Source organism: Tiliqua scincoides, chromosome 4, assembly GCF_035046505.1.
Source record: "Tiliqua scincoides isolate rTilSci1 chromosome 4, rTilSci1.hap2, whole genome shotgun sequence".
Taxonomy (NCBI): domain Eukaryota; kingdom Metazoa; phylum Chordata; class Lepidosauria; order Squamata; family Scincidae; genus Tiliqua; species Tiliqua scincoides.
The window spans coordinates 150,380,550-150,434,734 of NC_089824.1; the positions used below are offsets into that span (position 1 = coordinate 150,380,550).

The 54,185-nt window shown below is 42.3% G+C and overlaps 1 protein-coding gene across 2 annotated transcripts; it reads right to left on the minus strand.

Annotated features, from left to right (window-relative positions):
- Positions 1 to 2,308: 2,308 nt before the first annotated feature.
- PGM1 (phosphoglucomutase 1) lies at positions 2,309 to 45,217 on the minus strand. 2 transcript variants are annotated; one of them, XM_066623439.1, is made up of 11 exons: positions 44,925 to 45,217; positions 16,300 to 16,462; positions 15,270 to 15,416; positions 14,389 to 14,514; positions 12,733 to 12,923; positions 11,450 to 11,604; positions 9,403 to 9,518; positions 6,598 to 6,733; positions 6,222 to 6,405; positions 3,556 to 3,690; positions 2,309 to 2,714 (listed from the first exon to the last, which is right to left on the minus strand). In XM_066623439.1, the coding sequence occupies exons 1-11, from the start codon at positions 45,171 to 45,173 to the stop codon at positions 2,625 to 2,627; spliced, it is 1,692 nt and encodes a 563-aa protein (XP_066479536.1). In that variant the 5' UTR covers positions 45,174 to 45,217; the 3' UTR covers positions 2,309 to 2,624. The 2 variants fall into 2 exon arrangements, with proteins under 2 accessions (XP_066479536.1, XP_066479537.1); XM_066623440.1 differs by lacking the exon at positions 44,925 to 45,217 and adding an exon at positions 29,506 to 29,763.
- Positions 45,218 to 54,185: the final 8,968 nt, after the last annotated feature.

Below are 54,185 nucleotides of genomic sequence, written 5' to 3' on the forward strand. Positions count from 1 at the left end.
TGCAGAATAGGTTTAAGCAAATGTTAAGAGAGGACAGTCTTCAGCTGCACCCAGTGAGCAGCAATCTAGACAAAGCCTTTTGATTATCTAATTGCAACCCTTTCTGTTTCTCAGGATAAACTGGGATATAGTTTCTCATTAACGATTAAGGTTCAAACTTATGTCATGGAATAAAAGTGAGAGCAAATATTTCTCTCCTTCAAGGGATTCTGCATTTAGAACCTGTCATGTACAATTATGATTTTAGCTTTCACATTAAATGGAGAGGAGGGGCAGTCCATACCCAAGGGTAATTTGGAGGCCTTATTACGTGCTCCATCTGGACTCTTCTGGCGGTGGGGACGGTGCTTGCAGCATGATTAGTTTTGCAAAAGTCACAGCAATTGCTTACATTAATGGTTCTTGACACTTGGAGAAAAATAGGGCAGTATGGAAATGAGACTCCTCCATTAGTGGCAAAACTCAAGCAATTTGACTACATACTTATTAGAAATGTTTGAGGAAACACCCGCTCCGTGATTGTCACTTAATAAGTTCATTTGTGGTCCGGCCAGTCTGTTAATGAAGCTGGGGGAAAGTAAAGTGGGTGCACTGAAAAAAGCAGTGGATAAAATGTACTGTAGGTATGGAAAAGTTATCAGATCCTCACAAAACCAGTACTTTTCAACAGGTGGACCTTGTCCTACCTGGCATAGCCTTACACAAATTGAAAAGTACTGCACTAAAACAAGTCAAAGGGAGCTCTGGAATTCTTGGGGAGGGCTTCCATATGGCTTGTACACATTTTAATTATTAATAACACTGATTAAATTAAAGTGAGGAATTGATCAAAAATTGATATCAGAGTGGAAAGTGGGCAAATATGTTTTCAGAGTACAGAAATATTAGCCTTTTATGAGGCACAAATCTATGCATACAAAAACATTCTAACGATCAGTTTGTTTCTTGTAAATTACATCTTGTCAGTAGCAGAAATAAACCAGGAAAGGAAAGCAAGGTGATCAGATCAGTCCAACCTCTTCACAACTAACCTTGTTGACAAAGAAGGGCATTGCTTCTGCCTAGGAAGTGATAGCCTAAGCTGTAAAGAAGGAAAACATCTGGCACCAATGGAAAAACTTTGGCACTGATGGCATTTGGCCAGACTAAAACAGGACACTTTGATAAACTCTGCCATGTTTGACATAACACATGCTGGATAGTGTGCATTCATTATTATATTAGTTCTCCACATCATTGAAAAATTCTTATACAGCATGACCCTGTCATGCCTTTTTGTAGATCTGTTCAACTGATTGCCATGGGACACATTCCCAAGTGGAGATACATCTTCTGCATACTAACAGAAGCCAAGATTGCTTCCTGTTACTACAGTACATCCCTGAGGTTACTAGTGCCTTCATTCCCAACCATTAAGCAGTTGCACTCAGTTTCACATGCCTACAATCACTTTATGTATCTTCAGTTAATTCTGACTGGAGAATCTCTCAGCAGTGCTCCTCCTTGAGAGGCTGGAAGAGGAACCAAAGCAAAGAATATGCAGGCACAGATGAGGATCACAAATTTCAACTGTTAACCTAATAAATACCCATCTGAAGTGAACTGAAATAGTGCTCTCCGTATAGAATGTCCTCTCTGGTGGCAAACACTATGGCCATCAACCAGGTTTCTGTCTGATCTTCCTCAATATCCTTATAACTCAAGGGTGTGGATTTTATAGAATCAGGACTAAAGATCTGTGTGGTGGCCAACACAGTTAAGAATTGGACCACACCCAGCAAGACATATGGCCCAGATAAATAAGGGAGGTGACATGTGATGAACATACTGATGTAAGTATAAGTATCCTGCAACCTATCTTTCTTCTCCACTTGCAGCATGACTGTACAGTTTATAAGAATGTCAGCTGATATATGTTGCAGTGAAACCAGGACTGAAACAATAAAAACAGTCCACAGTGATACTGCTTCACTTCATTTTAATATCTTGTACTGCTTGTATTAGAAGTGAGTTCTATGTAGTAGGTGGCAGTGGAGTCTTCATACAGCAGATTGTGGCACATAGAGTTCAACTGATAGCTTTTTAAAACATAATATTCTGTGGGGGTGGAGAGTCATTCACAGTGATTGCACATTTTGTAGCACAAAGTTTAAAAGGAAGTCTACACATTGCCAAAATCAGTCCTTTTGTGCAGAGGCAATTTGGAGGCACTCCCGATTTGGGGGGGGGAGAGGGAGAGAGAGAGAGAGAGAGAGAGAGAGAGAGAGAGAGAGAGAGAGAGAGAGAGAGAGAGAGAGTTGCACCAAAATTCACTCCCATTGTTTTTTATGTAGCCATTTGTTTTAACTCCTGCTAAACCAAAAGGCAGCATATACTTAAAAAGTAGTAGGCACCAATTAGAAGGGTAACAGGTGATATTAAAAGACAATGCATATCGGCATACACATAGTGTAAGCTTTAAAAGAAAAAAATCTATCCTTTCATTACTTTATAGTGCTTTTTAAATACAGTATCAGCAGTTTGATGGACACATTTGATAAAAGAAAGGAAGACCAGCTAATTCCAATCGACAACTGCCAGTTGATTCAGGACATCTAATTTAAGTGACTTCTGGGTTCATGTGTTTATGTGATGACGGTGGGACCAGTACGACCAGTTCTCTCATGAAGCTGTGAAAGCTTTAGTGCAATGGAGATGAGAGGAGCCAACATGACCTGCAAAAGAGGGAAAGAGAAACAAAAACAACTCCATCTTCCTGGAAAAAGGTATCGTGTTTACTGTTCCATCATGTCATAACATTAGAAATTCATAAATCTATGTAATCATGATCACGCCATGAAGTGCAGAATCTATGTCTTAACATGAAAAAAGTCTATAACACCCTAAGCAGAGCTTTAAGTGAACAGAGAAAAAGTTTCAACCAGTCATGGCTTCCGGTAAACGACACAAGATTTGAAAACATGTGGGTAAGTATTGGCTCATTGCTCTGGAACCACAAAGAAAGCAGAGGATTTTGATACTTTGCTTCATAGTGACCCCTCATAAGCCATCTACCTATAATTAGTTTCCTTTTCCTCCAGAGAAAGCAGGGATGGTGTCAGGAGTTGGTCAGGTCAAGCTTTGGCTGACAAAGCAAGCAGCAAATGGGAACATACTCTAGAGGCACTACTGCCATTGTGAGGTCTCTAAGAGATGATCCCATTGACTGGTGGAGAAGGTATGAGAAATAGCCGCTGCTGCTACCCATCACCTGCTGGTGGTAAGATTGGGGGCAGGAGCCCAATGGAGGACCCATATAGCGCTTTGAGCCATAGCCTCTGGCAATCTGGTGCTAGCACTAGAAAGAACATTATAGGCTTCCTTTCTCCTCACAGAGCCCTTCTTGCAATTATATCAGAATACCAAGTACGTTTTTGAAAACTGGCAGCAATTATTCTGATCAATAGAATCTGAGCTGATGCCTATGAACATCTCTGTCTTCTTTCAGACAAGAAGATAATTCTCTCAGAGAGATGGAACAGAATGAGATGCAGAGTCTTTAACAATAAAACCTACCTGTGGATCTTCATATATTTTTGGTGCATCTTTTTCATAGCTATCAATATACAGTCGCACAGTTGCTCCAGCACTCCCTGTGCCACTTAGCCTAAAGATGATACGGGAACCATCTGCAAAGATGAGCCTTAAACCCTACCAAGAACAAATCACATCACAGATTTAATGCACATTTTCTTGGAGAAAAAACTCAACAACAAAAAAGTGTTCTGAATGTAAAACATGACATCAAAGAGTTAACCACCGCTATGTCTGGCAGCTGACAAACCTCCCTTTGGAGTCCTGATAGTGAAACATGAGTTGCAAATGCTCTTTTAGCTGTATAGAGCTATAGGTGTTTTAATCTCTCTCTCACACTCACTCAGGCACGCACGCGCAATCTGCAGACCTCTACCAATGTATGCGCCTAGCCATCCCAGCACAACTCTTCAATCACTGCCCTTAGATGATTGACTGTTGCAGGTTTTCTACAATGAAGTATGTAGGAATTGGAGCTTATTAAAATGTTCGTTTTTTGAGACACCCTGTATATTTTATGAAGTTATATTCTTGTAGTTCATTTGTCCATTTTTTCTTTTCCAGGCAAATGTACTAGTTTGGTATGTTTACATATTTTGTCCAAAAATTCTGAAGCAACCAGCACTCTAATAGTGACAGGTGCAATTAATTAATTTTGGCATCCTCTTTGCGGAAAATAGGAGCCAAGAGTGCATGCAGCTCTGTCCTGGTTTTAATTAAAACTATGCAATGCAGCCAAGTTCACAGCTGGGACAGCCCTGGGCTTTTGTTAGTGGGAACTTATGGCTTGCCCTGAACTTGGTGCTTGGAGAAATTTGTGAATGGGTAAACAAGAATTAGCTCATTCCATGACAGGATACATTTTAGGAAGTTACCTTGTTATAAACAACTTCTTGATTTTTAAAGGCTGCGGTTCCATTATCAGGTGCCATGACTTTTCAGCAAAAGATGTACAGCCTGCCTGAACTTCTCAGATAGGGTGGCAAAGCAATGAGATAGCTACATGGAAGGTTTGGGGCAATATGCAGTTGGGTGCCAGCTGCTGGTGAGCAACAACAGAAGAGGGTCATTGCCTTAAGCTCCTGCTAAAAGGCTTCCCAGAGGCATCTGAGTGGGCACCATGGAAAGCTGGGTACATCTAGATTAGATGGCCCTTTGCTCTGATTCAGCAGGATTCCTCTCAATAAGAAAAAGTTGTCGCAACCAGGATGGCAGGTAAATTGTTTTTGCCACCATGATTCCAGAACAGGTAAAATGGTGAAGTTTTACTCTCATGGAAGACCTACCCTTGTTAACTTTCAGTAGTCACATATCCATTGCACACTGTAAGCAAGACTAGCCCCTAATCCCCTATGAAGGTTTTAGCTATAACCTTAGTGGATCTATAAGAGTACACTGAGGGGCTTGCCAGGGTGAGGCAGGAATAGCTGGATCACAATAAGAAAGATTAATGTGTGAAGTCAGAGCAAGACCAGAGAAAAAACTGGACATGATTAAGGGGAAAATGCTTGGCAAGAGCTAAAAGAAAGGATAGATCAGGGAAGGAAAAGGAGGAATAAATGTAAGAGCTCAGGGATGAAGTCACAGGACATGACACTGCCAAAGAGCTTATGCAATCTAGCAAACCTGGCAGCAGCCTCTTCTAGTTTCTTATTATAGACCCTACTTGGTAATTCAATAAAACCAGACTAGGCAAATTTTTCACATGAGCCTAACGATGAGAGTAGGGCAGAACTGAGGAGTGTTCCTTGAGTTCTTCCACAGTATGTTTTCATAATTCCCATGAAAGCAACTTATTTTCACTATCTTTCACTGAAATAGACAAGAATGATGTCAATTTAGTTCCAATGTGACTTTGACAGGAATGAGACACATATTATAATGAAGAATATCACTCTTTCTTCCTTGTCTCCACCAACTCCACAGGTGTCTGAGCCTCTCAAAAGATCCAAATATCAACCCACATCATATAGAGCAGCGTTCTCCAAACTGGAGACCACTGCATCCTGAAAACGGTGCGAACAGAATGCTCCAGTCTGCTGGACAGCCTCCTTATCATGCCGCCGATCTCCTTCAAACGATATGCAGGTCTGCTGCTTCTGCTTCTGGAAGTTCAGGTGCAAAGCCTGCTGGGACAACTGATCCTGGAAGTGGCTGGCCAGCATGCAGTTTAGGGGGAAATCAGCATGTGGAACAGAGCCGTCCACTCACCCAGGGGACGAATTTGGCTGTGCACTGGATCTGGCCTGTGGGACAGGGTTTGGAGCACCCTGATGTAGAAAGACAGACTATAACAGCAGAAGCTTTTCTTGCACTTTCTTTCAAGGTCCTAAAAGAGATGCTGTGGCAGCAATGTCCTGCGGACTGTGATGACTGTCTTGCACAATAGCCCTCTGCGGCCATGGGAAGCAGAAAGAAGGTGATGATTGCAGGGCTTCTATACATTCCGCAGGTATTGAACTATACAGTGGCATGGCATTGCACTGGTTTTCTTGTTATAAAATTGGGGGAAGACACAAACAATCAACATTTTCCATCAGACTGGAAAACTATGCATATGTCTAAGGACCTAGCCATTAAATTCAATTATAGGAACAGAACACATTTCTCCAGACACGTAAATCTCTCCTTCCCCCACCACTCCCTACCTGGTTTCTTGAGATGCTTCCATCTACAGGATCGCTGTACTCAAAATTATCAGCTTTCTCCACAGTATATGATTTGTCACCAGCTGATAGCTGCTTCCCCACAAAGGACCGATCAAAGAATATTGCCTCTAGATCTTTCATCATCTTGTTTGCACCATCAGCATCTACCTCTTCATAGTCATATCTAGAAGAAGTCAGGGAGACTTTAATATAGTAAAGAATGAAAAGAACAACAAACCCCCTGATATGCCCAATTTTCAAATTTACATGCTCCTTATTGGTGGTCTTTACTGGTTTGCTTATTATCGGTAATCACGTAATTTACGGCAGTTCTAATTTTTTTGTATCGCTGTGAAGTTGACAAGCTAAGCGTTACCTTGTGAAGAAGTTCCGCCCATACTTTTGCCAGTGATCTTTCAGGATCTCCTCAACGCTCTGTTTACGGACAGCTATGATTGACAGCCAGGCCAAGACAGCCCAGAGTCCATCTTTTTCACGGATATGATCAGATCCTGCAGCACACGCAAAGAGATTATATGAATGAAATTGTACCTTTTCCATGTGAAAAGCTTATGTGTCAAGACCAATATGCACCTGATAAAAATAGGGCTTTGATATACAACCTACAGATGGTGAATGGGCTGTACTAAAAAAAGTTCACAGAATAGGAGGGACATATCAGAAATCTCCTCATTAACAATGCAGATGCCAAACTGTAACTGGCAAAAGTGGTGTCTTGTTACACCCAATATAATTTGCAATAGAGAAAGATTTCTCCAATCTTCACACTCAAATATTAGAACCCCAACACAACCCCAATTGCATCATGGATGACATTTTCTTTTTACTGATTGAATAGAAACCTTTCATGAATTTCACAGAAATGAAAAATTGAGTTTATTTTAGTTCTATGCCCAGGCAGTATTACTGATTTATTAATACTGCCTTGTAAATTACTGATTTATTAATACTAATAATTAGTATTAATTATTAGTTCTATGCCCAGGCAGTATTCCAGGCAGGGAACTGAACATTTATATGGCTAGCGCAGCGATTTTCTACCTTTTTTGTCTCTCAGCATACTGACAGGTTGTCAAGGCGCACCATCAGTTTTTTGACAATTGACAAGGCACACCATGCCCCACACCATGGTGGGGGGCTCACATGCCCCAGTGGCTCTACTAATAAATTACCCTCCCCCACAGTCCCGCGGCATACCTGCAGACCATTTGCGGCCACGGCACAATGGTTAAAAATGTCTGGGCTAGAGAATGGGGCAAACACTGGCTTCTCTACTGCTGTGCTTCTCAAAGTCTCTCACACACACATACACACACACACACCCCTGTGCTTTCACCTCATTTCTCCCGCTGTGTTATAGCCTCTCTTGGAACTTGACATCCTTGTCCTATGGCAAGCCTCAGGAAACGTAATGGCCCTGATTTCTCTAGAAGCCGCACAGGAGCTGTGCCACAGACTGGTGGCAGATAGTTCATGGACTGACAATAGTCCATGAACCCTGTTTGACCTGCTGTACAGTTTTATATTTTATGTTTGTTGTAGTAATCAAGGAACCTGAATGAAGGATAAAGAGCTATCACCCCTCTCTTTCCGAGGGCTCAATCCTCTTCAAGTTTCCAGCACTGGTGTGGCTGTAATGCAACCCCAAGGTAAGGGAACAAATGTTCCCATACCTTGAGGAGGGCTCTGTGAATTCTTCCCCACCACAGGATGCAGTGCACACCCTATTGGCACAGCTGTATCAGCACTGGAAAAGTGGCTATGATTGGGCCCTGAATCAGCAATATTATTTTAAAAGAAGTTGCTTGCCTCAATGCTAAGCACTGCTCAATGCTTAACATCAGGCCTGTAATGAACCCAAGACTCGTTTTATGTCCTCCACTCTTTTGACTTGTCAGATGTGCAGCCCGATCATATACACATTTACTCAGAACCAAGTCCAAATGATTGAAACAGAACTTCCAAAAATGAATGTTTTGGAAACAGGGAGCCATGAATTATATAAACTCATAAAGTGCTTTACAGTATTGTTTATTAAATCTCACCATCATGGAGTCTCATATAACATATTATACTTTTTATAGACTAAACATTTAAGAAAGAATAAGCATTGGGCTAGATCCAGTCCTCTGCAGGTGTGCAGAGGGATCCCCTAGATATAATAGAGCTCTGTTTACCCCTTGTCCTCAATGTACCAACTTCATGCATGAGCAGGCACCATAACAACTGCTTCAGAGAATAGAAACAGTCCCTTATGCACTTCCTGCCCTTGGTCTGTTGAAGGAATGCCTCCCATTCAACATGATGTCCCGGTGCATTGAGTGCCTAGGCACATGCAATGCAGGCAAAACACGGCTCTGTTACACCCCATGGGAATCCTTCTGTGAACTAGACTGACCCTTAGTATATATTATTACTAACAGTATTTATATAATGCTTTTCAACTAAAAGTTCACAAAGTGGTTACAGAGAAAATCAAATGGTTATATAGTCCTCATAAAACCTATTAGGTCACAAACCAACAGCTGTATCCCAGGTGTATCCCAAATCAAGAAATCATCATCAACTGCACTGCTTTGTAGATTTCCAGTTCAATAGGTATATAGTTCAATAATAGTAGATATACAGTCCAATAATATATTTTCAGTAATATTTCACAGGAAATCTTAAAGCAACTAGAGCAGGGCTGTCCAAACTTTTTGGCAGGAGGGCCACATCATCTCTCAGACACTGTGTCAGGGGCTGGGAAAAACTGAATTAATTTACATTTCAAATCTGAATAAATTTACATAAATGAATATATTAGAGATGGAACTTATATGAATGAATGAAGGTCTTGCAATAGCTCAAGGCCTATAAAAGCCCTTGCACAAAGCAAGGCCAGCCTTCCTTTGCTACTGCTGCTGCATCACAGATGTGAAACAGCAAGCAGTGGAGGGAGCCTTCATCCCACAGCTCATGTGAGAGGTTGAACAGTTGGCTGTCACGCTGAGAGCAGTTGCATCAGGCCAGCGTGGGCTCCAGCAAGTCTCTGGAGGGCCAGAGGCAAATTGGAGACTGGGGCCTCCCTGAGGGCCGGACTGGGAGTTCTCGAGGGCCGCAAATGGCCCCAGGGCCGGGGTTTGGGCACCCCTGAACTAGAGAGTAAGATGTCACTTACCAGTACCAAAACTTTCCTCTCCACACAAAGACAGTTTGCTTGCATCCATCAAGTTTCCAAAAAACTTCCACCCTGTTGGCGTTTCATACAAAGCAATCTTGGTAGCTTTGGCCACCCTGTGAAAGGTTAAAAAAAGCCAGTGTCATCAACCATCAAGATCTGACACCATGTATGCTAACTGTACAGAAGAGCAGCCAAAGGCTCATCAAGTCCAGCATCCAGTTTTCCACAGTGGCCTATCTGTTACACTGGGGAGCTCTCAAACAGGAAATTAAGGTATATTCCTTTCAGACTGGAGGGATTCTAGAGTTGCTCCCCTGCAAATCTAGAAAAAGTAACGTTATCAGAGATCCCACTTAACAAAGAAGAGACATGAGTCACATTTACTAGGAGCATCTGGGTGACAGCAATCCAATTTCAATATGTAAAAGAATGTTCAGAGCAGGGCCAGGACACAGAGAATTCTGCAGCTGGGTCCAGGTGCCTAAGAGACTGTTTGAACTCTGTTTGTGGAACAAACAAACTGCATGGCAGACTACTTTTAAAACAATGTAATTTCAAAAGCAGTTGGTGATCTGGTATTCAAAGAACAGAAATGGCTATTCAAAGCAGTGAATGTGCCTATCCTCTTGGGGGTACTTAATGTAGTGCTTAGAATTCCAGTCTCTTTTTTTTTTTGAATACGCAAAACATTTTAACTAACTTTGAACACTTTTTTCCATTGTTTTCACTTGTCTCAATTAGTCATATATTTATTTCACTATTTAGTCAATATACAGAAACAAACAATCCTTCCCTTGTATTGTTTCCCTATAGATTCTCCCTGTGGAAGGTCTTCAAATGGCCCAGATCCATTGGGCTGTTATGCCACTAGAACACACACTCCAGTGGCATTATGTGGTTTCCAGCAGTCGCAAATGCAACGACGCCAGAGAGTGCAGCCTGGCTGCTGCCTTAAGTAGAGAATGCTGGGTCCATGTGGTGAAAGACCGGGGACACCCGCCACCTGAGGTAAGGCTGTGCAGAGGGCAGGAGGGACACGGGGAGGGCAGAACAGAAAGGCAATAGCAGCAGATAGCACCTGGGAAGGAAGTGGGTTATTCTGACCCCCTTCCCAGGCTGATCCACCTTCATCAGTCCACACAGACTTACACCAGTGGTATTACTGGTACAGGTCCAAGCAGGGCCAATCTTAAGCCAATTGGACCAATTGCTCCCAATTGGACCCTACGCCTACAGGGCCCCCCCCCCCCACACTAGGGTAATCTACTATAGCCTTGTCAAATGCATACAACAACAAATTGTAATGAACACGCAATACCACATTGCAGGTTTTATAGATAACAGCAATGACTTTAATTTCCTTCTACCATAGAAGTCTATAATAAATTTTATTTATATCTCTAAGATTCTACATACCTTGGCAGTGAACCTGGGGCACCACAAAAAATTGTTTCCAGTTGAGCCCTGTGGCTCCTACAGGTCCAAACAGACCTGGCAGCCAGGCATGGGTTTACCCATGTTCCTTTACAAATATTCCCTTACCCCGAAGAGACCTCCCAAGGCTAAAATTCCCCCCTGGGATGAAGTGGCTGTCACATTGGCACCTCTGCATTGCTGCAAGGGGAGCTGAGAAGGATTTGGTTGTTAATTATGGCGTTTGGTGAACATCTCTAAGGAGAGTTTTAGGCACCTACTCTTTGGCACTATGTAAAGATATGTTAAATTTTACCAGGTCTTTTGAAATGCCATTTGGTTTTATGGTCCTACTCTTATCTAATCCTATTGTTATGCTTTTTACAGCTATTAATTTATTGTTGACTTCTAGTTTTGGTCCCAATGTTATCACCATCACTGCTGAAGATCAGAGTACAAATTTTTAAAGTAAATAAAATATGAAAACTTAAGAAACATGCAGGAACTCACTCACACTCACACCTGTTGCCCACCCACAGAGAATATCAGAAGGCTCTACTAACAGAGGATTCATCATAAGAAAGATGCTCAAAAAAAATACAGAGAAGGCATTCCACACATCAAATCTTACCTGTCAATTGCTCCACTGGTGGGCATGCTTCGGGCAAACCCTCGAACTCCTGTCTGTTGAAAGTAAGGAATACTGAAAATATTTGCAGCAATAACAGCCACAGAGTCTGAAGGATTAACGAAGAATCCATGCTTCCCAAGTATCATGTTGCGATCCTAATGAAGATGGTTAAAAAAAAAAGGAGAAGCAATTTGAACATTGTTGACACAGATGGCCAGAAGAAAAGATAACCGTCTACTCCTCATCTCCATAAGAAAATACAAAGTTCAAGCAAACTGCGATTTTAAATCAAGGAATATATTTTCGTGAGTGTCATTGTGAGTTGTCCATACATCTATGAGCAAAGAGTATAGTTTGAATGAATTTATAAACATGCGGTTGTATCTTAAGTTTAATTAGTTACAGCTAAATAACCTAGGCTACAACTCACAGACACCAATTTTACAGTAATTAAAAATCAACACATTTTATTTTATGCATATTGATAGAAGAGGAAAGTATACAGCTATACTACATGTTAAGTAACTAGTCATGCATATCCTGAATTTGGTACCAGTTCTGATGCTGAAGGCAAAAGCAAAAGGACTACCAACTTTACTAGGGGCAAATTCAAATACAAACACATTAGGGATCCCTGCATTATGGGCTACATTACCATATAAAACAGGATGGAGAATGTGGAATTTTACACAGATACGAATGCACTATATTTCACAATGGGTTTTAGAAATCTTTAAAAAAAATTTTTTTTAAACTTTTTTTGACTTAAAAAATCTTTTTTTGAAGTTAGTTATTTTTCTAGACTTCATATTTGCAAAATAATTGTTTTAAAATAATTGTGTTTTAAAGTAATTGTTATTTGGGAGTAGTTGTATAAATAATTGTATTTAAATTTACAAATTTTAAATTGTATTTAAAATATTTGTACTTATAACAGCTATAATTCTTTATCTTCAATGAATGCAAGCTTAGCCAATGAGGAAGAACCTGCCACCATTTCAAACTTGTTGAGCACTGCTCCGCCTAGTTATGATCATAACACTTACAAATTCTGATTCTTCCATTTAACAACAGGTTTGTAAAGCTACATTCAATGCTAAACCAACTTCCCTAGATGAGAGTTGTAATAAACTTGCTACCAGATCTTGTTTGTTCTGCCTGCTTGTAGCAAGCTGAGGTCCAACTACTTGGGAAGACATAAAACTGTCCCTTCAAACTCCGTTTACACTCAGGAAGAGTGTTGCATTCTTAATTGTTTTAGGAATGAGAATATCTCCACATACCCCATCTCCATCAAAGGCTGCTCCAAAATCATACTCTCCCATCTTCATAGTCTGGACCAGGTCAGCAGCATAGGTTAGGTTTGGATCAGGATGGTGGCCACCAAAGTCCTCAAGAGGTATGCAATTTACAGCAGAATTTGCTGGTGCTCCAAGTTCTTCACAGAGGATCTTTTTTACATAAGGGCCAACAACTGATTCAGTAACAGATGGATAGATAAACACACAGATACATAAACTGATACTCTAATCATATTCTCTTTAAGTATTCTGCTACAAACAGTTTATTATTAGGAACATGTGCTGGTATTAATGCTAGGGCTCTTTATATACAGGGTGAACCAAAAGTAGGTGGACAGTAGGTGGAATAGGGTTTGTGTTAGGGTTATACTATAACAATGGTGTTCATTATAATTACGGCGTTTGTGTTATATTATTTATTTATTTATATTTATTTTATTTATACAAGTATTCCTATACTGCCTTTCTTGGTCCTCAGATTTCTCCTTAGATTTTATTCAAGGCGGTTTACATAGGCAGGCAATTTTTAAATCCCCGTAGGGATTTTTACAATTTGAAAGAAGGTTTCTATCTTTCAAGAAACCACAACATTCAGATGTTTCTTTCTTGATCTGGTCGCACATTCTGGCCTCCATCCTCCCACGTTCAGAGCAGATGGAATAGCTCGGCTCAGCTTGTCAGCTGCTTCAAGGTCGCACGGTGCCGGTGGCCTCGAACCGGCGACCTTCGGATGTTATCTTCAGGCAAATGGAGGCTCAACCCTCTAGACCAGACCTCCTGCCTCCTACAATATTATATTGTATTTATTTACTGTCCACCTACTTTTGGTTCACCCTGTATATTCAGTAGCATTCCTAGAGGGAGCACAGCACAGGCAGCCCAATCCTATCTTTCCCTAGCGTCCAGGGCTAAAGCAGCACCAAAATGGTGACAGCTGTATCCTATAAGGCCAGGGAAGCAGTGCCAGGTCTCCTCAGGGAAAGGGAACACATGCTTCCTTACCCCGTATAACACCCAGGCGGCCCAATGGGTCTTCTTGAATCTGCGCCCGCTATTGAGCAGTCGCAGAACCGAGGAGATCCATTTCACGTTTTGCGGCCTGGGAGGATATGGCAGCAGAGCCTACTGCCATCTCTGCCCCCCTCCTGAGCCCACTCCTCCCCTCCCCCTCCCCTGTTCTTCCCCCTTCCCACCCTCCCCCCATCCCAAAAAGCCCAGCTGCTGACTGCCAATTGTACTCACCACCAGAAACTCTCAGTGTTCGTATCTGGGCACCGAGGTCAAGTGCCGACTGGTCAGCAGTGCTGGTGTAGCACTGGCGCTGTGGCTATGGGATTGGACCCTAAGTTTTGCAGACGCCTCAATATGCATGTAACTGGGCCCTCCCCCTTGCCTTTGGAGCCATTCTGGGCAGCAAGAGCAGGTAGAACCAAAGGAGAAAGACTTGGAGCTTATTTGCATATTATTAATTTCTAAACGTAGATACCATAGTAGCCCTGCTACTGCTATCTGACAATATTAGAGAATAATCAGGGAACAAACCACACACTCTCTCTTGCTTCCTAGTTAAATTCAAACAGTTGCAGGGTATGTAAAAAAACAAACTGTACTTCAATGCAATTACTACATCCTTCATACCTCCATGCATAGCATCAATACGGATCTTTAGATGGTTTTGACCTGAGAGTAGTTCTTTCAGTGCACTAAAATCAAAAATATTCCTCAACATGTTGGCATAAGCTTCTACTGAGTCCACAATTTCAACTAAAAAACAAAAACAAAACACACAATGATGAACTAGTAATGATCAGAACTAGATAATAGGAAGAAATGATGCTGTAACTCAATCTAAGCAGGTCATACAAACAACTGACTTTCTTTTGGTAGGAGTAGTATAACCAAGACATGAGCTCACTTCACATTTGTATATATGGTGTATGTTTTAAATATTGTCAAGAACATCAATTTGGGGCTTTTTTTGGCAAACGAACAAACAAAACTACACACATGGGCAGGTTCAAGGACAAATTGGTAGCCCTACCTTCATTTCACTAAACTTGAAAATGCTAATATGACATTAGGGGGACTATAATGCTCTCCAGCTTAGTCAGATATTCTGTGAACTAATTGATTCTTTTATGTACCCTCCATTCTACTGTCTTGCAGAACAGGAAATCAACATACTTAGATTTCCATACTTAAACATACTGAAACTGACATGTTCTTGATACAATAAGAGCAAATATAGGAGGCAATGTGTACCTAGCAAATTGTAATAGATCAATGAATATTTAAAAATTAAACCAAGACACTGTGCTTTACAATAAGAAGCATGTCTCTGGTATTCTTTAACATGTCACCTGTTAATTTCATTAGATTTAATTAGACTCTCCCCTAATTCAAATTAACAAAAGAGGTCCCCTTTTCAGCTTCCAAAGATGAAATACTACTATGAGACTTACATTGCTAACTACTACAAACAATTAAATGAGCAAGAGGGGAAACAAACATTTACTTGCCTGTAAATGGCTTAAACTTGTTCTCCAAGTCAAATTGCTGCTTCCCAATGGTACCAAGGTCTACAGTGAGATCTGGGCATATAGCGTACTCTTCAATAGTCTTGCTAATTTGGAAAATTTTATCAGTAATACCTTCAGGAGCAGGCCCTAGTGAGAAAAAAAACCATGTTGTACTGACAGATCACCAGAGAAATCCTCAACTTCTATAAGCACAGTTTTATAAGGTTTTGCATGAGGGCACAATATAATTCAAGGGTTTTAGGAACAATTTTATAGTAGTGTGTCTTCAGAAAAAGCTATTGTTAACTATATTGCTCTTCTCTGACATTCTGCCCTTACTCTTCAACTCTTCTCTCCTTCCTCAATTTCTGCTCTACTCTCAGTAGCCAGTCAGGTATCCTTAGGTAGGCCCGTGCCATGCTCTGACCACTGTAGGTCAAGTTCAGCATACAATAGACAGCAATGAACATATATAGCAGGGGTGTCCAAACTTTTTGGGAGGAGGGCCACATCATCTCTCTGACACTGTGTCAGGGGCCAGGGGAAAAAAAGAATTAATTTACATTTCAAATTTGAATAAATTTACATGAGTGAATACATTAGAGATGGAACTTATATGAATGAATGAAGGTCTTGCAGTAGCTCAAGGCCTATAAAAGGCCTTGCACAAGGCAAGGCCAGCCTTTCCTTCGCTGCCACTGCTGCATCACAGATGTGAAACAGCAAGTAGTGGAGGGAGCCCTCATCCCACAGCTCAGGTAAGAGGTCGAACAGCCATCCTCATGCTGAGAGCAGTTGTGTTGGGCCGGTATGGATTCCAGCAAGTCTCCAGAGGGCCAGAAGCTCATTGGAGACTGGGGGCTCCCTGAGGGCCAGATTGGGAGCCCCCAAGGGCCGCATGTGGCCCCCGGGCCGGGGTTTGGGCACCCCTGATCTATAGTATGAATAGAATTGATAATATATTCACCAACAGCTATGAGGCAAATGCGCAAGAGGAAAGGTGGGGTGAGGTGGAAAGAAAATGACTCACCTCCATTTGATATGTTGTATTTAATGCCAAAGTCTCCATTAGGTCCACCAGGGTTGTGACTTGCTGTCAAAATGATGCCACCAATAGCCTTGATTTTTCTAATAATACAGGACACAGCTGGAGTAGAAAGAATTCCATTCTGTCCAATTACTAAACGGCCAATCTAGAATAATGATTAAAGAAATAATCCACAACAGCATTTCAGAGAAGATTAACAAGTGTTCTTGCTTTTCTTCGGCATCTGTCCCAGGTATCACATTCATTTATCTCCACCTCTAACACTTCCCCATAATTCATTACTGCTTGTTACCAAAATTACTTTACACTGCAATTCATTGGAGATGAAACCATTTCTAAGACTTGTGCAACAACAGGGCTGTGGGCTGAAATTGTCAAAAGCTCCTAGATAATCTAGAAAATTAATCTCATGGGAAGGCAATGCAATGCAAAAGCCCTCTACAGCGAATATGTTCTCTGGTAGAAGTGATATGTAGTAACTCAGTTATCTGAAACTCCAAATGACTTCAGATTTTTCTGTCTATCCTCTTTAAATTGCAGTTTCTTGCCAGATGAATGAAATCCTAGATAAACAAGACACACATTTATTACAGCTTGTATGTTTCTAGGCTTTCCCCCCCAATATAGTAGATTGCACCATAGTTCCCTTCTATTTCACCATTCTTTTAGAGTCCATATTTTTAACAGGGTGCTGGCAATATTAGTCATTTTTTTGCCACTCGTCATTAGTTCAAAGTGCCCTGCCTTCCAAACTTGGCATTTACAACTGGATCTCATAATTAAGCCCCAGATAATCTTCCTCATTAGAACAGAAACTGAACAATTAAATAAGCCCAGTAAAATGCAAAATTTCTAACTTTGACCCTTTTACACATTCAGACCAAGCTCCTTCAGCCAATCAGCACTTATTGTAGCAATCTCCTAATGGCACAAAGTGTTTCATCTAGTCATTCTCAGTTCCAAAGATTTCTTCATTAAGTTTCCACAACATTTAATAAATAAACACTTTGCATGTACTGTATATACCATTTTGTCTTAAGCACTCAAAACACTTCACAGGCATGTCCCTAGCTGAAGTTTTACATGACTTTTTCTGCAAATGTCTGCTTCCTTGTAAAACCTTATCCAATCTGAAACCCCTTACTAAGTTCACCATCAACATAAAAGGTGCTTAAAAGCAGAAAGAAAGGTATCTGAGCTATGTATGGTGGAGCTGCAACACTGGTGGTAGAGAAAGCTTGCAGTAAGTCTGGCAGGAGGTCTGGTCTAGAGGGTAGAGCTTCCGTTAGCCCGAAGATAACATCAGAAGGTCGCCAGTTTGAGGACACCGGCAGCTTCCTGAACGGCTGAGAGTGGCGAGACCTTGAAGCAGCTGACAAGTCCAGTTGAGTGATTCCATCTGCTCTTGGTGTGAGCAAGAAGCGTCTTGGCTGCCCTCCATGTGAGAGATGGAGCTGCTTGTCAGCCTGCGTGGGAGCACTGGAGGCCAGATGTGAGACCAAACCAAGAAGATCCATTCTGAAATGTTGTTGGTTCTTGAAAGAGAGAACCTCTATGTTTGCCAAAATCCCCTTGAGGGATTTAGAAATGCCTGCCTATGTAAACCTTGAATAAAGTCAGAGGAGTAATCCAATGACCAGAAAGACAGTATATAAATACCTAGTTAGTTAGTATAGATGGATGCAACTAAGCCTTCTGCACAAGCATCGGAAATCCTGAAATATAACATGGGTTCTCTAAAGAATCTTTGTAGTATCACTGATTCCCAGTCATGTAGTTAGAATTGTCCAAACACAAGGGGTAAGGGATTTGGCACTTTTAATTATGGTCATGTGAGTTTTGAACTATGCCTAGCTTACAACTCTGCTGATGACTAAAATAGCTGCCAATCACTACATATAGATACTGGTTAGCTACATCTACTCATGTCACCACTCTAGTTCAAGGATCAATGTCTCTATATTCAAGCAGGCACTCATCTTAGGGCGCAATCCTAAACCCTTATGTCAGTGCTTTCCAGCACTGCCAATGGGACATGTGCTGCATCCTTCAATTGGGTGTCTCTCACAGGGGCCTCCTCAAAGTAAGGGAATGTTTGTTCCCTTACCTCAGAGCTGCACTGCCCTTATGTCAGTACTGGAAAGCACTGACATAAGGGCTTAGGATTGCGCCCTTAGACTGCCTTCAAATGAACGTTCATGAGCATTTTAGAACAGACCAATGAAATTCATCTGAAGTACGAGCAAAAGGTGGCTTGCTCAGAATGCATAATTTTTAATCTCGTCAGACTCAACACTGACTTCTATTTGCTTTTAGTATTATGTTGGTATGGAGCCAATTTTTAACCATGAAACTATTCTAGCTCTTTTCTGTTACAGTTAAATAGAGCTACGTGCCTCTCTTCTGGCCCCTTGCTGTGAGAACTATGTGAACTTAGACTGAGCCAGCCATATTCAGGAGTAATATGTAAGGGATAGTGTATACTGATAGCTTGTTGTGACTCCATGTAAGTTCAGAGAGACTTTCTCAATTGGCATAAGGTTGGGAGGAAAGAGTGAAAAAGAGAGGGAGGAAGCTGGTAGAAGCTACAACTCATACTTCACATTTGCACATTTCAATTCCATTTCCTCCACATTTCCACACAGCTTATATGTATATCCCACAGATAATGAATATTTCTTGGTGGAACATAAGCATGTCCCTTTTAGCTTTACAAGGTTAAAACAAGTTATAGCATGCTACAAGTACAAAACAGGAGGGCTCAGCATAAACTACATCGCAAGTGTCTGTAGATTAGTAAATATGCCTGCATTTTGCAACTTATTTGTTGCATTTCCTGTGCAGGAAAAGACTGACCACTCGACATCCCAGGTCAAAATAAATCCATGGATATAACTTAAATTACATAGTTTGCGACAAAATTCACAACATCTTTCATTTTCCTTTTTAAAGCATTCTAGCATCTGTGGGGCCTTCAAATAGCAAAGACCTGATTCTTCAATCAACCTAGCTGCAGCCTACAGTACTATTCTCTTCATCTATCGGACAGGAAAGAAACCGGAACTACACATCAGCATTCTAAATGCGGAATCAACAGCCTTATAACTGTTCTACAATTACAACTCTAATTATAGATATCACTACTGAGACATGCCAAGTCAGGGAGCTACTATCATATTCATTTCCTTTAATTAAATCAAATCATCCTGTAAAAATGGAATATAGATTACTTAACGGACAAACCATTTACAGTAGAAGATTCCCACTGGAACAAGTGAGAAACAAACCAGTGTAAGAGATACATGAATCACCTCCTAAGCATGCGTAGTCTTATTTGGAAATCCTTCCAAGACAGCATTCTTAAAGAGGCAACTGTCTCTCAGCCACATATTGATAGAACCGCTGTTCATACCTATGATATGGTAAGTAAGGAGCTATGCATCGCCGAAGAAATTTACATATACAGGTGTCCTTAGAAAGATACCTTGCATTCCACAGATACTGAGATAGGCCTGAAGACCATAAGCACCGCAGACACTCGCCTATAAGTAAGTCGAGGGCAGGTTTTGAGCCAACAATCATGGAATTTTCTATGACCCTCGGATAAGTCGGGAGTTAAACTTAGGGGGGTGTCTGACTATTGTTTTGTCTGATTTTACTCGAGGCCAGATCCTGAAAAATAACCCACCACTAATTGTTACCTAAGAACTGTAGTCTCTAATTTATTAAAAACATAGTAAAAGAGCATAAGATACATTTTTATTCTTTTTAAATTCTGGTCTTCATCACCTTTTTGTAAGCACCATCAGAGTAAGTGCACTGTAAATAACATACCAGTAAAACAGTGGTTCCCAACCTGGTATTCATGTACTCCCATGGATACTCAACAGGACCTTTAGGGGTGCTTGAAAAAGAATTGAATAATGGCAGAAAAAGGCAGGTCATGCTCCAGAATGCCTTGTAAGACAGGAATGCCTTGTAAGGAACAGCAAGGCAGGAAGGGAGGTAGCTAGCTGGCTGTGAAAGCCCCACCAATAGCTAGTTTTGGTCATCAATTCATGTATGAACCAGTGATTGAAAACCAGCACACTAAAAAAGCTGAAACATAATATGGAAAGTGATCAATCACCCAGAATTTCTCAGCACACTTCTGGTGCAAAACAGTGCAAAGGCAGTCTTCTGTTCTTCAAACAGATAAAAAGAGAAAACACTGTGATAAATACATGAAGTCTGGGCTTTCATATAGAGGCGATGAGGGCTTGTATTATTAATTACAAACATTTTGCTAATATGAAGGATACAATTTATGGAAATGGGCTGCCAACGGATATGCAAGCGAAAAAGGTTGTGTCTGGTGTGTTAAGCCAGAAGCTCTACGTACAACATACAACCCATAACACATAACTGGGAGTGCGCAATTCAATTCACAGCAGAGAGATGCAGCTGCATATATATGCAACCCTTTTTACTCAGAAGTAGACCCACTGTTTTCCGTGGGTGTTAGTCTTAAGTAAGGGTGCACTGAATTGTAGCCTGCTTCAATTGGAAAGGAGGATTCCCATCCTGGTGTTTCAAAAAACAGACCTGCTTTGCAAGCATTTGCCAAGCAGAACCAGGCTGCAGCAGAAGGAAGGAGAATAAAAGGAGCTGTGCCTGCCTGCTGCTTGAGAAACTTGGTGCCTGTCTGCCGCTTAAGAAAACTTTTCAGAGTTGCAAGGCTTTGCCCTCTGATTGACCCTGAGATCAGGCGAAGTGATAATTTGAGCTTGTTTACTTGGTAAAAATTTCACGTACTATAGGCGAGCATTTACCTACAACCACTTCACAGGAAGTACAAATAGTTAATACAACTATATAATAAAATTAAGTGTATAAAAATGAATTGAGATGGCTAACCATCATGATATTCACAACAAAATCATGGGAGATTATTATTTTCTTAAATTTCAATTATGTAACTTGTTGCCAATTAAAGATGTGAAATATCCCTTCTTTTGACAAGCTTTCTAGAATTAAATCTACTAGGGTTGGTTGGTTGGTTGGTCGGTCGGTCTGTGGAACTCCTTGCCACAGGATGTGGTGATGGCGTCTGGCCTGGACGCCTTTAAAAAGGGATTGGATAAGTTTCTGGAGGAAAAATCCATTACGGGTTACAAGCCATGATGTTTATGTGCAACCTCCTGATTTTAGAAATGGGCTATGTCAGAATGCCAGATGCAAGGGAGGGCGCCAGGATGAGGTCTCTTGTTATCTGGTGTGCTCCCTGGGGCATTTGGTAGGCCGCTGTGAGATACAGGAAGCTGGACTAGATGGGCCTATGGCCTGATCCAGTGGGGCTGTTCTTATGTTCTTAGGGGTCCAACTGTGTGCCAATGTACTTGCACAAAATCCTCACCGATTTCAAAAGGGCCAAACACCAAGTGCACTTAATGAACTGGATTGTAGTCTAGAATAAGAATGTCCTACTTTTTGTTTGCTCTGTTGTAATTTTCGACAAGGTGGAAAAATACTGTACACAAAAAATACAGTACTTCACAAAACACACAACACAAACAAAAACACATGGTTACTTGAGCTTTCCCAGTTGGAAGATAATATAACATCAGTGGATGTGCTTGCAGGAAGTGTATATGATTGCTGTTTGTTGCCAAACTGGGAACGCAAGTTTAAAATGGTTAATCCTCCTTGTGCTCATGAGAACTTGAGCTTGATATACTAGAGCAGGGGTGTCAAACATGTTTCATATAGTGAGCCGAATAGTTCCTGCTGAGGGCCGGAAGGGACATCATTGAGCAGGTGATAAGCACTTTGTTCTCAAGTAGGAACTCATCAGCTGCAAATGACAGAAGAGAAAATATGCAGATCTTGATCATATTTTGAAGATATGAGAGAGTATTGCTACCTCTTCAGCTGCGCTGCTTCTGCTGAGTCGTCACTCCATAGCTCAACAGCTGAGAGGTGCTCTGTGAAATAATACTTTTGACAGAAAAGGTGCTGCTGAAGGGGTGGCTCTGGGAGAGCCCAATTATAATGGGGGCAGGATAAAGAGCTTCGGGGGGGGCAAATCTGGCCAGTGGGACTTATGTTTGACACCCCTGAATGAGAGCATGCTGCACATTTCATTTGCCTCTTCACAACTGGTCACGTTATCAAGAACTCTACAGTTCCATGAATGTAAAAATCCCATTTCAAAACATTATGATCACAATCAAACGGAGATTCCAGAAAACAATTGTCAGCAAGTTTGCTCATCAAATTCTCACCATGTTCAATGGGGTTTACTCCCAGGAAAGCATGTAACTCTACACTTATACTGGACTGAGTTGCAGTGTCAAATCTACATTTACTTTGGAGCAAGTTACACTGAACACAGCAGAATTATTTCTGAATACACATGCATAGGGTCACACTGTTAGTCTTTAAACTGCCTCTGGACAATCAGTTTGTTGTATCATAAGCTTTTGGCAAACACATGAAGTGGCTACCAGTGTTAGCATGAAAGAAAGAAAAAAAGAAAAAGAAAGAAAGACCAAAGGGTTAAGCATGGCAAAGAACTAGTGTGCCAATCAAAAATGCGTAGAGAATCCTATCCAGGTCCAATCAGTTGATGAATGATTCACTTTTCAGGAATGGCTACTGGAGATGCAAGACTGATAATTTAAATTAACACTTCTCTATAGTGAGGAAAAGCCCCCCAGGATCGCATCGCTAAGAGGGGGCTGCAGGGACTGGGATGTACTCACTGATCCCTGCAGCAGCCTCCCAGGAATGTGGGGAGCCCTACGCAATCGTCTGTAGGGCTCCCCAGGCTTCTAAAAGTGAAAGTGGAGCGATCGTGCTCCACTTCAGGTTTTCCGTTTTCACATCACTGCCTTCCCCCTGCCCCTACCACTTAAGGGGGTAGAGACCGGGGCTGTCAGGCTGGGACGTTGCGATGCCCCAGTTTGAACAGCTCTGCAATAAGACACTTTTTCCCTCCAGGAATACCATATCTGGGATCCAGAGCCGCACTTAAAGTCCCATATACTCACCCTCATGGTCCTAATTGGTGCAAGTCTGTCTCCCATGGATAACAGTGATGTGATTAAAGACACATCTACCAGTAGTTTAATCCACTTATATTTGTGGCATTTACAGATGTTTTTTCCCTTAAAATTTTGCTTTAATTTGGCAGCTTTATTTTCAAAATTAATAGATATCACTCTACTGATAAGGATATCATCTTTACAGCGCAACATATATGCTCACAACCTGCACATTCGTTGAGAGAGAGGAACTGTATCCCTGCACTACTTATTTACCTCCCTGAATATTTTGTGTATTGAGAGGGTACAGAGAAGACTTATTGTTAGTTACTGATTCTGATTGTTGCATGGTGGTAAAAAGGCAGAGAGCCCTTTTCCTGTCCTCCAATCTTTTCCCAAGTATTTAACGTGCTGAGATGTCGCCTTGAAGAACTATACCACCATCAGCAATTTCAAGATGCGTTGACTATAGAAATTTTCTAGACAGCCAGAAAGCATATAAAGCGGTCTCATATCAAGTCAGATCTTTGGTTCATTAGGCCAGCACCAATGTAGCTAGCAGGGGGTGGGCTGCCCCAGGTGCCACTTTTGGGGGGGGGGGTGACACCACTAGTGACCAAAATTGCAGTTGTTTCGTATATAACATGATAGTATTATTCCTTTTGATGTGTACAGCAGAATACAATGAAACAAACTGAGTGAAATATCTCTATTCTATCAAAAATTATGGCCAAAAAAATACTACTGTCTTATTATCAAAAACTAGATTTTCTTAACTCAGAACTGACCATTGAGACTGATTGTTCAAAGAGCCTATGAGATGTTATTATGACGCAGCATGGAACCAAGAAGATGTTGTTATGAGTCAGCTCCCTTTTCCATGTATCAAAACTAATACTCTAACTCCTATTCAGTTGTGCAAGTGTCATCAAGTTCGCCACTTTTTTGTTGGTTACTGATTGGTTGGGTGACCTGTACTGCTCTATAGTAAAATAAATAAAGTGAATGGGGGTGACACCATAAGTTACCAGATCGGGTGATGCCAACCTTAGTGATGCCACTGGTGGAAAGGTTGTTGGTCATGGGCTTAGATGACTTTTAAAATAGATTCTAAACATTCATGGTGGACTATGGTCTATCAGTGGTTATTAAACATGATGAACCTCCAGATGCGGGGGCAGAATGTCACTGAATACTATATGCAGCAGAGCAACAGCAGGGGAGGGCACTGAGGTTCATTCATTGCTTGTGGGGAAATATTCACTGCATTTATTTGCTGGCCATCATTATTCATTTCATACCATGACTATTACTCTCTCAGCCTCACCTAACTCACAGGCTTGTTGCGAGTACAAAAGAAAGGGAAGAACTATGCACACCACCCTGAACAACTTAGAGGAAGAATATTATAAAAATGTGAACAATATAAGTTAAATAAATTTGCCGTAAGGGAAGTGTCAATTTTATGGACCCTGGGTGTCAAATAACCTAGCTACACCACAACCCGGTGCTGTCTCTTCTGCAGTAGTGGGGGAAGGGGGAAACAGAAGGGGGAAATTGCCTTTGGGGCAGAGATGAGCTTTGACCCACCTTTTAGATTTCTTAAAGAAATTATATTATTTCTTTTAAGTCTTTTGATTTTGATGAGCTAAAATAATTCTATTTCCTACCCAACTTCTGTCACTAGACAGGCAAAGGCAAGTCCATGGGGAATCAGTCTCTATATTGATTATAACCAAAGAAAAGCACTCTTAAACTGTGATAAATGCCTTTCCTTCAATTAACCATGGGAGTCTGGAATTAGGAGCAGGTGAAGGAGCCAGTGACTTGTCTGGTGGAGTGTTTGCCCCCCTTCACCTCCTGGCATTGCCTATGTTCCTCTAACTGGCAGTGGCTCTCAAAGGTGGTGATCCAAGTAAACTGTATTAAAAGCATATTAATTAGGCACCTATGATTATAGTCATTCAGAGTAACAAGATGATTAAGGGTGGGAACCAAACAAAAAGTTGTTTTTTTTCTTCAGAATGAGTGCCATGGTCTATACTAAAACTAAAAACTAAGTGCTAAAAACTAAGCTAAAAATGCTGAAAACTAAAAATGGCTAAAAACTAAAATCACCCTCAAAGCTACAATAAAGGCTAAAAACTCAGAAGACTAGAAGTAAGAACTAAAAAAGCTAAGAATTAAAACCAACAACTGAAACCTTCCATTTCACCCACAACTCTGGTGGGCTACAAAAACTTCCTCAGCACCTAAAATTCAGAGCTCACCTATTTTTATATAGATTGTAACTAATTGCCGGCATAGTTAGGAAAACTATTGTCAGGTGTTGGCTCCAGCTGGTTCCTTACTTTCTGTGTAGCATTCTTTAGGGCTTGTATCCACACATTACTTATTCTCAAGGTTTCTTCTTTCTTATTCATATTGCTTAGGTGTTTATATATTTCCATTATATTCACAATGGAATTATAATCCATTGCTTCTCTGTATATGTGTGTATGATAGTGGACAGTGTTAGACAACACCTCATGCTACATGCTACACTTCATGAGTTTTAGGTCCTGGGGAAGTTGCTGTAAGAACTTCCCAGCAGGTCCTGGTGCTAAAAGCCAGAAGAAAGCAACCAAAATGATTTAGGGTTATTTCATTATGGATCACAAGTCATAGTAGGTATGTGCAAGTTCTTGGTTTTAGAGGCAGGCTGCAGGGGAGGGCACCAGGTCACAGGTTGTGTCTGTTGTCTTGTGTGCTCCCTCCGGCATTTGGTGGGCCACTATGAGATACAAGAAGCTGGTCTAAATGGGCCCTTGACCTGATCCAGCAGGGCTCTTCTTATGTTCTTATGATTACTGGGCTGAGGCACCTTCTTTCAAAGAAAGGCTACAGAGTTTGGTGCTCTACAGTCTAGAAAAGAGGCGCCTGAGGGGGAACATGACTGAGACATACAAAATTTTGCAGGGGTGAGAGTGGATAGAGAGAGGCTCTTTTCCCTCTCACACAACACCAGAACCAGGGGACATCCACTAAAATTGAGTGTTGGGAGACTTAGGACAGACAAAAGAAAATATTTCTTTACCCAGTGTGTAGTGAGTCTGTGGAACTCCTTGCCACAGGAAGTGGTGATGGTATCTTGCCTAGTTGCCTTTAAGAGGGAATTAGACAAATTTCTGGAGGAAAGGTCCACAACGGGTTACAAGTCATGATAGGTATGTACAAACTCCTGATTTTAGAAGCAGACTACCTCAGAAAGCCAGATGCAGGGGAGAGCAGCAGGACGCAGGTTGTGTCTTGTTGTCTTTTGTGCTCCCTGAAGCATTTGGTGGGCCACTGTGAGATTCAGGAAGCTGAACTAGACAGGCCTTTGGCCTGATCCAGCAAGGCTCTTCTTATGTTCTTAGTTCTAGTCTTTTTAGTTTTAGCCTTTCAGTTTTAATTCTTAGTTTTTAGCTTTGAGCGTGGTTTTAGTTTTCAGAGTTTTTAGCTTAGTTTTTAGTCTTTAGTTTTAGTATAGACCACGGCATTCATCCTGAAAAAAACGTTTATAGTCCAGTATGGAGTTCAGCCATGAAAGCCTTAGCATGATTATGGTGTGAGCCATCTTCAGCAATACAAGTTACCAGACAGCAGTAGAAGCTAGCTTGTAAATGACACGAAAACAAGTGTACAACCTAGCAATTGTCTTACATAGCCATTCTTCTCTTTCTTTGGAATGTCTCTTTTTTTGAGCTTGTCACTGTTTACTAATAGGCAGCACATTCATACAAGCCAGGTCAAGAAGGCAGAACCAAAAGAAGAAGCAGCTAGCATCAGACTGAAAATTGTAGCACAGGCTCTTAAGTACAGTATCTAAATTGGTCAGTTTTCTGATTCTGAGTAGATGTCTTTCACATATTTGTACTGGGTACATATTAATACTTTCATACATATTTACTTAAAAGAAAAATCCCACTGAATTCATGCAGACTTCTGAATATGTTTACATAGAGTCAGGCCATCAACCAAATTGTATCCTTGGGTCCACTTACTAGCCAGCCACAATTTGTGGCAGCCATGTACACATCCCCTCTCCCGAATTCTCTACAGGTGGTATGGAACTTTGAACTAGCAAGGACCTGCCTGCAACAAAGCCCAGAAAGAAGCAAGATACGCTATTTCCCTTTCCCTCTCCCATGTTGGGTGTGGAAACCTTTTTTCATTTCTTCCTGTTTTGCCTGCTCCACCCCTTCAGCATAAGTTGGCTTCTTCAAAGCCCAACGTAAGAGATACATCTCCTCTATAAACCTGGGCAGGGGGTTTGTGCTAAACAGGGCCCTCACCAGACAGTCCTAGCAAGAGGACTTGGGGTAGCCTTGTATTACTGTGATCTTCTCCAGTCCAACAAGCAGTCCAATCCTAGCCTGTGCTGGCACAGCAGGACCAAGTGGCCTATGCTCTATCTGGTGCTGTTGGGGAGGGGGGGGGCTGGAGGTCAACTCAGGGCAAAGAGATGTTTTCCTCCTTACCCCATGTAACACTTCAGCCTGCCCAGTGGGGTTACTTAGATCTGCACCAGCTGAATCACTGGCCAAATCCAAGCAGCTCCATGTAAAGTTGCCAGGCCCAGGAAGGAGTGTGAATATGGCGGAGGCCTCTTCTGTTGATCCCACCCCCTCCTGGACCTGTCTCACCTTGTTCCACCCTCCTCTGCCCTGTTTTGAACTCCTCTCTGCCTCTGTTCTGCCTTCCTACTGACCCTGTGCTGCTCGGTGGAGTACTCACCTCCACCAGCTACTGAAGATTAGGATATAGCACCAGTGGGCCAGCACAGGCCATTCTGCTGGCACTGCTTGTGCTAGTCGCAAACATACTTTATGGCACATATGTGACATTGTAGGATGGTGTAACACCCACTGCACCAGTGGAAGGTAAGTATAGAATTGAACTCTGAACCATCCAGGTCACTCTGATCTACTTTGTTCTGAAATCAACAGTTTCTGCCAAGTTTTTGCTAATGAACTAATTTTTAATATCAATTTAAGTGTTGGGCAGTTTCACATGGGAAATAGAAAAACTATATTAGTTAGCATGCATATCTGATTTATCTGCTGCATCTTGTCCTATAATAGCAACATTCACACATGGCACAAACAGAACGAGAGAGGCTCAAATGCACTTTTTAACGTGCTATGGAACGAGACTTCATCTTTTAAAAACAGTTTACAATGAAAATTGTAAATCCTATGGAAAGTCGCACAATGAAAATTAATCAAAGCTAAGCACAGCTGAAATGAATGAGACAAGTTAGTGATGACTAACTTTCTTTGGCTACAATTCATAGAAGCTTAACCTTTTTGTGTTTAATGATAGGAATAATTCCTACGTATAGAATTTAACCATAAATGAAGTTTACCACAGAAGAAGAGTCCACTTTACTGTTCATTCTTTACAATGTCATGGCTTTCAAGTACCATGAATTTAATTCTCATGAAGCATCTATATGTTTCCATTGAGAATCTAAAAACATGCTTTGTCCCTGCATCTATAGACAACTCAGATGGATAAAGAGTGAGCTTTGGTTGCACAGAGCAGAGAAGAAACTTAAAATCCATCTCCCTAGCAAACACAACTTCCTAACTGCTGCACAATATTAGGACAGATTTCTTCTAGTACCAAAATGTACATAACCACCAACCATTTGCTGCTCAATCACATCTGCAGTAGTAACCAGAAATAATTTTTTATACCTGCAAGCATTTCATTAATATGCAACTTGTATTCAAAACTAGAATATCACAGATGTCATAAGTAGATCAGTTGTATTCACCACCACTAAAGATGCAAGACTAGGCACGTTTTCCTGTAAGGCCCATTTCACACAGTGGGACTTGTTTCTCAATAAAAATTATAGGCTCACAGCCCAATCCTATCTACACTTTCCTAGGAGTAAGCCCCATCAACACTAATGGGACTTACATCTGAGTAGACATGCATAGAATTGGGCTATCATGCTGTAAGGCAACTTTTTAAAATAAAATCCCTTTCTTCCAATCCTCTACAAACTAATAGCATCCTGATTTTAAAAAAAATGTAATAGTAAATTACAGAACTTAGAAATTTTTGACATACTAAGAATGAGCAGAGATTTTAGCTATTAGTGGCAAAATCATATGCATTATATACCAACCCCATTGGCAGCGGCCATCTGAACTATCAGTTTTATTGTACGCTTATTAAAATATCTCCCATCTCCTCCAACCACCATGGTAGATCCTTGTCGATCTCTTAGGTCTATGGAAAAAAATATACTCTGGATAAAATTATGCAGGTAGTTTAGCCTGGTCTCAAAAATGAAAGTCTTCTTCCGTAATCCACTAGTTCCTGGTTTCTGGTCATAATAAGGTGCTGTTGGCAGAGTCAGTATAGGCAGTGGACTGTCTTCCATGTTCCTTTTTTATATAAATACAGTACATTAAAAACAAACACAGTTACAACAATGGTGAATTTTTTTGTTTGTTTAAATCAGTCTTGCTACAAGCAATAGCAGATCTATCAGTCAGAGGTCTAGTGAAATAGTTCGGTACCCTAAAATAGCTCCTTGAACCTTCAGCTGAATGTGGTTTCTGTAACTGAAGAAGTTTTCTTGCACTTGCTCTGAAAGATCACTGTCAGAGAGAATACATACAATTCCACACTACGATCCCTCAGGAAAATGGATGTTCTGGAAATCTTGAAAGCTTTTGGATCACCCCAGCAGCAGGCCTATGCAACTCCCATGTCATCACAAACAGGATTAAACAGCAATGAACTATGCCCAGAATTCTTTCCTGGGTCGAGATGGACAGCGAATGCCGCTTAGTAGGTCAGTTCCTCAGTCAGAAGCATTGATTTGTTACCAGGCTCTGCTCTCTCAACCAATGCAATGCTGAAATTGTTTTTAGCCAGATAAGCAGGTTTATAAATGACTGCCTAGTCTCCAGCTGTGACTCCCACTTTGACACAGTCCTCATCAAGGAAGTGAATGCTGAGATGGTGAGCCTGTGAGAAGCATGGTAATGTTGCACTAAAGTTATTTTGTGGAGTCTAGCAAGTTAAAGGTCACTCTCAAAATGGAAGTCAGGACGTCTCAGTTACGTACAGTTTCCTTATCCCTCTGTTATTTTAATAACCAGTGAGCCCATCAGTGCCAAAGTGATATAGTGCCCACTATAACTGAGCCAACAGAAGAATTGCCCAACAATGCCAGATTTTGCTAAATTGTTTTTCTTGGATAAAGACTAGTACAGTTCCTCTGATTTCACAGAGGTTATTCCAGTTTCACCTCAATTTCAGCAAGATAACTTACAATGACATCTTTATTTTAAAAACGCCATTTGTGTGTTTATAAAATGTGTTTTAATGTATACCATGACTTCTCAGAATTCTAAACATTCAAGGCCCTGAAATAGTTCATTTGAAACAGTAATCCTAGGAGAGTTGTGTTTTTAACCATCTTCTTCAATGCCACAATATTAACCTGAAATTTATTTTTCACACTTTCACACTACCCTTCCTGCAAGGAGCTCAGATTAGAATACATAGTTCCTCCCCACTTTTTGTCCTCACAACAGCTCTGTGAGTTAAGTGAGGCTGAGAGATAGTGACTGGCCAACATCATCCAGGAAGTTTTGTGGCTGACTTGGGATTTGAACCTTGATCCTCCAGGGCTAAGTCCAACTCCCAAACCATTGCACCATCAATGTTAACCTTAAAAGATAGAAATGCAACACAGTTTGGCATAGGCGTGCCCCTGTATCCTTGGAGGTTCCATTTCAGACACACACAACCCCCACGGTTAACTGAGACTGCAGAAACAGGTGAACGCCTGCCCCCCTACCCTCGGGAGCCAAGGGTCCTCACTTCCAGAGGGTCCTCTGCCAAATAGAGGCTGTGAACATCCAACCACAGCCTCTGCCAGGCTCACGCTGAGCCCTAGAGCTTTAAAAAATGTCACTTCTGGTTTATCCATGAGACCAGAAGTGACATTTTTAACGTCGTATAAGGCATTTAAAACGTCACTTCTGGTTTCTCAGAGAAACTGGAAACAATGTTTTCTAAGCTCTATGGCTCAGGCTGGGTCTGGCAGACACTGCAGACATCTGTCCACAGCCTCTGCTGGGCTCACAGGACTGCTCAGAGGACCCTCCGGAGGTGAGAGGAGCAGAGCTCCCCTTGCCTCCAGAAGGGGTGTGCATCCAACCTGCAGATATGGGATGGATTGATATGGGGACTGCCTGTATATTCCATATTCTTTGTGCAAGGGACTCAAAGCATTTTGCCCAAGCACTGGAGAAAACCCAGTGGCCCCCTCCCCATTTAAATTCCTACAGTTGGAAACTGTGGGTCACAGGTTGTATGTAACATGGGGGCAGCTCTTTATTCCTCCACAGTAGCAGGAGTCAGGTCCAAAGTGGAAAGAAACACGGAAAAGAAAGAAAATGCCACTCCCAAGTTGAACCACCTGAGAAAACTCCTCTTGAATATTCTCTGCTAAACCCAAGTGTGATGAATATGGACACCGCAGAAGGCTACCTTCACCCACAATATACATCAATTTAAGCAGAACTTAAGTTTTCATTTGTGCTGTGCTGTTCAGTCTCCACTAATTCAGTCACACTCTTTTGCATATAGATCTTGTCATCTTTCCTCTTCTGGGCATATGAATATATAGTAAAATAGCTGTGGTATTTATAGAATAGTATTTGCTGATGATCCAATTGGTGCTGGTGATTTGCCGATCCATTTGTGGTTTTATTGTTTTATTTATTGTTCAGTGTTGTTAATAGTTGTAAGTCATCCTGGGTGATCTTACAGGAAGAAAGGCAGGACAGAAATCCATTTTTTAAAAAAATCAATAAGTATTTTGTTTTCTTACCTCGCAATACATATAAGAGTACAAAAAAAGACAAGTTGCAAAAAATGTAACAGAATTTTTAAAGTACGTATCCTTTTAAAAAAGGCATAGAAAATCTTGGCATACATCCATGCTGCTATGTGGTGAAATTCATAGGTAGAGGTTTCCCTCTTGTGGTGAATAAGTGCAAATACACATTCCCACAGGGAAATTGTGTACATTTCTGACAGTGTATTTTCAGTTACAGCAGACTACTGCATGCTTGAAGCTCAAATTGGAAAAGGAGGATCTCCGACTTACTATAAAATATCCTCTTTTACAGAAAGCCAGAATATAAAGCACAGTACCACTGAATGGAACAAACAAGTGTACAGTACAGAGAAATTCGACCAATGCAATGTTTGTAACATAGAAATATTGTAGCTCAAACCTTTATTCTGTAGCATCTCCATTTATTCAGTTCTGTCAAAAGATAGTGTAACTTTTTCTGTCTCCTAGACTGGTTGATACATATTCAGGGCCATTTCTGGCCATCAAAAGCAACAGACTGCAGAATTTGAGTTCATAAAGACTGAATTCCTCATAGTCTTAAATGCAAAAGTGGTTTTCTTACTGCAAACTGTACTTATTTTCCATTTTATTATTATTGTTGTTACTGTTTCAGCAACCTGGGTGTCTCATAATCCTATTTTCATATTTCATTAACTTGATTACCCAAAAAATGTAGGAGTTTCTTTTGAGGCATGTCCAGCACTCCTTGTATTTAAGTTAAATACAATAGACCCACAGCACAACACCCTTCCTTTGGGGAGGGGGCAGGAAGCATAAGCTCTTGCCTTCACAGGCTGAAAGCGAATTTACACCTTTTGCCATAGTTGCTACTGATCTGCACAAAGGAAAATAATCCCAAAACTTTAAGTCCTCCATGCATATATCAAAGGCACATCTCAGCTCTTGATCAGTCATGCAGGTGAGGCATGCTGATTTTCACTTCATTGATCAGCAATAAATGGAAGGTATTTTCAGTGGCAAGGAACACCTTCAGAAGGCCAGGGTGGTGTGGTATGGTGTACAGAACTGGATTTGGATTATTTGAGTTCAAATCTTTGGTCAGTCATGAAGATCATGAGATGGATTTTGACCTAGTCTCAGCCTAACTTCCTTCACAGGGCTGTCATGCAGATTAAAAGGGAAAGTCTCATGTCCAACAAAACAATTTTTCCTATTTTCTCAACTTCCTTATACTGGGTGGGGAAAGAATTTAAATAAAAAAACATTAATCATTACCAGCTCTACTGACTCTCCTGCTAAGGACTACATAAGTTCAGCCTAGCCGTTACACACTAGAAAAGGTACATAAGAGAGTGACCAAAATGATTACTGGGCTGGAGCATGTCCTTATGAGGAAATTACAGCATTTGAGGCTCTCCTAGAAAAGAGGCACCTGGGGGGACACGATTGAGACATACAAAATTATGCAGGGGATAGATAGGGTGGATAGAGGGATGTTCTTTTCCCTTTCATACAAGAACATGCAGTGCCTTTCAGGCTTCGAGGGTTTTCCACATCTCTCCTGCTCTCTTATAGCCTCTGTAATTATAATGTTCCAAAAGGGAAAAGATCTTGTTAACTTTCAAGTGACTAATATAGAACCCAGAAAAAACGTTGCTTGCTCTGTGAATTACTACTTAGTCTACTAATGGACACTGGATTGGAATCATGGAAGATTCTCAAGGACATAGTGTGGTGTCAACAGTGGCCCCTTGTTCTGACAGGTTTGGGAAAAATGGGGTTAAAATCAGGGCCTTAACATAAAGTGGTGTGCTGCACAGATGCAGCCACTTGAAGGCAACAGAGCCCTCAAGGATAAAAGAAGAACCTGGAGACTAAGAGTTTGTGGTTAGTAGAAGAAAGAAGTTTGGAGAGTGGGTGAGAAAGAGGATTGACTGAATAAATGGACTGACTAATAGTCTCAATTGGCAAACTGACCAAAGGAATAGAGCCTGCCGGAGACTGGTGTGTGGCTGCCCAGCCTAGGAACTGCTGACAGTTATAGGACTGCTGTGGTTAGAAAAGCTGCTGATTGGATTTGGGAGATGGTGGACCTCTGCAGTTCAAGCAGGTAAACCACCAGCTACCTAGATGGTGGGGTCTAGCAGAACTTTCTCCAGAGTTAGGGCCATTGTTGGGATGGAAGGGAGGCTAATTAATATTAAGTGGATGTAAGTCCTCTAGAGCAGTGGTTCTTAAACTGGTGGGTTCTGACACACCAGTTGTGTAAATGATCTTCTGTTCCTTTAAAGGGTGAGGGCAGTGGTGTGATTCTCAGGATTGTGTTGCTAAGGGGTGTGTGTTTTACTGTTACTCATTTTGGGCTGCTGGAGGCTTCAGGAGATGTAGGTGCACCTCTCCCTGATGCTTGGAACACTGAGAAATAAGCTAAAAGTACTTCCTGGTTGCATCACATTGTAACTAGAAATTACTTTTTGCCTGCTTATTTCTCAGCTTTCCAAGCATGGGGGAGCCCTGCTGATGGCTGCATGGAACTCTGCTGCAGCTTCCAGCAGCCTGGAATGAGTAAAAGTGAAAGAGCTAAACAAACGCATCGGTAAAGCAGCTACCACATTTTCCAGACTCACAAAGAGAGTCTGGTCTAACAAGAAGCTGACAGAACATACCAAGATCTACAGAGCTTGCGTCCTGAGTACACTTCTGTACTGCAGCGAGTCATGGACTCTTCGCTCACAACAGGAGAGGAAACTGAACGCTTTCCACATGCGCTGCCTCCAACACATTCTCGGCATCACCTGGCAGGACAAAGTTCTGAACAACACAGTCCTGGAACAAGCTGGAATCCCTAGCATGTATGCACTGCTGAAACAGAGATGCCTGTGTTGGCTTGGTCATGTTGTGAGAATGGATGATGGCCAGATCCCAAAGGATCTCCTCTATGGTGAACCTGTGCAAGGAAAGCGCCCTACAGGTAGACCACAGCTGGATACAAGGACATCTGCAAGAGGGATCTGAAGGCCTTAGGAGTGGACCTCAACAGGTGGGGAACCCTGACCTCTGAGTGGCCTGCTTGGAGGCAGGCTGTGCAGCATGGCCTTTCCCAGTTTGAAGAGACACTTGGCCAACAGTCCGAGGCTAAGAGGCAAAGAAGGAAGGCCCATAGCCAGGGAGACAGACCAGGGACAGACTGCACTTGCTCCCGGTGTGGAAAGGATTGTCACTCCCGAATCGGCCTTTTCAGCTACACTAGACGCTGTTCCAGAACCACCTTTCAGAGCGCGATACCATAGTCTTTCGAGACTGAAGGTTGCCAACAACAGCTTCCTTTAGCAATGCAACCCTGGAGATTGTCACTGCCCTTGCCCCTCCCCCCAAAGATTTACTTAGGAAGTAAGTTTCCCTAAAGTTTTGAGTACTGCTCTTGATCATAGATTTGATGGGACAGACACCCATCAAGAGTGCCCTGGTCACTTTTCTGCCAGATAGAAAAGTGATCAAAACAGTATCTGCAGTTAGAGAACTAGACATGCAAAAGTCACAACATTCTGTGGCATTCTGCTCAATGCAACCCCTGAAGCTTGATTTACAAAACTCAATTTTTAGCTATTTCCTATTTCTGGAGAGAGGAATCCAGCTACAAGCATACAAGTATTAAATAAACAGAGGCCAAGGTAGTCTGGATAAGAGAGTATGCCATGGCCTGAAGAAATTGGAGTCAATTGCTGCTAAGAATCTTACATGATAGCCCTATGCGTGTCTACTCAGAAGTCAAGACCCATTACTCCTAGGAAGGTGTGCACAGGAACAGAACCTAAATAAGCAGCCCCATGTAAAATTTTGAATGACCGACAGGCCACAGTGTACCAATGAACATCACCACAAAGGAATAAGCATAAGGTCTTCAGGCATTCCTAAACTGGACTTTGAGCAGTCATTCAAATAAAACAATTGTAAGTAGCCCACAAACATTTTGACTAGCCTGTCTTCCCATTTATGTTTATGTTAATCACTTGGGGCCAGAAAAAAAAAAACACCAAAACACTTTTGCAAGGTTTTCCTGCTTGGTTATACTGAGGCAACTTACTAGTCACAAGAGTGGCACTTCACAAGCACACCTGGAACAATGTAAAATTCACTGACAGACTTCTAAGGCAGGGCTGGGCAAACTTTCAACTTTAGGGATGCTGAACTTTTAACACTGGAAAGCAGGAATTTCAGCAGGTGCAGCTTGTCTTCTCACTGATGAAAAGCTACACCTGCTGAAATTCTCTCCCCTACACAACTGTTAAAGGTCCAGGATCCCCAAGGTTGAAAATTTGCCCACCCCTGTTCTAAGGAGAAGCATTATGCACTCCACAGAACGTTCTGCTGAAGTCTCTCTATAAGCAAAACCATGCTCTCAATGTTTCCTTGCTTCTGTTCTTGCAATTTTTTTAATGCAGAATTTTGAGTCTCTACACTGAACCTAAATCTAGATGTAGCAAGTATTTTATGAAGGAAAATAAAGAAGGCATAGTTCTGTGCTGGTGGCCCAAGCAGCCGCCAGCTGTGGACTTATGTGCTCCCTCCTTCCTTCCTCATGTGTTTTAACTAGAAGCTTCTAATCAGAGTTGGCAGCAAACCATGAGCTACAAGTAGCTATGAGTTTCCCTCCAAAATGCTAAAAAGGAAAGGCAGTTTGATTTGAATTTCCCTTGATTTAATATTTCCCTTAAAATATTTGAATATTTTAAGAGTTAAAATAAAGCCCTAAAAAGTAAACAGCAAGTCATCACTTAAAGTCATTTCATTAGAAGTTGTTTGATTTTAAAGTTGTGATAAAACAAAAACAATTGATTCCTGGCAGGGCCACTGCCTGTGTGGAGTTTTCATGTCTGTGTGGTTCTCCTCTGGCCTGAAAAGTTCACATTTCAGCGTAATATCAGAAAAGCTTTGAGTCTTTATTTAGAAGTTTGATGTTTTTATGACCAGAAATATGCTGTAGGAACACATACTACATATATCAATTAGCCTATGGTGAAATTGGTCTCATTAGCCTATGAGCCTATGGTCTCATAAGTCATTTTGCTTAAAGTTGCAGTTTCCAAGAACTTACTGACAACTTTGAGGACATGCTGTTTTAGCCATGTATGGGAAGTTGGAAGAGGATTGTATCACTGCTAGATTACAGAGTTGAACTAACTGAGAATAGCACTACCAAAGTTGTCCTTGAGAAGAAACCCAGTTTTGTTTAGAGCTGTGCCCATCCTGCTTTCATTCCTGCCTTAAGATCTGGCAGGGCACCAGTTTGGGCAAGGGTGAGTTGTACTCAAGGGCAAAGACCCTGGAAGGGAAGCACCCAAATTCCCTCAAAGCGTCACAGAGAGTGGAGCCCTAGTAAGCTAGGGACTGGTGAGAAGAGAAGAATGACCCGATGGATCCCAGGTCAGGAACCACAAGAGACCATGCCTGTAAAGGGTACTTTCAGGTAGTAAGCTTCCTTACAAGTCATTGTCGTGCTATTAGAAAGACCCATATAAAAGCAACTTCTAATAACTATATATTTTCTCTTTCCATTTTAACTTCCAACTATCTCATGCTGCATGCAATCAAACAGTTATGGCAACCAAAATATAGAGTCAGGGGCTGGAACCCTTCATAACTTAATGCAAGTGATACCCATGAAGACAGCTCTTGGCACTAGAACCACTATACTGTAGTTGTCAAGATGGCCACAACTTTTGGAGGAGTACAAGGCCTTTCCCCTGCCATAGTTTGGAGCCAATTCCAACAGCAGTCTACTGGCAGTGCTATTATGGTCTTAAGTACCTTTAAAATGCTGAGTATGGGACAGATACTGAAAAAACCTGTAGAGGTGAGGCCTTGGTAGTTGCGGGGAAATCCGTTCTTGGACCCCACATGGATACCAAAAATCTTGGATAATCAATCTGTGATTATCAGTCCCATAAGAGCTCTGAAGGGGACTGGAGCTGTGTTACCATCTGTCGTCCCCCCCAAGGGCTTTCTGAAGACTGCAAAGGCAGTGCGCATCCACCTGCTGCCTCTGCGGGCTTCCAAATGGCCATTTTGGCCAAAAAAAAAGCAACTTCCAGTATCCCCTCAGGAAACCCAAAATGACATTTTTATGCCATTTAAGGCATTCTGAGGCCCAGGGAAGCCGTGCAAGAAGTGGCAGTACTCCTTGTCTGTCGCCAGAGCCTGCCACAGCCACAGGAGCAGGTAAGCAGCAGCAGGGAACAGGCAAAACAAAGGAGGAGAGATGGGGACAGGGACAGTTAAATACGGCTGCAATGCTGCACACCAAATCCTATCCCCTCTGTCAGCAGCCTCTTCACCCCCTTTCTCTTCTCAGTCTTGCAGCAGCTATAGGGCTTCAATCCTATCTGCAATTTTCTAGGAACACAATGGCATTTACTTTTGAGTAAACCTGCACAGGATTGCATCTGATGAAAAGGGCTGCAACCTTTTTACTGATGTAATTTCTCTTGGTTTACTCACGAGTAAGCAAACATGCATTGGCTGGTGTGGAAGATCAGGTGAAGGAGAGTGCAAGGCTACCAGAATGGTCCTGATCCTACGCACCTGGAGCTAAACAAGTGCTCCAGAAGGCAGCCTCCCCCCTCCCCACTAAAAAGGATCCACACAGAGGCTTCAGTTGATAAGGTGAACCTTTTTGAGACTTGCAAAGCCAGATGGATCCTGACAGTGATCTGCTTTAAACAGAAGTTCTTAAATGGAACTGGGCACTGTGCAGGGCTGAAAACCTTACTGGTTTTGGAGGAGGGGTGTTAATGAGGGCAGGCCACAGAGGAAATTCACTTGGTGGACCAGGGCTGGTTTCTAATTATTTATTTGGTTTTACTTTACTTATTTTAATTTGCCTAATGTCACTTCCACCATGACATCACTTCTGGTGGGTCTTGGACAGATTGTCATTCTAAAAAGTGGGTCTCAGTGCTAAAAGTTTGAGAACTGCTGCAATAAGGTCTTAGTAAGTTGACACCCTGGGGTGTGTGTGTGTGACACCACTAGTGACCAAAATCACAGTTTGTAGGAATAATACCATGTTATATATCAACCAATGCGTTATTTCATGCAGAATGTGTTCTATCTTTGTTCTATCAAAAAGTGCAGTCAAAAAAACCAGTGGGGGCAAAGTGATGGTAAATCACCATGCCCACCACCTGGGCATTGTGATGGTACAGTTGCCCCGCCCACTGTATGGGGGGGTGACGCACTGGTATCCCGCACCGTGTGACATGAATCCTAGTGACACCACTGCTATGCACCTCAACTTTCCATCTCTTTCAAGCTTGCAAGACCTGCTGAACTCATTACTCACTACACGCTCAACTTTTTATCCCTCACATAACAACTCTGTCTGCACAACTTAAGAGCCAGCGTAGAATCTGCCTTATAGCATTGATCTATCTAGTTCAGCGATTTTCAACCAGTGTGCTGCAGCACATTAGTGTGCCACGGAAGTTCCACAGGAGTTTGGGGAAGGGGTATTTATAGATAGGGCCACTGGGGGAATATGAGCCCATCACCAGCAGCATGGAGTGCCTTGTGAATGGTCAAACAACTGATGGTGTGCCTTGACAATTGTAGCATCTTGTCAATGTGCTGAAAGATGAAAAAGGCTGAAAATTCCTGATGTAGCTCAGTACTATCTGTGCTGGCTGGTAATGGCTCTCTGGGATTCCCCCCCCCCCCCCAATACCCTCTTGGAAGATGCAGAGATTGAACTGGTGACCTGTATGCAAAACAAATGCTCAACCATCAAACTACAGGCCCATCTCCAAAGCACAATCCCAAGCAAATTTACTCAGAAGCAAGTTTCACTGAACTCAGAGCTTACTCCCTAGTAAGCAAGCTTAATATTTTAGCCTTAATCTATTTTTAGACAAATACCCCTAGCAACAATAACTTGTTACGAGTTATTGTTGAATATGTTGCTATTCATAAAGAATACCAATACAGAATAACAATAACGAGTTATTGTTGCTATTGTTGAATATTGTTGCTATTGTTGCTTGTATATACAGAGCACTGACAACCATTCTTTACTTGGAACAAAAATTGAAGCAACTTCACTTTTCCCCTTCATGTTGGAAGGCTGAGCAATCCCACATGTCAATATCAGACCTCATGTCCCATTCAGAGTTTTCAGAACACAGGAGAGCTACAAACACAGATGCTATCTAGTGAATTTATAAGCTAAACTCAATACACTACAATCCCTTGCAAACAGAGACCCTGCAAACTGACCAAAAGAGTGAATGTTCACAAAATTTAAGTCATACATGTACTCTTGAGGCAAGACACAAAAAAGGATTTTAACTTTCAACTGTTAATAAGAGGATATCTCTGTAGTTATAACACAAAAGTCTGTTTGGATATATAAAAGACAATCCTTTTTTCAAATGCAAACGCATGACTGCAGCATTATTCAGAACTTAGTACTGTATTGATTAAGAACAGAATAGTTCTAAAGCAACAGAAGCCTAGAATTGTATGTGGCCTAATTTCTTACTCATCCATCACTTTTTGGCACCACTCTGGCACAAGGGCGGAGGGTTACTGCTCTTGGAGTGTTGCTCAGCTTGTTGGAAATATGCCATGTTCCATTAAAATTCTCTGAGGAGACTTCCAAAAACTAGACAAACCAGCCTTTATATTTAACTGAAGAGTCAATCCTAATGATTGCCCATTTGTGCATTCCTTGCAGACAGATCTGAACATATGAAGGCTAATGGTTAAAGTTAGTGCTGTGCCACAAATCATTTCTAAAAGATTTGTCCAGTTTATGAAAACAGCTTAATTCAAGTCCTACAGCTCTATTTTAACTGTTTTGGAGGGCTTACTAAAGAATCTCAACTCTGAGCATTTTCTTAAGACCATTCACATTTTGTGGGAAAGTTGTAAATGAAGGAGGTCCATTTTGTTTCACACTGTGTTTTCTTAATAAAACACTGGACTTTAAGTGCACTTTTATCACCTACATAAACTCCCAGGAGTACTGTTGTTTCTCTTAGTGCGCAATCCAGAGATTGCGCTAGGTTGGCGCAAGTCCCTTACGACAGCGTCTCCTTCAGAATCAGTCGGACCAGTGCACAGATGTGTGACAGCCCATGGAGGCCAGACCTGGCCTCCACAGATGGGTAAGTTTGCGCTGGCAGTGCGCTGCAGGCACGGGAGTTTGACGAGGGTGGGGGAAGGTGCTCTGGGAGCATTCCAGGGTGGGGAGAAGGTGGGCAGCAGGCAGACAGGTGGATGGGCCGGGCCCAGGAGGGGGGTAGTGCCAGGATCTGGCACTTAAGCCAGATCCTAACTTTCCTTCTGGGTGGCCAGGCCTGGGAAAAGAGTGGTGCCAGATCTGTTACTTAAGTCATATCCTAACCTTCCTTCTGGGTGGCCTGGCATAATGCCAATCAGCTCGGATCTGTGCCATCTCTTTAGGTGGCGCAGATCCGAGTAGCCCCATTCAGCCCCATGCTGCATTACTTGGGGTAAAGGGAATTAATTTCCTTTGCCCTGAGCAGTGCCAAAGCCTGCCCCAGCCCTGCTTTGGATGCAGCACAGATTGCCTGCTCCAGGCCAGGTTAGGATTAGACTACCTATTTCGTTGCATGAAAGCAAACTGCTGTTGAGCTAGGAATCATTCTTCTAAGGCAAATGAGACACTTCCCCATTTGTCAAGATCTCCATAGTGAGGCTTTCTGAAGCCAAGTTAATATGTATAGATTTCACTTTATGAGCTTTTCTAACAAATCCATGCTTTCATTTTTTTAGGCAGAAATAACATCCAAAGCATAGCTACCTTTCATCATGTGTCTTTGCCCATTATAGTACATGTGAAGTGACCCTGTGTGCTTATTTAATAATATCCTATTTTGCTTTTCCTATCCACATGGGAAAGCCCAAGGCAGTTTATAATCTAAAAGGATAATTAAAAATACAGCAGAAATAATAAAAATATTCAACAGAGAGCATGAGAATTGGAAGCCAATCAATGTAAACCTTGTTGAAATAAAGTTTTTGGAGATCAACAAGGAAGGGACTAGGATCAGAACTGTCTCCCTCATTGGAGGTTTCTAAGCAGAGGCTGGATAGCCATCTATAAGGGCTGCTGTTGTTGCTTGCACCGAGCAAGGAGTTAGACTAAATGATCTCCAGGGCCCCTTCCTTCTCTGATATTCTAGAAAAATTCTAAGATTGTATTGTTGCCTCTATGCTGGAAGAGACAGACAACCCAATCCTATCCACACTTTTGTGAGAGTAAGCCCCACTGACTCTAATGAGACTTACTTCTGAGTAGACATGCATAGGATTGGGCTCAAATACTGTATTTGAAATGCATATCCTTCCCTGGCTTACCCCTCCTCCATTTCTCTCCCTTTTTCAGTTGTTACTTTTGTATCTAAACTGTCCTGTATATGAGCCCTTTGGGAAAAGACACTGTTCCCTCCCCTCTCACTGTATGAAGAAGCATGTACACTGATGTGGTGGTATAAATACTGTACATTGTGAATTCCAAGTTGTTTCATGAACAATTCAAAAGTTACAGGAAGAGAGAGTTATGAGTAATGCTGCAGGTGAAGTTAGACACTGGATATACCATAAGAATACTTTAGCTAGGAAATTAAAATGAAGAATTACCACAGACAGAAAACTGAAGTGTTCAGATACTAAGAAATCATAGGCTTCATGCTCCTCCCTTGGAAAGACACAAATTTACCTTCAAGTTTTAGAAATTCTGTTCACTTTCAATGTAAGCCATTTCTGCCCAGCGTTGCAAATACACAATGTGGATCAAATGTGTACACCTGTGGGTTGGGCAGAAATCGGTTAAAGGAGGAGTATATTCCATCCCCCTCTTGTTCATTAGACTCTCAGTGAAGTTACACACTGGAAAGGCAGTTTCACTGAATTAATAAAAATATGATTTTAGTTCCCGAGTGACAAATAGGCAGAATGGTTGGCAACCTTCAGTCTCGAAAGACTATGGTATAAGCCTACAGCACCCGGTATTCCCAGACGGTCTCCCATCCAAGTACTAACCAGGCCTGAACCTGCTTAGCTTCTGAGATCATACAAGATCAGGCATGTGCAGGGTAACAGTTGCTGCACTGTTGCTGGAAAGCATGCACTTCTTATAACTATGCCAACAGACCTAGTTATGCAGCTGGCACCAAGGCTGCTTTCGGCAAGGGGGAGGACGACTGGGAAGTCAAGGGTGTGCTTTTCCTAAGACCAGTTGCTGGCAACATAACTGCAGTCTTTTGCACAATCGAGGTCTGTGCAAAAGATCACAATTGTGCAAACATACACAAATGCAGAAGAGAAAATGCCCTCCTGTTAAGGTAAGGTTTGAGAAGGCATTTTCTACTCAAACCTACCAAATTCTATTTTATCCTGGGAATAACTTTTGAACTGGCTCGATCAGAGCTAACCACATCCCTACAGCAAAGCCAGAGAAACTGTATCTCTAATGCCTGAAAGGTTAACTTAAATGTCAAAGATTGCCGAGCCTTTTGCAGTGAGCAAAGGGAGTGCAATCAGTCTCTCCACCCCACCCCCCAACAGCCATGCATCTGTGTGTAAAAATAATTGACTTCCCCAAGTAGCACCTCAGTCCCAACCTCCTTAACTTTACTGGTGTTCTTCATCAGAGAAAGCCATGAAAAGCCTGTTCATAAGCAACATTAAAAACACAGCTTGCAAACATTACTGCAGAAAGGGGGGACAGAACTGTCTGCTAAACTGAATGCACTGGGCAAGGATACCTTCTTCCCACTCAGAGATACAGTACAAGTTGTGTTTGCTTCCTGCATGTGCTTTCAAAGTGTTTCTCACTCCTTCCAGAATGGATTTCTCAGTCTGACAAACTTTTGGTTCCATTACCTAACAAGACTCCATTCAGAAGACTAGACAACAGCAAACAGTGGCCAAGGGAGATTAGGACAAATTAAATCACAGTCACCCATCTGCAGGGTTGAGCCGGGCGCACAGCATGCACCTCTGTGCACAGGACATGGTCAGAAGCCTGGCTAGCCTAGCAGTCCCCAATATGACCCGGAAGGAGAGTGCATCGCTTAAAGTGGCTAGCCTTGAGTCCCCTCTGAACTGAACCCCACCCCTCACTTTCCCCAAGCAGGGAACTCTCCTCCACTTTTCATGCCACCTCTCTCATGTCTCTCTCTCTCTCTCATGTCTCTGCAATCCTAAGCAGGTTTGCTCAGAACTAAGGCTACAGTTCTATGTATGCTTTCCCTGGGATTAGGCCCCACTCAACACAATGGGGCTTACTTCTGAGTAGATCTGCCTAGGACTGGGGTGTCAAGTCTCTCACCAATTTCAATGATAGTCACTTCCTAGTTGGGCATGTTTAGGATTGCAGCCTACATTGACTGGTGGGAAGGGCAAGGAGGAGAAGGGGGTGGAGGAGAGCCAGGGAAAAGTCAGGTGCTGCAAGCCAAGTTGCAGCAGGCGCAGGGTGAGTTAACAACAGCCCAAGCCTATGCATGTCTACTCAGAAGTAAATCCCATTGTAGTCAGTGGGGCTTACTCCCAGGAAACTGTGCACAGGATTGCAGCCAGAGAGTGCGCCTGGAGAGGAGCCTACGTGTTTGCAAGCACGAGGCGACCACCAAGCGAGGCACGGGGGTGGGGGGACGTGGGGCACCCCTTGCCCTTACCCCGTTGGCGGCGGCGATGCGGAGGATAAGCTGGATGGCCTCCTTCATGTAGAACCTGCCGTCGCCCCCGACCACCAGGGTGGCCTCTTGCCTCTCGGCCGGGGCGATGGCGGAGGAGATGATGCTCTGGATGAAATTCTCCGCGTAGTTGGCATTGCCCTGGAAGACCTTGACCCGCTTGCGGAGCCCGCTGGTGCCGGGCTTCTGGTCGGTGTAGGCTTTGGTTTGGACGGTCACGATCTTCACCATGGTGCCGGAGGAGCTGGGCGGGCGGCTGGCTGGCTGCACGGTGACTTCCTCGCCCTCTCTCCGCCTCTAGTAGCAGCTGCTGGGCTGGGCTTTCTGCTGTCACCGCGCGCACCCAGCAGGCGTCTCCTCCCTCTTAAAGCCACAGAGGCAGGAGAAGTGATGCTCTCCCAGGCTTGGACCACCTAACCAGGGCCTCCAAGACGATTTCTATCAGGGGGTACAAAGTTTCTTTCGGGCCCCTTCCCAAAGAGGGTGGGGGGGCAATGGGGGGCGCCACTTCTGCAACAGCTGCAGCCCCGCAGCTGTGTCCCTGAGCTCCCATCCACTCCTTCATGACAAGCAGATCCACAAGCCAAAGAGCTCCTGGAGCAGGCCAGCTTCCTCCCAGATGTGACACTCTTAAGGAATGTCTGCATTCCTGGGCCTGGTGTGTGTGGCTTCTGGCAGTAGTTGCTGCCATGTGTTGTGTGCATTCTGTGAGCTTGGGTGAGATTGAAAAATGTCAGATCCCAGGAAATTTCTGGACCCCCCCCTTTGGCTCCTGGGCCCCCTTTCTGACCTGGGCCTGGGTACAAATTTACTCCCTTTACCCCTGCTCCTAGGTCCTGCACCTAACCATGCGCAGGCTGGCGGCAGCCGGATCATATGTTGGCCCGAGAGTGACCAGGTGTCCTCTTTTCCCAGGACGTGTCCTCTTTTCCGCCTCATGTCCTGGAAAAGAACTTCAGTGTCCTTTCAGTGGACCCCTGCAGGCAGCACAAAGCCTTCTTGCAATTAATAAATTATATGTAATATAGTTTTAAATTCAATAATAAGTAATATAGTGATTAAATTAACTACATGAAACAATATGCCAATGTTTTTAGCTTTTATCTTGTAGTGCCCTACATTTTCCTTATGTGCCCTACATTTTGGTGTGCCTTGTCCTCTTTTGTGGTTATGACGTCTGGTTGCCCTGGGTGGTTCACGCTTACTTGGAAGTCACAACTCCACCTGAACCCCATGGAGCTGAGTTTCCACGCCAGGAAGTGTGCATAAGATAGCAGCAAGTGGGACCAAGGAAGGTCTAACCAAAAGCAGATCTTACTGCGCTTAGCTGAACAGCACTTATTTCCCAGGTAGTTTTGCACAGAATGGCAGTTTATTTATCAAGTTAAATAAATGCACCGAAATGCAGCATACACCAGTGCTTCCCAAACTTTTTAGCACTGGGATCCACTTTTTAAAATGACAGTCTGTCAGGACCCACGGAGGTTTTTAAAAGGGAGATCTAGAAATAAATATTTTTTTTATTTATTATAAATAATAACCAGAGAAAAAGACCCTCAAACATTTATCTCCTGATATTTACTCATGCTTGCAAACTGCAGAAGCTGAGTTCTTTGCAAGGTAGTTAGCAACCACAGTATGTGATTTTTGAATAGCCTCAGGGCTTAAGGCAATTAGTTATCTGATCTTTCCATTATCCTTTAGCCAGGCAACAAAAAAAAAATCAGGTTACAACCCACCAGTAGGTCCCCACTCACAGTTTGGGAAACACTGGTGTATGCATTATCTCCATTTCCTTGCCACTATGATATTCTTGATAAGTGCTAACTGATCCAGTCTGTGCTTATGATTCATAGTTTATCATTCTAAAAAATACAGAATTGCCCTTGAGTCAAAGAAGAAACTCTTGTTTAATTGTGGAATTTCAAGGACAGTGTTGAGGAACTGTGTTTTTTAAAAAATTAAAACAAACACACACTTTGGGCTGTGATGTTTTGGAATAAGGAGAACACCCCCCCCCCCTTCCCTTACCTGAATAAGATACTTCAGGTAACCAACCCATGGGCTATGATAATCAGGAATGACTGTGATTTGTGAAGATTTGGGGAAAATGGCATGATGCAAAAAGTGGAAAGTGGTATGATAAGCAATGATGCTGGCTTTCTTATCATTGCATCATCACAGCATAATATAAGAAAAGCCCTGCTGGGTCAACCCACAAGTCCATCTCCTCCTGTTTCACACAGTGGCCAACCAGATGCATCTGGAATGTCCCAAGCAAGGCACAGAGGCAGGTCATCCACCCTGCACTGTTGCCTCCCAGCAATTGGTATTCACTGGCACATTGCCTCTGAATATGGGCAATTTCATTTAGCACTCATTATTCATAGCCACTGCTCCCCTCTCCTCTATTAAGCTGCACTAATCCCCACATTTCCTGCCCCTCTGTTGACTCCTGACAAATAGGATGGGCATGTTCCAAGGTAGTGCCTTGAAACAAAAGTGCTTCAAAGACCAGTTTGACAAGAGATAAAAGGAAAGGTATATGTACCACAAGCACCAGTAGTTTTTTTATCATGCCACCAGCAATTTCCTTTAAAAGTGTTGTACAGGTACAGTACTCTGTTTTTATCCTTTTTACTATGGTGAGTGGCCACCTTTTGGAGCATTTATTGAGCTCTACATTCATCATATTGGGACCGTTCTGGTGGCCTTGCATTCCCCTTCGCCTGGCCTTCCATTGGAGCAGGGGCACAGTCACCTACACACAAGTACGTATGCACGTGTGTCTCAGGTTCTCTTCCCCTTAGAGCTCAATAAATTTTCCTTGTCAGCTTGGAGGGGGGTGATTTCCTTCTTAAGAGTTTTTTGGGGCCTGTGTTCATTGGATCAGGACCATTCTGGTGGCATTGCATTCCCCTTAGCCTGAAGTGGATCAAGGCATGGTTGTCTACTCATGAGTTGTGCTGTGCTGTTTCGGTTTCCATAGATCTCAAAACATTTTTTCTTGTCAGCTATCAGCCTATCAGTTTCGTAACCCACCAAAAATCAGGCTGTGACCCACTGGTGGGTCCTGACCTACAGTTTGGGAAATATGGCACCTGCATGAGGATTCCAAAGGGTTTATTTGTACATGCACCTCACAACTGCCTCCTTACTAATATTATAGCTTAAGTGAATTTTTCTTCTCCCCAGATGTTTGTCATCATTCTTTCCTCGTCACTTACTGATACATAGAGGAATAGTGCTTTCAATAGTAAGCAGATGTGCTGGGTAACTATAATGCACCATTTTCAAAGTCTGCTAGGGACAATTGTGTTAACATGCAAAGGTTGCATGATGGTAGCACATTAATCATTGTCAGATGGTAAACTCTAATAGACAAAGTCCATGCTGTTGTTTGAATATTACCTAGTTCTTTGGTACTCTGATCTAACATGGGGCCCTTCAGCTGTACCCCTGTATAGCTAACAAATATAAGGTCATTGCATGGGACGGTGAATTCACTTCTGTCATCTTTGCAGTGCTAAAATTAAATGACATTTCTTAATTTGGGCCTGAATTTTCAGAGACAAGAAGGTAACCTAGGAAAAATTAAATTATAAATAATTTGTTTCTTTTTCAAGTGTCAAGACTGAAATCAAATATTGAAAACAAGATTGCTATTTATAAAGGTATGCAGACTAAGAAGTTCTTTTAAAAAAATAGCCAGGCATTGCAAATTGTTCTGTGGATAACAATATATTGATAGATAGGAAGTAAGCTATTTGAAATGCCAGAGCAGAGTTTCCCCAACTTCTGATGCCTTATGTGCAGGTGTTTTGGTCCACCATTTTGGCCAAGGGCTTAAGGTTCATCTGGGTTCTGAGGAAGAAGTCTAGTCCAAGGATATTATAAAGGAGCTTCATCTGTTTAACTCTAAGCGCATCAAACTTAAAGGAGAACCTCCAGATATAAGACTAACAGCATTTCCAGGTGACTCACCAGGGTGACACAACCTACTAACATCTTCAGCAAGGCCCAGGAGCAAAGCAACAGCTGAATGCATGGGCTTATATAGACTCAGGTGTTTTCTATTAAAGTGATACAAGGCAGATTCCCATCATTTGGGAGAAGGGCCATCAAGCAAGTGCAGCTAAGTTGATACACATGAAAAATAAACATCACCTTGAGCTTTTGGGGCACACACTCAGGAATGCATCTCTATTATTCCATTTTCATAACACCAGTCTGCTGCTGAAGTCATTTTTGTTTCATGCCATCTCCACTTCTCATGGAAACACTCCAGTGGGAAAAAAGTTTCCCAGGGGATGGGAGACACATGAAAGATGGAGTGGCACTAGAGCAGGCATTTTTTCTTGATTAAAATTGGAAACATGCCAAGCAGGGCAGTCAGGATTCAAGGGTGGCTGTACTTCCTTTCCAGATAATACTGATGCTTCAGGGATGCTCTGGTACCTTTCAACAGTAGGCAGACAGTATCAGGGAATGCCAACCATTATGCAGACCAAAGTACGCATTATGATAAAAGCGTATGCAGACTCTTTATGGGGTTTTTTGTTTAAAAATAGCATGTGTAATTTCTCTTCATCTGCAAAGGATGAAGATAACTTTCGTCTTTCCCTGTGGGAGGAAGAAGGCAGCTGGGAAGGGCAATTATTAGCAGAAAAAGTTCTTCATGGGAAGGCTCCCCCTTCTAGTCTCCTGCTACAAGTTGCAGCCAAAGAACACTTCAGAGAATAACTAAATGCTATTGAGAGTCACATGTGAGTTGATCCTAATGCTAAAGAGTCAATGCAGGATTTTCCTTTCTGGAGGGCAGCCTCATTAAGCTGAATTATGTACCTATTGTGTGATGTTCCACCCCCATCATTATATTTTCATGGATTTGTAAGAAATCCCTGCAGTCAGATTTGAGTAACAGAAATTAAAATCCTTTTCTGCTTCTCAGATGATGATTTCAAAAACAGATTAAAGCATGAACAGAGCTAGGAGGAGAATCTAGAACCTTGACATTTAAAGAGAATGAGCCCTATTGCTGATGGCCTACCAAGGACTACAGGCTATAGGAGAAAATGATGGCATTTAAAAAGGCAATTGGGGCCTGAAGTGTTTAATACCCCTAAAAAGCTTGTGCACTTCTATGTTCCTAGTTACGAACTCTAAAGGTTGACTTAAAGCTCTCAGGTATGAAGCATCTCATCTCTGCAAAATAAGTGATTGCAGAGGTTTTAGAAAGAGATGAGAGGGGCCATGGGGGAGACTGTTCATGGGGCATCCTACAGCTCTGATATGATGTTTTGCCCTACAATCAGTGGTTCCTAAACTTTGACTGGTGGCTCCCTTGACCTAATGGACCATTAGCCACAGTTCCCCATGAGGGCTACAATCCTATAGATTGTATAGGGTGGTGGTTTTCTGCAAGGATTCTGTGGTTACCCTGGTTGGCTATTGTGGCTCCCCAGGCAGCCACAGCTCACAGTTAGGGAACCACTGTTCTTCAATGCATGGAATAAGAGGGGGTCTGGTATGATCCAGTGAGCAATGAGCACATTCATGTCATGATTAAGATTTCCATAAAAGTGTTTAGGGCTGAAACTCTACAAACACTGACCCAGGAATAAGCCCCACTGAATACAGTGTGACTACAAACCCATGTAAATAATTTTAATATAATTAGCGCTTAATGAATTAGTTCTATTTGGGCACTGTACCAACAAAACACTAATGCTAGCACAATGACAACCATATCCTAAGCCTGTTTAGCACAAGCAGTGAAGTACAGCAACAGAATCCCCATCTTCCCTCACTTCCCCAGTTTTAGATATAGATTTTGAAAACATGTCAAGCTAACTAGGGAGATGGATTGTGTAAACTACTGCCTGTCCTGTCCTACCCCACCCCACCCCTGAAGTGGTGGCTGCTGCAGCACTTTCAAGCCTAATGAAGAGAGCAGGGAGAGATGTACTACTCCCCAGGAAATCCAACCAGATTTCCTTGGCCCTCTCATCCAGGATTAAGTTTTGGATTACAATAGTTGACTGATTAAAAAATTAAAAAACATTTTAGCAGTAAAATGCATTAAAAAGCATTTTTAAAAATGGATTTTTTCCCCATTAAAAAAGCATTAAAAGCAGCAGCATCAGGCTAGACAGGTTGCCACCAGGGTCACCAAGACCCTGTTGGTTGGGGGAAGGTCAGAAGAGGGGACAATCCAAAGAACCCAGTTGCAGCAGAGCCCACCCAACCAGCCCACTCTGGTTGAAGCAGAGCCCACCCAACTTGTTTAGATACAGTTTGGGTGGTAGAAGTAGTGCTGGCTGGCTTCCATCTGCAGAATTATGATCCAATCCTACTGAGTTGGTGCACAGGCAGAGCATGTGCTCTGGTGGCACACATTGTTCAAAAGCATCGTAAAGTGCTTTGTGACAGCATGCCTACTACCAGAGCCGGCAGGAAAACCAGAGCCTTCCTGCTGGCACCAGCCTGTGAAGGATGCTCACTGGAGAAGGCAAGTCCAGCAGAGGGAGGAGGGGAAAGTGGTGGGTGGATGGATTGGGCATGGGAGGGGGCAGGATTGGTGGCACTGGTGCATGCCATATCCTGTTCCCCCTTTGGGCCTGATTTGCTCACACAGATAAACGCAGCTCTGCACCAGCAATATCGCTGGCGAGGATCTGAGCTGACCTGTTGCAGCTGCTGAGGCCTACCTGGGGGCAAGAGGAAAAATGTTTCCTTATCCCAAAAAGACTTCCAGCAGCTGAAGTTCCCCTATGGGATGCACCATAGCCCCCACCTGATGTGCTGCTACATCAGCATGGGGAAAGTAGTTAGGATTGGGTTGCCCATTTAGGTACAACCTACAACTGGGCTGAAAAGGGTGAAGAATTTTAGAGGTCTGTCCCAAACTTCAAGAATGAACCCCGAACTATAAACTAGTTATATTTTAATCTTCCATGCTAAAAATGTTGCTTTAGTATTTGTTTTGAAATTACTTTCCAAATAAGTTTCATTTATTCTACACAGTTTTACACACACAAATCCCCACCCCCACGCCAAGCATCAATAAGAACAGTTTTAGCCAGACTTATATAGCCAGTCTCTGCACTTTACTAAGCATGGTTTTAATTTCATAAGTGACATTTACTTGCCTAGTATCCTATTACAACCAGAAGTCAGAAGATAAGTCTGGCTATGGGATAAATATAGCTTTTCCAGACTTCTTGCACTTTCTTAGACAAGGTCAGATTAATTCAATATCCAATTTAAAATATAAACACATTTTAGTAGATGGTTTATTTAAACGGAGACACTCAGATTAATAAAAATGTCATAAATCTGAAATATTTTTAGAACACTGAATTTGAAAAGTCAATTGTTTAGTTTTTCACCCTACCCCTCTTGTGTTGCAGTTACATACAAAGAAACTAGTCTGTACAGAATCATATGGAATTGCAAGAAGCCCAAATATTTAAAGTGGCTTGAGTCACAATACTGCTATTCTAAAGTACTCTAGAGCACATCTAACCTACAGATATTAAACTGTTTTGAATGTTATTTGTCTTCCCTAGTTTTAAGGTTTCTTGGCTGGTAACTAACAGCTTGGAAATAGGCTTAAATGTATAGATATACAGTGTTACAATTCTGCATTCTTTGATAGGAATTTTTTAAAAAACTGCAGTACATTTGCTGAGAACTTGAGTGAAAAGAATAGATAATTCAGAATGGTATCAAAGTTGTAAGGTTCTAGTCCATTTGAAATAAGCACAGGCTTATGTTCAGGCATAGTCAAAGTTGACAGTTTTGAGAGGTATGAAAGCAGTTGCTTCTTTGCATAAGTAGAATGGTGGCTCAGTTGATTGTTCCCTCCACCTTCTACAAAAGTGATTTCTTTGACCAGCCACTAGGATACTCTGTTTTACACTTAGCCTTAGGACTAAGGTATATTTAATAAAGTGCAACCATTACAAAAACAGTTTGTTGCCTAAGCATGGGTGGAGGTCTATGACTCATCAAGGTAGAGGGGAAAAAAATGGATAAAGTGATTGTATGCTTGTTTATGCCAGCAAGATAAGCAAGTAGATTCTAGTTCACAATTCACAAGCTCTACCTGATTTACACACTGTTTCTTTATTCTAACTGAAATCTCTCTACTCTGAAGATTTTGATTTTCATTCAAAAGTACAGGTTAAAACTACAATAAAAGTAATCATGCCGAGTACTGCTTATACATGCCCAGTACTGCTTTCTGACTGAAATTCATTTCAAGTACTAATTCTTGCTGTCAACACTCAGCACACAGAAAGCTTTTCTGTTGTTTTCAAGACAGCTGGCAAACTTCAGAAGACTCTTTAAGGAAGTTCATTCTTGTGGATTAACAATAAGAATATTTCTCTTTTACTTCAGCAAATGCTTGATATAATCAGTTTGTCACTGTGGTATAATCTTAGATGTGATGGCGAGTTAATCTTTCAAATATGGTGGATTTCATAAATCTAGGAGTTTGAAGTCAAGCCCAGCACCTTCCACAGTAGTGCTTCTCAAACTGGTGGGTCGTGACCCACCAGCTCATGTAACGTTTCCCACGTCCCTTTGGCGGGGGAAGGGTAGGGAGGCAGCGATGTGACTGCGTCACTAAGGGGGCGCGAGGGAGGGTGCTTTGCACTTACTTTCAGGAGGCAGGCTACAGGAGGTGCGGGCAGCCCTGCGCACAGCACTCCCCAAGGCATGGAACTTTCACTAAAAGTGGACGAAAAGCACTTCTGTTTTGCAGGAGGTGCTTTGCACCTGCTTTTAGCGAATGTTCCAAGCCTTAGGGAGCGCTGTGCAGGGCTCCCCACACCTCCTGTAGCCTGCTGCAGCCCTGCCTTCTGAAAGTAAGCGCAATGCACCTCCCCTCGCCCCCTTAGCGATGTGATCTCTAGGCGACGCCTCCTCGCCCCCTCAGCGACGTCGCTGCCCTAGCCCCGCCTCCGAAAGAACTCACTGAGGGAGTAAAGCTCACTCAAAGTCTGAGAACCACTGTTCCAGAGGATATTGAAGACAATGGCTCACTGGTGTAATGTGTTCCTGATTCTCAGGGTTGCAAATTGAGGTGGGTCCTCATTCTGAAGACTTTCCACAGTCTTCAACAGTATCAATACATGAAACACACAGCAATACTGAAGTCTCAAGATTATGAAAATATGAATGACTATTGCAAGGTCAACTCCAAGAAAATGGATCACAATATGCTCATTTCAT

Bases quoted from the DNA above. Each gene is read 5' to 3' on its own strand.
- PGM1 (XM_066623440.1), bottom strand. From the start codon at position 29,763: ATGGAAGACAGTCCACTGCCTATACTGACTCTGCCAACAGCACCTTAT. The intron at 16,463-29,505 runs GTTGGTATATAA...TCATTATTCTAG, and splicing joins AGATGGCCGCTGCCAATGGG to ATTGGCCGTTTAGTAATTGG. The intron at 9,519-11,449 runs GTAAGATTTGAT...AACCTTTCACAG, and splicing joins ACCAGTGGAGCAATTGACAG to GGTGGCCAAAGCTACCAAGA.